The sequence below is a fragment of the Haemaphysalis longicornis genome, unplaced genomic scaffold, assembly GCF_048455015.1.
Source record: "Haemaphysalis longicornis isolate Haplotype H1 unplaced genomic scaffold, Haemaphysalis longicornis Haplotype H1 scaffold_62, whole genome shotgun sequence".
NCBI lineage: Eukaryota > Metazoa > Arthropoda > Arachnida > Ixodida > Ixodidae > Haemaphysalis > Haemaphysalis longicornis.
In genome coordinates this window covers 132,158-204,246 of record NW_027526410.1, presented here as the reverse complement: position 1 = coordinate 204,246, position 72,089 = coordinate 132,158, and the positions used below count along the sequence as shown (strand labels likewise).

The window sequence follows — 72,089 nt, the reverse complement described above, 5'->3', positions numbered from 1 at the left end:
TTTGTGCCCCGTCTTTGACAGCAAAAGAACGGCAGAAAAATGAGTACAAATGGTTTAACTTTTTTGGATAAAAAGAGCATGCACAAAAGAATAATTGTCACAAAGATGCATATGAATACAAATAAAAATGTACATAAGCAGTCATTAGTATACTGGGATATACATATATAATTAGAAAGTAGATACAAACACACATTACATATACATACACCCAATTAAAATATTACAAATATTTGTTTAATGTGCCTGATGCAGTGGTAGGTACTAATGAACATCCGTACCAAGTGGAGAAACAAACAACGTGTGTAGTAAAAACATACCGTAGTAAAAACAGCCCTGGGTCAGCTCGTTGCAGATGGAATATTTTGGAAGGGCTGACGACTTCAAGAAAATCATGTACCCCTCTGTTTAATGACGGTGATGGTTCAACACGAACCTTTTAAGTGCGAATGCACTTTATAAGCGACCCCAAACCATCCACCGCCGGCGGCGGCGGCGGCGGCGTCGGCGTCCGCAGTGCTCCTCTATATTTAAAAAAATTCCCCCGCATTTCCCCGAGGGGGAGAATGTGAAAGTGCGAATGCACGGTTGTCGGCCCGCTTGCGGCGCTTGCGCTCGGCCCCCGCAGCCCACCGCCTCGCCGCCTTCTCTTCCATCTCTTCCATCGGGTTTGTAGTATCACGTGTACACCACGCAGTTATCAAGCCGCTATAACGCCGCTGAGTCGCCAACGCACGCCGCTGACGACGTAGTTTGAATGCGTTAAAGATATAAGGCGCGTCACTTACACTGATATCAGCGTCGCGTCCGTGGCTTGGTCGGTAGAGCGTCGCGCTGCGGCCGCAAAGTCCTCGGATCGAAACCTGGCGCCGGATGCTGTTTCTTTGCAGCGCGACGCTCTACCGACCAAGCCACGGACGCGACGCTGATATCAGTGTAAGTGACGCGCCTTATATCTTTAACACATTCAAACTACGTCGTCAGCGGCGTGCGTTGGTGACTCATCGGCGTTATAGCGGCTTGATAACTGCGTGGTGTACACGTGATACTACAAACCCGATGGAAGAGACGGCGGCGAGGCGGTGGGCTGCGGGGGCCGAGCGCAACCGCCGCAAGCGGGCCGACAACCGTGCATTCGCACTTTCACATTCTCCCCCTCGGGGAAATTCGGGGGAATTTTTTTCGTGTGGAATTCTTCGGTTGTTACGAAAGCATATAGCAGGCTTCAACTGTGTATTTATATAGTTAGAGTGGAGTATGCTTTACCAGAGGAAGTTGGCGTTCCTGCAACTATATGTGAGTTCGACTACAGGCACCATCAGTGAAACAAAGCTCCCCTTAAATCTTCGGCAGTGTCGGAAAGGCGCATTCGATATATGTTGCATTCCTAAAGCGAGGGATCGTAGTTAGACTCCGACTAAAACGAATTGTTTTTTTCTTCCACTTAACCCACGATCATCATCATTGTCAGAGAAAGTTGGTTTTCCTGCAGTGGGTTTTCAGGTGGACTACAGACGCGTTAGTGAGACATAGAATGATGCGCTTTAAAATGTAGAGGTTCTTTTGTATCTTAGCATGACAGTTGATTCAGACTCGGGACAAGCAATCTGCCTCGTTGTGAAGGCGCCACAACTTAAAAACGGCCTTCATGACGTACTCCTGCTGCCTTAGGCTCCATATAGCATGGCGCCAAGATGGGTCTTTTGGGTTTGCCAGTTGGCACAACCAGTGGTCGTTGCTGATAAGAGTAAATGGCCTACCGTAAAAGTATGGCTACAATTTACTGATAACGCAGACTGCGGCGAGGTATTCTTTCTCTGTATTCGAGTAATTCGCCTCTGAATTTGAGAGTGTGCGGCTGGTGTATGATGAAACCCTTTCTGCCCCGTCCTGCCACTGCACAAAAGCAGCGCCAAGACCGCTATTGCTGGCGTCTGTGCGGACGTCGGCATTTGCTTGTTCGTCTAATTGAGCAAGTATCGGAGCTGTTTGTGGTGTGTTTCTGAGGTCTCTGAAAGAGACTTCATGCTCTTCTAGCCATAACCACAGTTGATCTTCTTTTGTCAGCCGCCTCAAGGGTTCTGCGATGCTAAAACAAATCTCCACAAAACGCTTGTAACAAGCAGAGTCCCAGAGTACTTGTAGTGGGTATTTTCTCGGCTGGGGTAGGGAAGCATGCGACAGCTGCTATCTTCTCATTGTCTGTGGATGCTCCTTTCTCCACTGATAGCGCGGCTAAGGAGGGGCAGCTGATTGTGATCAAAGTGTCACTTTTCGGTATTTATAATTATTGCAGCCACATGATGGCATCTAGGAGCAGCCAGATTCTACAAAGGCGTTCTTCCACAGATGCGCAGGAAACAACGACATCATCCAAGTAGGCTAAATATGACTGTCGTTTTAACTCGGCTAAGACAGTATCCATCATTCGCTGGAATGTTGCGTGTGCGGAGTTCAGGCCAAATGGGTGCACTGCACACTACGAGAGTGCGGGAGGTGTGAAAAACGGCGTCTTCTCCCATTTTCGCTCGTCTACATTAGTCAGCCAGCATCCGCCATTACGAGAAACAGCTTGCCTTGCACAGCCGGTACAGCGCGCGATCTATGCGCGGACGAATTTACACGTCTCAATTTGTTACCTTGTTTGGACATCCGGTATTCCGCACAGAAGCGCAAGCTGTTGTCCTTCTACTCTACCAGCACAACCGGGGATGACCACGGACTTTTCGAGGCTTGAGTCACCTCATCGTGAAGCGTTAACTTTACTGGGCTCCGAATGGCTTCCCGTTCCTTCTATTACGCACAATATGTGTGCTGGTGAAGGGCTCTGTGGTTTCGTCAACGATGATTTCATGTTTTGTGATGGGTGTTTTACGGGCGTTTGTTGACGTAGAAAAATCCCTGAGGTTCGTCAGGTCTCCTAGTTGCTGCTTCAGTTTCAGTGGCAGGTCTGGACACATGTAAGATAACTAGAAAACGTCCTTGGGATCCGATGCTTTGCGCCCTTGTGTCACCACGGCGCACAGATCCGCCGGTGAGAAATCTTATGCAGGGCGGCAAGAGACGTTGCGACGTGTTGAACTTAGCTACAAAACTTAGCCAGAAAGGGGTTTCGGCAACTATCATACATGTGGACAGGACCTCTTGCTACGCAGAATTCTTTTTCACACCAAAGTGATGTTCCCCTCGAGTAGTCTTCAGCAGTTTTCAGACACGTCTTCTCTCACGAAAACCCCGACGCGCCTTCGTCTCTGTGCAATAACGTCTACCACACGGAGCGCACGGACTTCCACGTCTACTGGACCGTCCTTGACGATTCCGCCTCTTGTGGACAACGTTACTGCGCACGACTGCAGGTCGATAACAGCTTCCTCGAAAAATGCCCGTACGTAGAATGATGTCTCTTTTAAGTTCTGCACATACGATGAATTCGCCGGCGTGGGTGTAGACCTGAATTCCACCCTGGTCGTGCACCGGCCTGTCAGGGCCATAAAATTACACCCGCCGTGCCAACACGAAGCCCACACTACTGCTTTACGAATTTCTTGAGCTCATGCGCCAGCCTGCTGCCAATTAGCGAAACGTCCGCTCCCGTGTCAATCAGCGCAGCAAAATCGAATTCGCCAATGTTCTGGATCAGGTCTGTGGTGGCTGCTTTTTCCTAACTGGCTGGCGGTGTCTGTTCAAAGTGCGTCGTTGCGAGCAGGATGCTGGATCGAAGCTGGAATCTCTTTCAGCGACCCCACTTCTTGAGATATCTCATCTCAGCTTTCCCGACGCGTGCTGGGTGAGTGGTGCCGTGGTGATCTGGAACGGCGACGGGCTCTTGGAGACCGTTCCGGAATGATGACTCTAGCCCAACTTCGTGGCGATTGAATGCAGGGGAGTAGTGCTCTCTGAAGAAGTAGTCTTTGCTGTCACCAGGACAATACCTATTCCTGGGGACTAGAAGCATGAAGGTGAAAACCGTGAAAGCCGACATGGTGGCACGGGCGCATCCTGTAGAGACGGCCAGCCTGCCGACAAAAGTAGCACAGAGACGTGTGGTCTGGTGCACGACATACATCCTTCTTGCAAGCTGTTCCCTGGGAAGGGAATAGAGTGCGTCACACTCTAGTCTGGTGTGGGCCAACGGCGCCATTTAAATGCGTAGAATGCGTGGTCCCCGCGGTAGAGGCGACAGTCGGAGCAGCACCCGTGGTGGCGGGGCTTGAGCGTAAATGACTGACTGAGTTGTGAGGAGGCGGCTGCAGACGCCGTTCCACTGGTTCTCGAGCAGCTTGGATTAATTTCATTCGAACAGTTTGGACTAGGAGAGATACGTCGGCGAAGCCGGAGGTGGTTATTCCCTATCAACTGAGCATTTTAGCTCCCGTACAGCATCTGGGTGGCCCAGACTGCCGAGAGCACATCCGGTGAGGCATAGTTTTGGTTGCGATCATGCTGTCGGACGCGCTTTTCTTGTGTCTTCTGAATCGACGCTGCTTCTGTAATAAATTAAGTGACGGTTTGGGTGGATTGCGGGCAAGCCCGACAAAGATCTCCTGTTTCACACGTCGCATGAGGTGACGCAACTTCTTCTCTTCAGCCATACTCGGGTCGGAGCGTTTGAAAAGGCAAGAGGTGTCCTCGGGGTACCTTTGCACGATATCAAATGCACGCCGGTTTGTGGCCTGTAGCGCGGCTTCAGCGTTTTCTATCCCATCTTCGCGCAGTCGTCGACCGAGTAGTACACGTTGTACATTTGCCTCACTCCGTCCCAATAATTCAAATTGTCCACGCAATGATAGAGGCCACGCTAATCTTCAGCGTCCTCAAAAACAACGCCAGGAAAGGTTCGCGGTGTTCCAGGCTAATGAATCAAGCACTCATTTTAGACGGATTTGTCGGTTTGTTTGGTTGGTGTTTGAGTTGGTGACGTGTGTTGTCGCTGCCCTAGTTTTCTTAGGGAGCCGTCTAAATTCGGGTGGAGCACCTTGGAAACAAAAGCTGGTGCCTTGATGAAGAGAAGCCAACTCCCTTCGAGGCGCTTGATCTCCTGCAACGCTGCGTCTTCCATGCATACGAGGTTCACAACTTTCCCAGAAATGTACAGTGTTGGGTAAGCTGGAGCGCAATTTAATGACTTAGTTCGAATGATAACACCGAAAGTCAAAATGTCCGTGCAGCTGAGGAAAAAGCAGCCGCAGAAGGGTTTTCGTCGTTCTCTTCTTTCAGTCCTCTCTCGTAATAAAGCGTAGAGACCTAGTGAGTGAAAAAAGTGAGCATCTGCGTCTTAAATAAAGTATGACTGCCAAGTAGCCTTGAAGCCTGTCTTAGACAGGCTTTTTGGCACCAAAAAAGCAGAAGTAAAAAATCGCGCAACTACCCAACGGAACGTGAAAAGCCGAGAGTGCAGTTTAAGATGTCAGCGGGGTGTTCGATGTCGTTTCAAAAATTCTACTCCTGGATCCTGCACAAAGTCGCAGCTACCAAAATTACTCGCAGCCAAAACTGGAAGGTGCAGGGAAAGGTAGTCCATCTGACACTATTGTTTTTGTATTCCCAGCTCATAATGACTACTTTAGTGTTTGTGGAGCTTTATACAATCCTGTGTGTGCATAGTGTTTTTCATAGTACTTCTCAGCCATTACCTGTCATAGAACTCCGTTTGTGTTTTTTGTTCAGGTGTTAAAGCCGGTTTTTTAGCTTCTGGAGATTTGCCAGAAAAAAAGGCGGACAATATTCGCAGCCAAGTTTGACGAAAGCAAAGTTCGCAGGAGAGTTTGACTTCCGAAGTTTGACGAGAGCTTATATGTAAGCACATTCTTTGAGCATGATATGTCTCGGGAAATCTTTTTTCAGCCTTTTTAATAGAAAGAATATTGTAGTAGAACATGGCAAGAAATTTGTGGTGAGCGTTTTTCAAACGATCCACATTGAACTAGACAGATTTCAGAACAAAGCGAGAGAACGTCACCGTACCTAAACGCAATGCTGTCAAAACGGTTATATAGTACGTGATACATGTCACGTACGATGAGTAAATGACATAAGCAAAACAACTAACTCAAATTACAATTTATTATTAAGTTTTTATTTCATTTTCGCAGATACCACGTTTATTTATTATTCTCCTCTTATAGTCTGAGCTGTCAGGCGTGAACGCAGAAGAGGGCTGCCTTCTAGGTTGTATGATGTGACGATAAAAGCAAACTGGCACTGGCAGGGGATTTGGCCCATTGGTATTGTGCCTCAAAGAGATGTTGCAAATTTTCAAACAAAAAACGCCCTCCCTATTAATTTGCGTGGGTATACCGGGCCTCTAATGTTAGAAGCTGCTTTGTAGTGCAAAACTAGTGAGCTTTTTGTTTAGAATTTTCATTGATTTAGTTCCGGTTGTTGCATTTGATTAATTTGAGAAAACTACCTGATACTCAAGGCAAAACACCAATTTTTGTGTTTGGTTGAATGTGTTTTAGAATTTACGAGACATGGAGTTTGTACCCCTTATTGCAAATCCAGAAACCAACATACTCACACGTCAGGTGTCCCCATTGCTGGATCAGATACAGTAAAGTTCCGGAAAGCATTCATATTAGTGTAGTAAAATTGACGCAGCACTTGCTTCAAAGCAGGCTTGTCTGAGAGAAACACTGACTTCTCACATCTTACTTTCTCAATTCCTTTACCAGTCTCGTGGCTTCTTATCATTAGTCTGATGGTTACATTTCGACGAAAAAACTGAAATGAATATAACGCCATAGGCACAGTTTTTTTTTATTTCTTTCGACTTTGCTGCCTGAGAAAGTTTTTGAGCTTTTCAACAACAGTTCAGCCCTGTTGTGCTGTTTATTTCTTTGACAAAAAATAAAAAGCCCATGCATATTACAATAAATTCAAAATAAATAACGTCCGGCAATAAAATTTAAATTCAAACTCAAATTCTTTTTTATTTTGTTCTCCAACATCCACATTATACAGACGAGGGTCCAAAAGTCTGATGACTGTAACAGGACCCTCGATGAGAAAGGCAACACGCGGATATACGTAACGCAAATAATAATAAGGCAAGATATATAAAGCGGAGATATAAAGGGTATATATATATATATATATATATATACATGTATATATATATATATATAGGAAATGCAGGGCTGGTTGAAACTAAGACAGAAATAAGTGTCGGCAGTCAAGGTTTCCGAGGTTTTGTTGACTGCCAACCCTATTCCTGTTTAATATATATATATATATATATATATATATATATATATATATATATATATACACGACAGAGAAGTCAAACTGAAAAACAAATTAACATTTATTCTAATATTTCGACCGGGGACCGGTCTTTTTCAAAGATACAAATAGTGCAGGTCAGTTGGGTTTAAATACATTTCAGTTGTGGGCGGGAAAAGCAGATGTATCAAGCAAAACGTAGGCTCTACGCGACACAGAAGTATGCGAGGCCATAGAACGCAAGAGGGGGGGGGAGGAAAGCGTTGAAGTAATGCCGATGAACAGAGGTGAAAGGGGGGCGTAATCAAAGGAGGCGAGGCTATGGGATAAGAGGAAGGCGCGGCATGGCACTGAAGTCACCACGGGAAAGCAACAAAGTGAGGGACTAAGGAGGGGCTCGTTTGCTGCTCGTTTCTTAACTGGAAATTGAACGGTTAGGAGAAAAGGGTGGGGGAGACCAGAGTTAATTACGGACGCCCAGTGCAAGCGTTCACACACCTACACACGCAAACACACACACAAAAAAGGAGGAGGAGCAAGGAAGGAAGAGGAGGATTGAGACAAGAGAGGGGGATTAGCGGGGGGGGGTGCCAGAATCGCAGCGGGAGAAGGCGGGGATGAAAGAGGTTCGAAGAAAGCCCCAAAATGGCACGTGGTTTAACATAGGAAAACGTGGTGGGGGAATGCGGGGATGAAAGAGGTTCGAAGAAAGCCCCAAAGCGGCACGTGGTTTCACATGGGGATAAAACGCGGAACCGATTTACTGCGCAAAACGTGACGGCCGTCCACGAGCCGTACGCAGAAAGGCAAGGTCATGCAATGCAAGGCCAATACAATGCAAACTAACGCTAATTTAAGCTAGATAACATAAATACCGAAATATAAGTCGACATAAGGCTATATACCACATACAAACAGGGAGATATACAGTGCCACATGAAGTTCTTGAAGAGCATTCATGCAAGATCATATTACCAATATCAATTCTTCAGTGCGAAAGGACACACAATTATATTAATAAAAAAATAAATAAATATAAAATAAAGCAAAGGGTACAATGGTGAAATCTATATACATTCATGCCTATACGGGCGGCAACAATACACAAGCAGTACGCTGACACAGTACAAAGTACATTGCGTACACAGTACACTATACAAAGATTTGAAAAAAAGACAGAAAAGAACAAGTAAAAAAGCTTCTCTTTAACAACAAAGTTTCTCAGTTGTTCGTTGCATCAGTCTTCTCCGGTGCATGATTGGGCAAGCAAGATAATCGGCATGTGTTTTCATTTATGCCGCTCAAGACAGTGTTAAACTTGTAAATAAGGTACGATTCACGGGCTTCACGGTCATAATGCGTTTTGAAATTGGACTGAAGCACCGTGGCTGTGAACGCGGGGAAGGGGTGGCCTAGATTATTTACATCTTTAGATAGGAGAAGGTGTGGTAGAGACTTTATGTGTGCTTGGTGGTTGTTGATTCTCATTCTAAACGGATTATCAGTTTGACCAACGTACTGGGCGTGGCATATGGTGCATTCAAGAAGGTAGATAATTTTTTCGCTGTCACAGCCAAAGTTTCCTCTTATCTGGAAAGAGAGCGAAGACGTGGTGCTGGTGGCGACAGAGGCTTTGTCGATCTTTAAAAAAGACCGGTCCCCGGTCGAAACGTTAGAATAAGTGTTATGTTTTTCAGTTTGGCTTCTCTATAGTACAGCTAACCTCATAGCCAGGAACCCTTTCTCTTAACTAAGTATATATATATATATATATATATATATATATATATATATTATATATATATATATATATATATATATATATATATATATATATATATATATATATATATATATATATATATATATATATATATATATATATATATATATATATATATATATATATATATTGTCACGACGTGATCTGTAAAATGTAGACGATAACGACGATGAGCTATACGGGGTACGTTCCAAACGTCCCGACGGCACCATCATCATCGTCTTCCGGGGACAGCTATCCCGCGCTCACGGGCCAGCCAATCGGAGGCGGCCAACGACAACAGCTGGCGGCAGAAGCGGCCGAAGAGGAACACCGCGAGTGGAGCGTGACCGGGATGCGCGGCGGTCGGGCGACCGGACCCGTGCCGTGCCCCAGGAGGTCGTCCACCACTGCAGCCTGCAAGACCTCTCCTCCGCCAGAAAGGTGTCTCCCCGTGCGTCCGTGGGAGACAGCGACACCCCAAGACAGCTGCGTTCGCCACAACCGTGACGGGAGCTGGGAGCGCGCTTTACTACCGCCGCCACGACATCACCTGGACGTTTCAAAACCGCAACACCACTACTGGGACGTGAGGTAGGAGAACCCCGTCCCCGCAGCGAACCATTACTGTGTTCTCGCCCTGCATTCCCGGACCTTGACTGTCTCGCGCTTCTTGAACTCTTTCGCGTTTGCTATGCCGCATTCTCGCTAATTTCTACCTTGTTCTCCTAGCTTTTTTTTTGTTCCCTCTTATTCTTTAGTAGTCTCTGTTATGTGTGTCCTCATGTGAGTTCCGGGTATTATAAAACCTAGTCTCGTTTCCAAAGTTCTTCTCTTGTAATTATTATTGTCCCACCGAACATGACAATAATTGGCGTCCACGACAGGACGCGACTATTTCGTTGTGAATACCCCTAGTAACCCGAAATGAATACAGCAGAGCTTTTTGAATTGGGGATGCGCTTAGGCTTGGGCGGCGACGAGCTTAGAGAGTGGGTACTTGAGGAGCAAGCTCTCTGGCGCGAGGAAGCAGCTCTAGAGCTTGAGGCGGCCAAAGAACTAGTCGAGATCAAAAAGGAGATTAACTCAAAACAGAAAGAGCGTGACGAGCACGTGCGAGCGCACATAGAAATTGAAAAAGAAACTTTGCCGCTAAAGCTACGGCTTGCAGAACTGGAAGCGACGCGAAAGGCCTCGTCTAATTCGGAACGTGTTCGAGAAGCAACTCATCAAATCCAACAGGTCTTACCATCTAGGATTAGCGCAGAGGAACCTCTGCCGCTGTTTGAAGAGGCACGAGAAGCCAGCCAGGCATGTGAACCTGAAGTAACTACAAAACGCCAGACGGTGCCACATGCTAAGCGACACACCACAACCTCTGTGAAAGCGCAGGCAGCGACATCAAATTTTTCCGTTGGCGCGTCTGCTGGGCTCGAGGTTGATGGTGTAGTTATAGCTAGTATGGAAGACATCCGGCCGACGGAGCGCCGCTCTGTAGCGAAAAAGACTCCTGTCAAAGACGACAAGGTCCCACAGCCCCAGATTTCAGTCCCAAAAGACCAGGTAGTGTCAAAAAGAAAGCACCCTCCTCTCAAGCTAAGAAGGCACTACTCTTGTCGGGCAAAGAATCGAAGTTCAATACCCATGAAGAAGATCCGTAGTACCGAAAAAAGAGCTGTATTACGACTCACGAGTGGCTCACGAAATGTAAAAGTCACCAAAAGACATATTGTTCAGGGTATTCCATGGTCTGTCAGAAAGTTCGCATGTGCGCGGGAACCATATGATTTAAATAGAAAGCCCTGTAACTACGCGGTGAGACGTGTGTACGTCAGAGGCAGGGAGTGGCACCGTAGACACTGTCGGAAAAGAGATATATTATCTGTCTGATTGCCTTTTCCGTTGATGTCTTGTCCGAGATTTCACTTGAATGTCGTGTGTAAATATGGTTGGTGTTTTGACTCATGTACTATGATCAGTGTTTTGTGAACTCCTTTTTTCTCTTGTGGACATTTAGAGTGCATTTGTGAGGACTGGATGTTCCGTGACTGTTCACCGCAAGGACCGTGTGCTTGGTGGGGTGGACGAGGAAGAAACATTTTTCACGGAAAAATGCTTAAGCCAGCGGACATTGTCACGAAGTAAACTGTAAAATGAAGATGATAACGACAATGTGCTATACGAGGTACGTTCCAAACATCCGAACGGCACCATCATCATCGTCTTCCGGGGACAGCTATCCCGCGCTCACGGGCCAGCCAATCGGAGGCGGCCAACGACAGCAGCTGGCGGCAGAAGCGGCCGAAGAGGAACACCGCGAGTGGAGCGTGACCGGGATGCGCGGCGGTCGGGCGACCGGACCCGTGCCGTGCCCCAGGAGGTCGTCCACCACTGCAGCCTCCAAGACCTCTCCTCCGCCAGAAAGGTGTCTCCCCGTGCGTCCGTGAGAGACAGCGACACCCCAAGACAGCTGCGTTCGCCACAACCGTGACGGGAGCTGGGAGCGCGCTTTACTACCGCCGCCACGACATCACCTGGACGTTTCAAAACCGCAACACCACTACTGGGACGTGAGGTAGGAGAACCCCGTCCCCGCAGCGAACCATTACTGTGTTCTCGCCCTGCATTCCCGGACCTTGAATGTCTTGCGCTTCTTGAACTCTTTCGCGTTTGCTATGCCACATTCTCGCTAATTTCTACCTTGTTCTCTAGCTTTGTTTTGTTCCCTCTTATTCTTTAGTGGTCTCTGTTATGTGTGTCCTTATGTGAGTTCCGGGTATTATAAATCCTAGTCTCGTTTCCAAAGTTCTTCTCTTGTAATTATTATTGTCCCACCGAACCTGACAATATATCGCAAGGGTAAAAGCAGGGACTGTTGTTATTCTTAATATATGTGAACGATATTCCAACATACCTTCTTCACCAAAGATAGCCATGTATGCAGATGACACGAACGTATTTTTCTCCGATAGCAGTATAAGAGAACTCCAGTATGAAGTAAACAGATATTTAGAAATGTTGTCAAAGTGGTTGCACGAAAATAACTTACAGCTAAACGCATCGAAGACTACCTATATCATTTTTAGACACACTAATAAGAAGATAGATCAAGGCATTCATATTGAATATCGGGGCAATATGATCAACCAAGTCAAATAACAGAAGTTCTTAGGAGTATGGCTTCATGAAGAATTATCTTGGTATCCTCATGTAAACACTTAGGCAATGAAATTTCAAAGAATATTGGCGTTCTCTACAGATTGAGAAGCTCAATACCGCTTTGGTTGAAAACACAGCTTTATAACACTCTTGCCTATTCTAGGCTTTGCTACGGGATATCAGCGTGGGAAAGAACAAAAAAAAACAACGTACAGACGGCTGATCGTCTTACATAAAAGAGTTCTCCATCTATTTGCTAATTTTTATGGGCACTATGCCGACTTGAGAACGGGTCCACTATTTGTTCAGTATAGTATGCTTAAGGCAGACCAAATTTATTATACGATGCTTTTACAAGCTATACAAAAAGAAAATCTCTATATATATATATATATATATATATATATATACATACGTATAAATACATATATAAATATATATGTATTTATATACATGTATATATATATATATATATATATATATATATATATATATATATATAAGATCAAAACTTCGAACCAGGTAGAAACTCCGATTGTTGCAAACGTTTCAACAAAGAGACTTGCCTTCCTCAGGGCAACTACTCGCCTTGCTGGCACGTTTTATATAGGAGCAGGTCCCCAGGGGAGCGGAGAGAAGGAAGTGGAATTGAGAAAGCGGATTGGTTTGGGAGTTATTGAGATACTGAGGGGGGAAAAGGTTGTATAGTTTAAGCCGCGAAGTCGGTAAGAGGGAAGTAGGCGGGGGGTTGATATTCCGGGAAATTCTTGATGAGAAAGGATGAGAGGGTGTTTGTTGTAGCGCCGTGTGGCCTACCGAAAGGCTCTCAGAAACGCCGGAAACCGAACAGGTGGTGAGAGGAGTGCTTATCAGAAACTATCTGCTTTAAAGGTTGACTGAAGTATATACAACTGCAGGTCAACAAAATTGTGGCCTGGTTCGTTTAAATGCTGCGCTACAGCTATGGAGGATTTCCTAAGAGTATCTGCCCGCTGACCGTTAAGACGTAGGCTCATATTTTGACTCGTTTCGCCTATATACTGTTTGTGGCACATTGAGCATTCCAACATATACACAATGGTGAATGAATTGTACGCAAAACTTGAATTAATCTTGTGAACCTAATTACTGGCTGTGCTTTTTACAATGCAGTCTTTCTGCAGGTGCCTCCAATTCTTGCATCCGGGACGGGAGCAGCTGGCTATGAATGGTTGCTTTGAAAGCCCTGTTTTACTTTGCTTTAAAGCCTTACGTTGCTTTGAAGGCCCTACGCTACCTCAAAGGTGGTAGCGTAGTTGTTTTACCTATGGGCAAATACAAAGATGAAGCTAATACGCAGCTCACCAAACCTTGCCACTACAAGCCCTTAGATAACGATCCGAGCCAGGAGTACAGCCTAGCAATCCTGCAGAGCCTCACAGATCTGCGATCTAGAGAATAGTAACGACCACTGATTTAAAGTTTAGGAAACCGAAAAATTAGCTGGAAGAACGTTTTTGCCTCCTCCCAAAAATTCACAACGTCCCCGTAGAATAACTGTTTACTGCCGACCCGACATTCCTGGCAAAGGCATAGTTTCAAATAACAATATCCCAACCGAAGCATTATCTCTGTTTCTGAATCATTACCTATCTGACATTCCGGCTCTTCTTCTTTCATCCCTTCAGGACGAAGTAAATGCATTTACTCGAAGTATGACAGCGACACGAGAGTAACAAAAAAAATCACCATCTTCCCATAGGGGAACCCTGAGTAGTATGCGAAGCAGACATTAGGTCGACTCAAGTTCCCATTAGTTCAGCTGTTCGATCCCTCGTTGCAGGAGTAGCAGCTTCTTGGCGGCGGTGACGTTTCCTTTCGGCTTCTCGAGCCGGTAGTTCGGGATCAGCCTGTCGCCGCTGCCGTTTCGTGGCAGCGGCTCGTGCCCCCTTCTCCGCGGCGCTGACAGTGGCGTTGACGCTGACTCATAGCGGCGTTGCGGGAGAAGAAAAGAGGGGAGCGGAATGAGTCATTCATACCGCGTAGCTACATTGGCGCCCCCAACGAAGTATGCAGTGGCTACCGCATGTGTTGTCATTTGTTGCGCAATCTTGGAGAGGAGAGGAGGAATGTGTGGCAGACTGCTCAGGGTTTCCCTAAGGGAAGATGACGACGGTGGTTCAACGCGAAGCTGTCTCGCGATGGATTCTTTCGTTGGCCAATCCCTAGGGGCATCCTGCCCCAATCATCATCAGCGGTGCCTGGCCAGGCATGAGCAGTGGGGGTGTGGTACTCCATCTTCCCGTAGGGGAACCCTGAGTAGTATGCGAAGCCGCCATGGGGTCGACTGAAGTTCCCATTAGTTCTCAGTGCGTCGTTCCCGTTGACCTTCAGCTTCGCGTACCTTAGTTTTATCAGTAGCTCCATGACATAGTTTGAATGAGTATAGGACATACGGCGCGTTCGTAGCACATGCTCCCATCTACATTTGTAGCCCAGTGGGAAGAGCACCACGTACCTCCCGTTGCGGCCAGAGAGTCATGGGATTGAAACCGGGTTCCGCCTAACTATTTCTTTTTATAGTGGACAGCGCTGACGTCAGCGCAAACGCTGACGGGGCTGAAGAGTCGCCCACGCGTCTCTTCAGCGCCGACAACAACGACAACGAGAGAGTGAGCGGCACAGCCCCGAGCATGAGATGCTTGGCATCTAAAATAAAAGGTTACTGACGTTTTAGGAAGAGGACTTCCTTCCTTCAGAGTACAGAATACGTTGGTTTAAGGATTATATACAGTAAAAGCGCGTTAATTCTACACCCGTTAATTCGGATATTCGGATAATTCGGACAGCTCTATTGGTCCCGTCCAAAGTGCATGTTAGTCTATGGGACCAAACCATCGTTAATTCGTCAGAATTTCACCCCGAACCGCTTAATTCGGACAAATGCTGACGGCTGCCGCTGCACAAAAATGCGGTAAATTAGCAGCGCTGGCACCACTGGCGCCCAGGAAGACCACGATTCTGACGAAGAGTCATGCAAGGAGGTGCAGCCGCGACCTCATCGCACCTCACGAGAAGTCTCGGAGGCACTTTTGATATTGGAGGACGTTTGCCTGAGCAGTTCCGACAGTTTGCGTGCTGTTGGCCACTTGGAAGAGTTAAGAAAAATTGTAATGTCAGCCGGAATCTGCGCGAAAAAGCAGACGACTTTTACAAAATACTTCAGCAAATAAAGGTATGCTCCTCCAACGTGATTTTAATGTTGTTTTTCCTGTTCATTTATTAATTCGGCATTTGGATAATTTGGACATTTTTCCCGGTCCCGTGAGATCCGAATTAACGAGCTTTTACTGTATACATAAATTGTAGCAAGAGTGAAAGCAGGGCAAGGGAAGGGAGCGTTTCTACAGTGGGATCATGGTTGGGGGCAGCAGAAAATCCGAATGAAGTGGAAGAAGGAAAAAAGATAACAAGAACCATAGTCACAGGGTACGAACATGATAAAAAAACTATCTAACAAACAAAAGGGGAAAACATTTAGCAAGGTAATTCATCTACTAGAGGGGCCAAAACAATATATCACCGTGCACTCATTTGCACGGGCAAAAAAAAATTATAACAAAGATATCAGAGTAACCTGGCACGAACATCAGAAAGAAGCACGAAAAAAATTAACAAGGCAATTGGTATTTTCAGTGTCCCGCGGAAAGTGGAGGGTAGAGAGCGGTCAAAAGAAGATATGCCCATACACGCATATGACGCACATCTGGCCATACACATCCGCTCTAAGAATCAGATTCAGGGGATTGAACATGAAAGACTACTTTAAATGGCTTCTGGTGGTGGGAGAAAAGGGAAGTGCGCAGAAAAGCAGTCAGGCAGGGAGGGTCGACAGGAAATTAGTGTACATTCATAAATAAAGAGCAGGAAAAAAAGAAAAAAAAGAGGCAGGCTGGGTCAAACCAATTATAAGAACAAAGGAGAGATAACAGAAGGAAGTGCACGCACAGGACACGCACCTGGAAGTACAAATCTGGTCGGCACATAGCACCAGTTAAGAGAAGATCGAAGCGGTCAGCAATGAATATTAGGAAACAGGCATGCAAAAAACCCGCCCGCATCTTCCCACGGGGAGAACTCGAGTAAATGCGTCGCAGAGTGGTGGGGGTATCGCGTGAATGTTGCGTAATTGGGTATGGTTTGGGAATGCTTAATTGTTATTTCGTCTTTATTATTCTTATTTATTGAATGAAGGAGAAGCGAAAGCAAGGAGTGTAAAGTTAAAGTCTGTCTTTATTGCTTGGTGCCGTCGTTGTATTGGACGGAGAGGATGATTGCTTTGTGGTCGCTAAAGTGCACTGTCAAGGGGTCTTTGAGGAGCGGTCGTGTGATTGCGTAACTGGTGAAGACGTTGCTTCCATCGCATCTACTCGAGTCAAGCAAAGCGTCAAGTCAAGCGAAAGCCAAGCAAAGACGCCCTTGACTGAATTCCGAACGCGCGCTCCGCCGCTTATATACACACCGCCCGCGTTCGAGGGAGAGGAGTACGGGGGAGAGACGCGCATGCGCACACTTCCGTACACAAGCGCGCGAACTTTCCACGCACCCACCACGCCGTTATCACGTGTACACGCCCTGCCGCCGTTACTGTTGAGCGCGACGCAGCGCACGGGTATCTACGACGCATGCGCTCACAGACGCGCTCCACCGCACCGCCGCAGCTGTTGTTGAGAGCGACGGAGCGCACGGGGTACGCGCGCTCCTCCCGCACCGCCGCACCAGTTGTTGAGAGCGAGGAGGGTACGGGGGAGAGACGCGCACCTGCGCCCCGACGCGACACGCATGCGGAGTGAGCGTGTGGACGGCGCCGCCATCAACGACGGAGGACCAGGCGAGCCTAAGAAATGCTCCGCATTTAAAAAAGAAAGGGAGAGCAAAAGAAAACACACGCTCGTGTGTACAAATAGATTGCAAGGCGAGAGTATCAAAGCTAACAATGGTGCCGGAGCCTTCTACCCCGAACATAATTTCCAGGCATGCTGGTGAGATTTGGTTTAGTGAAGCCTGTGTGCTAAAGAACGCGGTGCTTCCACGAAACTATAACCGACTACCGGGGGGTCGTCAACTGATGGGGGTATGTTATCGAGGGAAAGAAATTAACAGGCATAACACTATCCTGAGAAATGAAAAATTCCAGCATATGAATATAAAGGAGAGGGGGAGACGGCGAAAGCCTAAATTTATTCGGAGGCAAGACAAGTCAGTTTCCTATAACTTTCATTGAGGCCAGATGATGCAGACGATGACAGATAATGTAGGATTCACGATCATCGCGACCGGGGTGCGTTTTGAAACTGTATTCAAGAATTGTGGCCTTGAGCTGTTCAAAAGATTGCCCAGGAGTGTTAGATGCCTTGGTAGAGGAAAATGAAGGGAAGGTTTTTGCATGAGAGCGGCGATTGTTAAACCGCAAACGCCAAGGTGTGTCAGTCTGGCACATGTACTGTTTGCCGCAGAGGGTGCATTCTAACACATATACAACGTTGGTGGAGTCACAGATAAAGTTCCCTTTTACATTAAGATGTGTAGTTTGAAACCATCCTGGCGGCGCGCTGTGTTGTGGTCATTTTTGGGCACACCTTACACGGTGATTTGTTACAGGGCATGCAACCAGTAGTCTGTCGTCGGCTGATGCTGGATTTGGTGAGCACGTCACCCAGATGCTTCCTCCGTCTGTAAACCCCAAGTGGCGGCTCGGGAAATATCCTTTTTTGGGCTGTGCACTTTGAAGAAGAAGATTGCGGTGCTTCCTTAGTCTAGACGCAAGTTTCGGGGAAGAGGCCTAATGGGTCAAAACGAGGTTTGTTTGTGGATTGGGTTTTGGAGCTTTGTTACGGAGAATTTCGGTGCGATTCAACTAGGTAGCTCGGATAATCGCGTCGTCGGTCACGTGTGGTTGGTTTTTCTGATTCAAGAGCTCTGTGTTAATTTCTCTGCAATTATTATCGAAATCGTCATGGCTTGCGCAGATTCGCCTTAAACGGTAAGATTGGCTAATAGGTATTCCGGTCTTGCAGTTCCTGACATGGCTGCTGTTGAAGCGCAAATACTAGCGTGTGTCCGTAGGTTTTATATAAATATTAGCCTGAATCCTGCCCTCAGAAACTGCGACTACAACATACAGGAAGGTTATGCTGTGCGTAGAGTAGGAAGGAGAGAAGACATACTAGGATACCCAAGGTGAAAAGCACCAATGAACGTAAAAACTTCCGTTTCACTATGTAGCCATATCATGAATGAATCGTCAATATACCTTCTGTAGTAGAGTGAGTGGCTTCAAATTTCGGGTTGCAAGAATTTTTTACTTTAGACACGCCATAAAGATATTCGCGTTGTTGGGCTTGGTTATGGTTCTCGGTAACGTTGCGCTGGCTTGCACGCAATTGACACTATTAGCACAAAATTGATAAGCCAAGGATGAGGTGGAGGAAAGGTTCAAGGGGATGATAATCGATAGGTTTGTCCCCCGCCGACTGCTCATACGCACATGATACAGTGGCGATTTTATCCGCATGCGGTATGTTAGTGCATAGCGACAAAAGAACCTAGGTAACAACTGCACAGTTGTTAGGAATTTCAATTTTCATGATACCCGAGGGAAAATCATTCGTATCTTTAATGAAGGATGCAAGCTTGGAGGAATATCGCGAATAACAGAGTCGACATACCACGAGAGGTTCTCAATGTAGTGTAGTGTATTTGCACCGGAAGAGGTTGTTACGTGAGTGTTGCGTTTTCTGCATGACAAGCACCAGGGATCGTTTGCTATAAAAGCGTTTGCACGTTTGCTGTTCTGGTGGCCCGGGCGTGATAGAGATATAGAGCAAATATTGTCTTCGAGTCAAAACTGCATCAAGAACCTACCGAGGCCAGTAGCCGCTCAGCTGGCTGTACAGACAGCTGGCCAGCGACGAATGAGAGATGGTCTCATGTTCACGTGGATTTTCCGGGTCCTATCGAGGAAAAATGGTTGCGGTGGTGGTCGACGCCCACACAAAATGGTCCGAAGCCATACCGCTGGAGCACGCTAAAAGCGAAACCCCTGTTATCTGCCTGCGTACTATTTTAGCAGGTTTGGTGTCCCACAAACCTTAGTTCTTTTTATTAATCAATACGGTAGGTCTTCTGGAGACCCATGCAGGAAGCGGGCATACAACATCCTAGGTATCTAATTAGATAGAAAGTCAAGAAAATACAATATTTTGAGGGACGGTAAGCGGAACAACTTCAATAGCGAGTACATCAATAGTACATTGGTGCTCTTCCCATACACGAGAAGAAGAAGAAAAAAATACTGCTGTCGAACCGCGTACTAGGCATGAATACCGCGTGCTAGGCATGAAAAACCATATATGTACAAAAAGTACAATACACCACTGCAAAACACGTTTTTGGCTATCACAACAACCAGAACAACAACAAAAAATAACTATACAGGCTCTGTTATCTGCTCCAGAAATGAACAAAATTGATTACCATTTGTAATATTAACAGGTTCACTTGGTAGCGCGTTCCAAGCGTTTACAGCGCGAGGGAAAAAGATATATTTCAACGCAATGCTATGCACTCTGAAGGAATGTATGCATTTATCGTGGTTCGTTACACTAGAACGGCGGCCGGGTGGATCAATATAGTGGTCTTTACGGATTTTAAAGTGACCGTGAAAAAGGAGATAACAAACTTCATGGAAGCAACATGACGCCTTCAAGGCAGAGTTGCTAGGTTTGCTTGATTGCGCATGTCCGTTGCACTGTCGCGTAAAGAGTATTTTGATTAGATAAACAGCAGGGCCCTATTCGGCCGTCTTTCAAGTTTGTCGCGAAGGTAGTTTTAATGAGGGTCCCACACTATACTTCCGTATTCTAGAATGGGCCAGAGCAGGGTTTTGTAGGCGGTTAGTTTAACTGCTGAAGGTGCTTTGCTCAATTTTATACGCAGAAATACTAGTTGTTTGAATGCCTTGGCGCATGTATTTGTAATGTGCTGTTCCCATTTTAAGTCTTGCGAGAATGTGACGCCCAGATAATGGGCGGCAGTTTCTGAGAATGGGCCGCAATGTACCAACCAGGAATTCGAAACATTTGCAAAGAACAACATAATGCATCTAAGGTGCGCCCCCTACCACCCGCATTCGAATGGAGACGCAGGAAGAGTAGTGCGAACTATAAAGGAGGGGCTTCAAAAATTAAAGGAGACAAGTTGGAGGACAGTCTCTAGTGCGACTCTTCTTCAACTACCGGAGAACTTCACAAAAAATGGGAAGGCACCAGCAGAGATGCTTCTCGGTTACCAAATGCGGTCCCGGCTGGACTCGTGTTTTTCTTCTAGTCTTGCAGGGCCGTCGCAGAGTCACGACGACTGGACCTTACTACCCAAAACCAGTGTTTGCGTGCAGAAATTTGGTAGCGGTGACAAGTGGATACCGGGACGGGTCAAGACGGCGCCCGAGTCCAGAATGGCTACCGTGGAAACTTCGGGAGGACTGGCCCAGCGACACGCCGATCAAGTGCGCTTGCGACCCGACGGTCCAGTGGAGCAGCAGCAGCAGCAGCAGCAGCCTGACGGCGTGATCAAGCAACGCCTGGCATCCATCCCGCCAACGGCAGCAGAGGAGGGTGATTCGGCAACCAACCCACCTCGGTGCGCAAACTCTCCAGAACGGGTCCACGGCATCGCCTCTCCAACTAAAACCACGACCAGATCAGCCCCCCCGGCCAACACTGCAAGAAGGCCCTAACAAGTCCTGAGGCGTTCTATGAGAACTTGCACACCCGTGCAGAGTTTCCAATTTTACGGAGACAAAGGGGTTCATATTCTGCGTCGACGTCGCCATTGCGTAGCGCACACGATTAAGGGCGCATCTTTTGTTACGTCACGGCGGCAGCAATCTTCGCCCCTGTCCCTTTTTCCCCTTCCTCTCTTACGTTAGAACTAGATATAAACAAGCCTAATGAATCGACGTTCAGCTCTCTTGCTGACCGGTGTGAGCTATGTTCTTCGGTGCGCCTTTGGATGGCCCGCGGGATGCTACAGATGCGACCAAGAAAAGCAACAGTCTAGCGCTTGGCCATTCTCCGAAACTGTATTTACGTTTGCTCTTCAGTGACAGACGTCTTAACAAGCCACTTGATGCACTGGCAATATACCTGCCGGCTGCGGCAATACCTCTCATCATCTACGGCTCTTGCATTGGATATAAACAAGACCGAAAATTGACCTATTTCTCTGAATATTTTTAGGTTTCTCAAACGAAATGGTGCAGGAGCTAGGTAAATAATTATATGAAAGTTATACAAGGAACACTTGTGCATCACCTTCCCCCTTTTCCCTTATGTGGTATTTGTGCTGCATTTTAAATAAACTCCCAACTAGCCACGCTTAACAACCCTTTCATATTTGTTTATTGTGCCTCGGAAACTGAAACTTTTTATTTCAAATATTCAATTAAATCATAAAATATTCGTTTATGTTCAACGTGAGGAAAAGTGAAATGCAACATTGCACGTCCACTATACACATAAGGACCCAGTAATTTATATATCCTAAGAGGTCCTTTCACACCTGTCTATAATTCCGAACTTGTAAGTTGACAGAAATGCTTGCTTGCAATACATAAGTTAGAAAATGCGTCATTGTTAATAAATGAACCCGATTACATAACCTGACGTTCAAGCATCTGCAATGATGGAACATTTTGTTGCGATAATCTCTGGGTGTGCATGTTGGAATGAACAGACCTGGACCTTTTTTCTGAAGGCGCAGTATCTTTCATTGCTGAGTTTTCTTCGTTCATAAGTAGCACATTGTATGTGTTGAATGTGTATTGGGGTTATACTGTATTCACGATTGCGTGCTCCAAGGCTGTCGCCAACATCGCAACCCTGCACAAAATTTTTCTTGACTTTTCTTATTGTTCTTGAATTAGGACTGAAGTGATTTTTTTTGCACTTGAGTAGGGCAAGCACACCCGCAGAGAGAATCTATTGTCAGAGAAAAAATTACGACGAAACACTTGAAGTCGGCTGGCTGACTGATGCTGGAGGAAGTATGGGCCACGTGAAGGAAAACAATAGTTTAGAACAAGCAGAGAATCATACCAGCTGTAGGGGCAAGCAGGCTCAATCGAAACACACATTGTCATGTAAGAACCGCATCAAAACTAAAATGGCACAGGAACACTCTCTTCAAAACGCATTTTCCACCGTCTGTAACAAGATGTTCTTGGCAACCGGGAAATCCCTTGGAAGGATCTCGCATGGCGTCAACAAGCCCGCTTGCTTCAGCAATCAACTCTCGAATTGTCCGCAATTTTTCTGTCACTGACTGCGTGACGTCACGTTTTACGAGCCAATACAAGCGCGAAATCATCCACCAATTAGCCCCACGACGACGCTGCCACTTGGGAGAAAACATGCCCCTCTTATCCGCTCTTTCCAGCCCCTACAGGTGGCGCTGGAGAAAACGGGGGAGCCACAACCTCAGGGATATATACGTGGCAGAGAGACGGCTGGATTGGTGGTGCATGAAAATCAGGCATGAGAGTGGGACGTAGGAAGAATATTATACAGAATTAGAATTTATCACAGAGGGGGCGCGTGGGGGGGGGGTGACGGGCGGTCGGGGGGGGGGGGGTAAACCGCAGTGAATGGGCAGGAAGGGCGAAAAGCCATGGGAGTTTAAATCCGAGGGAAGGGAGCTAACCCATTAGGTTAGTAAATGGTAGTGCAAATGAGTAGAATGCACAGACAAGTCGGTTAGTAATACCCGACGTCTCGATACAAAAGGAGGGCCCCTTATCATCATTTTAGATGCAGAGCATCTGATTCACTCGCGTTGTCCCTCCGGCGTCGTCGTCATTGTTGGCGTTGTCCACCCCTCTGCCATTCTCCTCGCCGCGCGAGCTGCGCTCTCCGCCGCTCACCCCCTCTCCTCTCCGATAACGAACACCCTCTCGCGAGGGGCATTGGATTGGATTTGATTTGATTGGACTGGATTGGATTGGCTTGGCTTGGCTTGGCTTGGCTTGGATTCGGTTGGATTGGATTTGGATTGGATTGGATTAAAGTGGATTGTGTTGGATTGTGTTGCGTCATAGCCGCGGCACGTTGCGTCATAGCCGCGGCAGGCGCGCTGGGGCCGGCGCATGTGCAGTACTCTCTCTTCCGCGGTTTCCTCTCCTTCGGGCGCGCTGCGCATATAACCGGTGTGCCGTTCTCCGGCGAAGCAACATCCACGCTTGGCTCAAACAGCTAGAGTCCACGCCGCTTTACAAGTACGCCAACGTCGTCATCGACTGGGACCGGCTTACGCAGTCCCCCCAACGGTATGCGCGCTATAAAACGCGTTCCCTTCGCCGCTCCGCCTATGCGTCGCATCTACACAGGGGTTCCCGCGAGGGGAGGTGGGAGTTTTTTATCATTGCGGACCAGACGGTGATCGGCCCCCCGTAGCAACATGCGTGCCACAATGAGTAGCGGCCTAATGAGTAGCGGCGGTGATATTGAAGCGTACAGTCGAAAGCTTCATGACCGTTAACACGGAAGCGCGTGCCGCTCAATGCACGCAGAGCGCTCTGGTGAGAGAGAGGCTGGCGTGCTCCCGCTGTTTGCGCGTTTAGCGGCTGCACTCCCTGAAACCGCTTTATCGCGCTGCTGCCTGCTGCATTAGTAACGCCACGGAAGATAACGCATTTTTTATAACCCAATCGGGCAGCGAAAACAAAACGTTTCAATGCATTCGTGGGTTTCGCGCTCGATAAAAAGTCCATCATCGGCCCAAGTATTCTCTGGAATGGTTTCCAGATATCTAACGTTGCTATTGCAGCAGACAACAGCGTAATGAACTGTTTTCGGGGAGTGGATCCGCCGAATGTCCGAACTACGAAACTTCTTCATCTCATCGCTAGACCGCTGTGCATGTACTGAGCGGTACGCGCTCCCGTGTTTACTGTCATAAAGCTTTCGACTGTACATGGAAATAAAAACTACTTTACTGGGGCGCTTTTGTCTTGTGATAATTAAGTTAAGAGGAGCGTTTTGGTGGAAATTAAGCCTTGTTGATTTGACTGCCATTAAGATTTTGAAATGCGTCAATGCTTATCACCAAAACAAAAAAAACGGGTTTACCAAATACATACAAGAGCTCGGATTTGAACTACCAGACCCAAAGTTATTGCTAAACCCTCTTGCTTCCACGTAATTATATTCTCTGCATCCAGTATTCAATAAACGCATAACCACATTTGCTTCTCGCCGTCGCGTGCGAAAAGGTTTTATTTGCTTGTTTATTTAACATAAAAGGAAGCGGATTGGACAGCCTCTGTTAGTAAGCAGTGAACCTGAGCCATTTTTAGAACACATAAGCCGAGATCGGTTGACACAATATGGGCAATATTTGTAAATACTGTCCGAAAAAGACGGCCACAAGGTTGCACAAAAATCCTACCAAAGCGGCGCCCTCACAGTAAAGCACTACCAATAAATATGGCAGCCGTAATTCAGTGGAGAAGAATTGAAGCACAGCGTAAGCATGTGTTAAATTCCATTCATCGGCAGCAGCTAAGGCGATGAAGGGTCTTTTAGTATTTGTGGGTACAACCGACTTACATTTTGTTTTCCGCAGCTGACACTGACGGGGTCCACAAGTTTTTCATTTACCCGCAGCTTCTATACCTTCAAGAAAATTAAGAGAATATGAACGCTCGTTTAGCCTGTATTTTACGATTATTTATACGACATCGTCGATTACTGAACTTCCGATTAATTTTTTCGTTTCCCTTCTCCGTAGCCGTGTGGATGCCGCCGGCCGTCTGCGCCACAGCGATTGAGCGTACCGCCGATCACTCTCTCCCGGCCTCGAACTAATTCCGCGCGCCATCACCAGTGTCTCTGTAAAGAGCGAATTGTGCGAGAGGGCTCCCACCACATGATGCGGTCTTTTTATGGGAAAAGCCATGTTGGCCTAGTGCAGCTAGATTCGTGTGCCTGACAGGGTACCTTGAAGTTATATAACGTGACTCTGTGCTGCAGCGAGTGCCGCAGACCATGAAGGAAAGAATCCATGCCCCTACCCTTGACTTCCGCTCCTCCACCCTCCTTCACGCAGCAGCGGAGTGAAAGAGGGAGATTTATGGAGGGGCAGAGAGTGTGTAGCCCGGTGCAATGAAGAGAGCAAAATGTTGCTGGGACATCCACGTCTGTATCCTAAGATTTAAGTGCGGCAGCGACACTTCGACTCCAACATAGCGGGTTTATATGTAGTTTGGCATTTCCGATCTATTCCTGACGAGCACCAATGTTATCGAAAAAAGAAAGACTACAAACGAGGGTTTTCAATCGCCGTGTCCAAAAAGAGCCACAGGCTCCCTGCGCTTCTGTGGTTTAAATATGTGCGTGAAAGGTGGCGGATGCGAGTTCCCTGTCAGTTTAAGAAGCAGGGTATGTGAGTTCGTGTGCCTCTTGCACAGTGTGTCGTTCTGTTCCAGACCTGTGGATTCGGTGCGTCAAGGTGACGTTATTTTCTGTATCATAGATGGAAATATCTTACCCAAGCGCTTAGGTATTTCGCCTCCCAAAAACTGTGCTTTATGTCTTTATTGATGTTACGCTTCTTTTTGATACTTCCGATATTCGGATTGCCAAGCTCATGGCTCAAACTTCCAATTCTTCGTTCCTGTAGGTTGGATGGTCATGCAGTCACAAAGACAGCCAGAGTAGTCAACAACAAAAATTGGTGCCTTGTGCTATCGTACCTGCCGGAGTCAGTGTATACTGTTTCCTGTCAAAGGGGTATAATGGCCCCTCTTGATTTTGTTTTTACATCCGCTTTCTTGGTGCTAGGAGGGGATTTCCATGATTTCTTGAAATGCCTTAGGAATACCAAGTTGAGGACATCTTCATAGTCGTCATCCCTAACATACTATTTAGGACGACTACAACGTGAAGGCCTCTCCTATAGCCCTTTACCCGGTGTCAACCTTTGCTGCCCGAGTTCATTGTTTGCTCCGAATATCGTTATTTCATCCCTCTATCGAGTAATGGCCATCGCATTCTCCTACACCCTTCTATGCATGTGCATTCTGTTACCTGGTGGTGCACCCTTGTTAGGTCGTCTCACGGCGAAAATTGCGAGGTTGTGAAGTGTCTTATATACTGTCCTAACGATGACGTTTCTTGCAGTGTCCTTGGTACGGGTCAATTTGTGGCATGGAAGGTTCTGCAATATTCTGGTCATGATCAGTGGTTGCATGCGTCTTATCGTTTCTTTACTCTTTTTAGATGCGACGAATCTCATTCACTCGCCTTGTCCCTGCATCCATCCGGCGTTGTTGTCGGCGTTGTCGGCGTCCACCCCTCCCCCATTCTCCTCGCCGCGCCAGCTGCGCTGTCCGCCGCTCACCCCCTCTCCTCTCCGATAGCGAACACTCTCTCGCGAGGGGCATTAGATAGGATTGGATTGGATTGGCTTGGCTTGGCTTGGCTTGGCTTGGATTGGATTGGATTGGACTGGAACTCTACGATGCTTCGCATCACCTCAGGGTTCCCCTCGGGAAGATGGTGTAACTTTTTTTAAAGGAAAGCTTTTGACCTCTACCCCCCAAGGGTTCTTTCGCGACCGTTGGTGTCACCAGAAAACTCCAGTGAACAAATAAAATAATCTACTGGCACTTCCGGGAATCGAACCTGAAACCAATAGACTAGCAAAGCGAGAGCCCGTTGTTTTACCGCATTAGCTACGAGCCCACGCGAAGAAGGGGAAGACAGGTGGTGTACTCACTAAGCACATCTACGGGTTTTCCCCCTGCGTTCTCGCTGAATCCCACGTGAAAGCACCACGAGACCACTCACGCCCGTCTAGCGGCCCTGTGCGCACCTAGCTCATGTGCTAAGAGTTACAAAAATTAAAGGAAGCTTACACCAATGCATGACATCTCACCTCTAGTACGCCAATGTGCTAAAGCCTGTGGCCTCCAGTGTTCACGTAAAAAATCACAGCTCCTTGTCGTTCGGCCTCCCGCCATATCAAGGAATGCATTCAAATACTCCTTGACAGCCAGGCCATCACTCTAAGCCCCAGCATCAAGATCCTGGGCCTACATCTCCAGGCTAACACCAAGAGTGACGTCGCCTTGTAGCGCCTCAAAAACAGCATTAATCAAATCATACCCATGATCAGGCGAGTTGGCACCAAAAAGCGAGGCCTAAAGGATTCCGGTAACTTTCGATCAATTAAGCTTTTGTCCTCTCGAGAGTCACTTACGCTAAGCCCCTGTCTTCTCCTCGACAAGGCAGACATAGAGATGCTTTATATAATGATTAGAAAGTCGGTCGAGCAGGCCATTGGTCTTCTTATGCGTGCGTGCACACAGAGGCTGGTTAGCACGGGGCTCTACAACACTGTGGAAGATCTGATAGAAGGCCATCTTTCTAACCAGAAGGTCCGACTCAGAACTCCGGTGGGTAACCGCATGCTTCACCAGATTGGCTGGGCAGCCCGGATTGTCACTCCGCTTGACGTACTCCCAGACTCTGGGCGACTAAAATTAAAGATTCTCCTTTGGCTTAGAAATATGAACCCCTCACATGAAGAGGGTCACCGAAAAGCACGGGCTCAAGCGGTAAATACCACCCTCGGTGGGGATCAAGCAGTTATCTACACAGACGCCTCCAAACATCGAGAACAGCAATACGCCATCATTGTGGCTACCTCCAGAACCAACCTCCTTGCGTGTACCTCGCTTAGGACCCAAGAAATGACGGCAGCAGAAGAGGCAGCCACACCTTGGCTCTCACTGAACCAGGGGTTCGAAGGGTAGTCACCGATTCCAAGCAAGCCTACTGGAATTACCAGTCGGGTTGGGTGCCCTGACCTGCACTGCGCATGCTAAAAAACCCCTCCCCAAATGGTTTCATTCAACTCATCTGAACACCCCCTCACGCTTCCAGTGAGGGCAACAAATACGCCCACCCAACAAGCCTGCGCTATTACCTCATGTGCTAAGGAGCTGCACGAGGACAGTCACCCGCTTGTCACGTTCAGAGAGATAACCCAGCATTATCGCCTCCTGAGACAGACCGCACCTTCGTCTTACCTTGACCTTTCCAGAGAACAACTACCCTACTGCTCATACAATCCGGGCTCCTTCCCACAGCCTAAGCGTCTTCACTTAATGCATCCGAATCGCTACGACGCTGAAAGTAAATTTTGCTCAGAAGTAGGAACACTCCGCCCCGTAATCGGGGTGTGCGACTTTAGCCCTAAGCACCCTCCTCTCTTTCCGTCAACTACCCAACAAGAGCAATGGGAGATGCTGCTGTTCTCTGCCTACTCACCTTAAGCGGGTGGACAGAACAGAGGCCGGCCGGACTGCATATGGGCCAAATAGAAGAAGGAATCACTCCCCAGGGCTGCACTCTGGGCCGCTCAGAAATCTGAGCAGAAGTATTTCTTCCTCCTCGTGCTCCTCCTCCGTCTGTGCCGTAAATCTCGTTGCCTCCGTCCGCGGCTCAGAGACGGAAAAGTCAGATCGTCTAACATCGTGTTGGAGCTTACTTTAATTTTATAAAAAAAGTTTCCACTCTTGTGCTTCACCAATACAACTCAACCAACCACCGTTCATGCATAATGCATTGACTTAACCTTACCAAGAATATCTCTTTGAAGTAATAAATGGTGCGGTTAAGTGCATTTCACTTCTCTCTGGTTTTACTATTTGTAGAGCTATGTGAGTGAATTTAAGTGACGTCGCATGGGTAATCGTTGTGGGTGCCGTTTACAGCTTTGCTTTCCCACCACATTCACGGGGTGGGTTGGCGCGATTTTTTATTTTGCTCTTCTCTTGGTTGGGTGTTTTTTATGGGTTATTGTGCAAAGATTTCCTTGTTTTGGTGGTTATGAGTTTGGAATTCCCGATTGTCCCTAGAGTCCCGCCGAGCATTCTTACGGGGCTGTTATGTAAGTAGATATGGGTACCTATTTTAGATGCGACGCTGAGAGCATCTCTTGTCGGCGGACCATTCCTTACTGCGTGTGTCCGTCGTCGTCGTCGGCGGCGTCCGCGCTCTCCTTCGGTCACCCCCTCTCCTCTCCAATAGTGAAGACTTTCTCGCGAGGGGCACTGGATTGGATTCGATTGGATTGCCTTGGCTTGGATTGGATTTGGATTGGATTGGATTAAAGTGGATTGTGTTGCGTCATAGCCGCGGAAGACGCACTAACGCCGGCGCGTGCCCAGGTGAGAGCGAACAATCTCTCTCAACATCTGCGGGTTTGCCGCCCAGCGCGCTCTGACTCCGCCGGTGGGCGGCGCTGCGCGCGGTGCTGCGCAAGTGCAGTACTCTCTCTCTCCGTGGTCTCCTCTCCTTCGGGCGCGCTGCGCATATAACCCGTGTGCCGCTCTCCGGCGGCCTTTCGGTCGACGGTTGCTCTCCGCTTGCGTTGAACCCCCCTCAGCGTCGCATCACACCAGGGTTCCCGCGAGGGGAGGTGGGCGTAATTTTTTAAAGGTGATTTTCGACTTGGCTGCGAGACACCATCTCTCGTTCAGCGGAAGGGAAAGGGAACAATGGAAATATTGAAAACTACTTTGAAAACCCATGTGATTAGACGTTATACAGTTGGCTTGATTTTAGTAATTTTCTCCTTATAATCTATGCCTTCCTTGATTTCTGAGAGGACGGCGTTCACCATTTGTCCCCTGTTTTAGTTATGTCACCCACTGTTGGCGCCGGCATCAGTCCCGCTGGAAAACACTCGGCAGGGGCTCAGTGGGTAACGCGTTACGCTGCAGAACTCAAAGACGCTGGTTCAGTTCCCTGCCGCGTGCTTCGGTCGTTTTCCTGATGGAAGCAGCAAACAAAAAACGGCAGTGTGTCGATATTTGTGCGCATGTTAAATATTCTAAATTGGTTTGAATTCTTCCGGACATTTGCACTTCGACGTGCCTCGTAGCCCGCGTCTAGCTCGGCGGCATGAATCACCGGAAATTTATACTTTTATCTTCTGATGGAATCATTCTTTGGTGTGATGCACGCTCCGGGAACCGTGTTTCCAAAAGCCTCGCTGCACAGAGCACCCAGGTGACATGTGTGATGTCACTGCGCGCGCTATTCTTTTGAGTGCCTGCTGAAAGTAGCCCACCGTTCGGACTCTGTAGCCTCGTTGTAAACTACTGATTATTGGCGCTGGCGGCTTGGGTTCGAGCCCCAGCAGATCTATGTCTGAGTTTCTTTTATTGCTTACCCGTTTTAAGTGCGAATGCACTTTATAAGCGACCCCAAACCTTCCACCGCCGGCGGTGGCGGCGGCGGCGGCGGCGTCCACAGTCCTCCTCTCCCTAGCAACGGCGTGGAGCGGAGAGGAGCGTGGGTAGCAACGGCGCAGTGACCTCACTCACCACGTGACGACACGCCCCTCACCACTCCTCGCGGCGCGACGGCGTGGCGTATTCCGGTTTCGGCGATGCATCACCCACGAAAGGGAGAAAAGGAGGAGTGAGAGAGGGAAAGGCGAAGGGTTGCGGGGCTGTTCTGCCGGCGCACACACTCCCCGTTCTTGGCCCGGCGGCCGGCCGGCAGTGAATACCGAAGCGTGCACCGTTTTCGCTTGCGCCAACCGGCAAGTGTTTCAATTGCGCGTTGGATTTCGCCTTCTGGGACGGCTGCGCTGTGATTCAACCACACTCCTAGATCTGGATATTTTAACGAAGTTACAAGTGCTTCAACTGTGCCTGTGTTGGATTTCGCGTCCCCTTGTGATGACCGCCGCTGTGCATCAACCGGGTCGTTTGATTAAGTTTTACGCTGCAACAGTGTTCTAGGTAATATTACCTAAATACTTTGTCATCCGTGCTGTTTTGCAATCGCAGTGTAGCATTCGCAAATCGTCGCGTGAACGGTTGCTACGCAAGCGTGCATCCACAGTTCACCCTGTGATCGGCCGCGGCTGTGAAAGTCAACCTTTATTATGAATGAATTCCTGGAGTGTGACAAATAGAAATTTAGCCAAATGCCCTATAAAGTTGGGCCTAAGTCACGCTGGGAATACGCGATAAGTATAATCACTTGTAGCCCACCTTGAACATGTTGGTACTCAGATTTTCTGACGATTGCTTTCAACCTTGTCACGATGGTTGCACTTTGTGCCCTGCTGCTTTTTATGCGATCGCACAAACAACCGGGTTGCTTGTTTTGTTTTTTTCTTTATCGTATCTAGCGCTCCGCCCAGACGAAACGGCAGTTGGAACTGTCAAATACTCCTGCTCTGATCTTCGTCTCTTAGATTTAGACACGCAGGACTACCTTTGCACCGGCTCCTCTTCGCGATCGTGTGTTCACGGGTCTTTTTCTTTTTTGCTTGCAAGCCCCAATGGTGCTAGCACCCACATTTATTTGCGAGTTGGACTATGAAGCCTCCACTGATGACTTACGTTTGTCCACACACACTGACCAAAACAAGCTACAAGGGGCTTTGGTATCCAGTATTCTTACGCTGGAGCATGCTTCAAGGCATGTGATCACAAAAGCACTTAAGTTTACAGCAAATACAGGTTCTCAAATTGACTGAAAAACTGAAACATAACATTAAGCCTTATAAATCTTTACCTAGTATGTGTGCTAGTTCTGCATCAATTGCTAAAAAAAAAAAAAAACCCGCAACACATGCTAATGAACTGATCATGAAAAAGTGACGTAGTGAATAGTAAATCTGTCTGCTGAAAACAAATTTTTAATAAAACTACAGATTTGAATATAGATTACATGTTGCAATGTATGGGCATATGAAACAGCAGAAACCAAGTCCCAAAACTCGAAAATTCTTTATTAAATGCTTTATAACCTCAAATATACATACAACATTTTACGTGCCCATCACGGTTTAGGCCAGGAACATCTTGGCTCAAAACTTTCCACAATTTCTCAGTCAGCACCTGCAACAACAAAAGAAACAAATAAACGCTTCCTTTTACAACCACACCGCAAACGTCAAGTGAATCTAAATTCACAATTGATGGTGTATTTTGTCCCATATATGGCTACATTAATATGTACACAAAAGTTAGTTTAGCCTGCTTTTGAACTATTCTAACTGCTTATTCTGAATTTTTTTTCTACGCGACACCAGAGATCCTTTGCTGATGCAGTCTTGTGTCTCAAACCTGCTTTAGTCCCTTCACACCAAACGGTATTTTTGACTTTTTTGAGAATTTGTACAAGGCCAAATAATGGCTTACACTAGTAGGATTAAAGTTCTGAGCTAGACTGCTTTGATCTCTGATCTCGTTAACAAACTGCACTGCCTTTCCCAATAGCTAAGCAGGTGCTTACAGTGTATCTGACAGAACAGCTGTCACGCAATGGCCATACAGGACAACTGGGTCGGTTTATCAGTCAGGAATTATATGAGGGGGCACTAGGCTGAGCCCAACTCATCGCACCACTGCTGCAAAAACAAATTGTAAAAAGATTCTATTTCGGGAGTTGTAGTTGCCGAGGCCACACTTCGGCTATGAAGAGTGACACAGTGCTAGGTTCGATTCACGTTAATCCTGACATTTGGGTATCTTAACTCGCACTGAAATCTCCACACACGGGCGTTTTCGTTTTTTTTCTTTTTGCCTTCACCAAAAGGAAAAGAAAAAAGTCCTTGGGCTCAGCTGCACAATGCTTTAGGAACTGCGGCTGCTGCTCAGGCACAAGTTGGAGCCATTACTTGACTAGGCACAAATCCTCAAGAGTTCAAAACCGATTTCAGCACAAAGCGGCAAAACAGCACTTTATTAAAAACAAGAGAAGTGGGAAAGACCTTATAACAACACTCGCTAAAGAACGACCTCTTTGAATAAACACAGTGTCACTTTGTAAATCGTCAATGCCTGGATAGCATATCCTTCATGCACAAGTATACTTAGTTGCTCCTTTAGACCAACAACGATAGCTAGAAGAAGTCAGGCTGCTGCCTTGCACGCCTTGTACTTGCTGCTTCGCCTTAATATTACCATAAGTTAGGAGCCAAGTATCTGAAATACCCATCTGTTTGATGCTTTGAACGTGCAGTAATCCTCATTGGACGACAAGAACGAATGCAAATTAAATGACTCGCGAGCGAAAAATGACGTTACCAAAGTTGATCAGTTCACGACTCTTGCACCGCGTTACCATTGAGCCAATGCTGTGGACTTGTTTGTAAACAACCTGTAATTTCTCCGCGCCACGTAACATCATTGATAGTGGTTGCGGACTGAAGTAGCGTAGAAAACCGGGCTAGTTGGTGCAGATTCATCTTCGCAGCGCACAAATAACGGGACAAAAAGGAGGATAACACTGGACAACCACTGAACCAAAACCGAATATTTATTGAAGAGACAAATATAAAGCCATCGAAGGTATAAAACAAAGATAAAAACATGACACATGAACCCACTATAAGCAACTGTACAGCCAAACGCTCTCAAGTACTGCTCTCTTCAAGATACGCCAATTCTGCATCTAAAAGTGCTAAAGACGAGCGCTAACACACGAGTCAGACATTTTTCGAATTTTATGTGCTTCCACTATACTTCCCTCACCTTTTGTTCATCGTGCGAGAACAGTACCGTTGTATCATGAAGGAAAAGCGTACAACCACAATCTTTGCAATGTGTGGGAAGAGGGCCAGAAGGCACTCAGTGAACTGGCCAACATCAAAGCGACCGCAATTGAAAGGAATGCAATAAACCACATTTAATCTACAAGGAACAAACTGTTTCTCATGTTTCACACCACAGCTGCTTGCTCGGCCCTTATTACTAATATTCTTTTCGATGGCGGGACAGATGCACTTTTAACTTAATTTTGGTTGAAAACACCACATTGATGTTATATCTGCTCCCCACTTCTTTCAAGCGGTGAGATACCTCGTGCAGGTACGAGGTTACAACTATCTTTTCCTTCACAACATCACAAGCAGGAGACAAGTTTTCTTCACCAAATCCAACAACTGAAGATGGGCCGACCCAAAGACTTCGTCACCGTAGCCAGCATTTTTGGGTCCAACTAACTGTTCACCAAAGCTAGACTCAATTAGGTGAAAACAACACTGAAAACAAAACAAGATGGCTAACCTGAGGCAGTTGACAACAATCCCATATTTTACAATCCTAGAACGTGCTGATGAAGAGTTCAGTAAAGGCTTCTTCGATCGTGGACTATAGAGCCAACATACATGATTCTGCTCGAATTTTAACAACAGGTCCAAAAACTGGATTGTTCTTTGGTTTAGCGCCTTGGACATAAAGGTCAGCCTAAATGCGTGACGTTTGAATGCTTTTAAAATGTCTACCATTTTTCTTGTAGGGTCATAGTTTCCACAAAGTACTACGTAATCGTCAACATACATGAAAATTTTAATTGCCAAACCCTCCAAGTCACGTTCCAATACACGGTCAACATGAGCCAAGAAAATGTCACTAACAAGGTGAGGAACTTTAGAACGTCTACAGATTCCAGATCTCTGCACATAGACACTGTCACACCATCCTACAATAGTTGATGCTAAGTAGAAACGCAGAAGCTCCAAAAAGGATTCCACGGAAATCCCGCAACTTTGCATAAACTTAACCCCGCCGTTGTAGACGGTGATACACTCTTTCACAGAGACCAAAACTTGTTCATGCGGAAGGGAGTAGAAAAGGTTTCCAGCGTCAATGCTGAAAGCAGAGCACCAGCCTGGATTACTGCGCGCACAGTAACCTCATTTGCGCGCTGTGAAGATGAAGAGGCTTGCGCAGCGTGCCCTATCCTGGTCCTCTTGCATTGCAACATCTGCTACCTCAAACACGGAGCTGCACAGTGGACACCAGGTCGGCACAGAAATTTTGGCACTCGATGGAGCCCTCTGGCCGACCATGCCACTTATGTTCGTCTCCCATCCCTGCGACCACAGCACCTTCTGTGGCACTGACGTTGATGACTGGATAAGCACCTACGAGAGTGCGAGCGCTCATAACAGATGGGATGCAACCTTGGGGCTGGCCAACGTAATATTTTACCTCAAGGGCCCAGCCAGACTATTGTTGGTTTGAGACACACGAAGCAGACCTGACAAGCTGGGAAACCTGCAAATTGACATTACGTGAGCTGTTCGGAAAGCTTGTTGGCCACCAACTAGCCGCGAAGGAACTTTCTTCCCATGCCAAAACCTCGATGGAGTCATCCGTCGCCTATATTCAGGATGGTGTTGCTCTGTGTCACAAGATAGATGCCGACACGTCAGAAACTGGCAAAGTAGGCCATGTGCAGAAAGGAATTGCTGATGGCGCTTTCAACCTGCTTGTTTATAAGGACTGCACCACCACAGACGGCATCATTACAGAGTGCAGACCGTTTAAACATCTTGAAAAGGGCCTCGCAGCCTCTGGAAAATGTTTCTTTGGTTATCAACGTAACTAGTCGATGCATTTCTTTTTGTTATTCCCCCCACTGTAACGCCAACAGGCGCTGTGGGTACCAAATAAAGTAAGAAAGAAACAAGCGAAAGCTCACTGTATTGCCCCACAGTTCACTCGACTGCCTAACACGGGTCCCACATCCTATTACGAGTATACCACTCCACTGGAATGTGCCCTTCTTTGTTCGACGACTTAATGAAAATAGTACGCCGTGAGCTGGAGGCTACGGCTACGGCTACCCTACTAGCCCCGACCTGTGAATGAACGTCACCTTCCATCTCCCTAATCCATGCGATATACAGCAAGAGCTCGCAAGCCACACCATTCCACGCATTTGCTCTGTAGCTCACCCGAAAAACGCTTTCACTGTTCCTCGTGTCTTAACTGGTCCCCACCAATATGCCCCACGCCATTTTCAGACACAAAATTCCGAAGAGTGGAGTACTCCTGAAAACAAGCCAATATGCTTCCACTGCTGTCATGGTGGGCAAGTGGCCCGCTACAGCTTTCGACATTGCCACGCTAAGCCTTCGCCTCACCACAAGACTAATCAATGAGCTCAAGGAGGTAATACTGCATCTGTGACCTGGACGACAGATCTTCTATTAACCAAGGAGTCTAAGCCCTATTTACTAGACGTTACTGTTGATGGTGTTGCAGCCCAGGCTCTCACTGACACAAATGCTCACATCTCTGTAATCAGCTTAACCCTCCGCAGGCATCTACGCAAAGTTCTGACGTCACCCATGCAAACATTTGTTCGAGTTGCCAATGAGAGCACACCTTCAATTGCCGGAATGCGTACCGCCTGAATATGGATTGCCGACCACGATAGTGTTGCTCTCTTCACCGTCCTTGAAAAATGCCCCCATGACATTATCCTCGGCGTCGATTTTTTCTCGAACCGCTCTCATTGACTGTTCTGCGGGACTTCTCTCTTTTGAATTTCCTTCTGCCAAAAATGCTCAAAAGCACCGTTCTCGTTCCACAGATTATGTCCATTTGCTGTCAAATGCTGTAACATACATGCCCCTGTGATCAAGCCCACCCGTTTCTCACAGTTATTTCTCACCAGATTGTTCGACAAGCCGAGCGGAAGCTACTACAAGCACGTATCCTTGAGTGCCGCCAGAAGCTACGAGCTTTGGAGAAGCAAACCCTCTTTGCACGCCGGCAACTTGAGTATCTTATTCCTGAGGACTTCCCAGATGTGCAGCTGCACGCAAACTTCACCGCTAGCATGGGAGAAGGCCGTCATAGAACGTCGCAAGAGAGGAAACTGCAAGCACTCCGGCCGGACGTGCCACAATGCACCCAGGAGGTCATCAACCTATCTCCGTACACACCGGACGAAGAGGAGGCTAAGGTTTTGTCCCGTGGTGTGAATTTTAACACGGAAGCACCCCCGGAGCCAGGAAAGGTGATTTGTGCGGTCGAACGCGCGGTCGGCCAGCTTCCCTCTGAAGTACGGCAAGAAGCGCGCACCCGTGCTATTGGTGTGCTCTCTGGTTTGCGAAGACATTGTGCAAGACTGCATTTATCGGTAGCGGAGAGGCAAGCCATCAGGAGCCTGCGGAATAACAGCAGTATCGCAATCCTTCCTGCTGACAAAGGCAATGCCACGGTCTTGCTAGATAGCAGTGACTATCACACGAAGATGTTGGCCCTTCTCGAAGACCAGCAGACATATGCTCCTCTAGCCCGTGACTTAACTAGCAGGTTACAGTCCAAGCTTCAAGAACTGCTAACCAGGCTTTTCAAGCTAGTCCCTCCGCACCACAAGGGCCTCTACTACAGGTTACTGTGCACGAACGGTTCAGCCCCGGCAATCTACGGTCTGCCTAAAATCCACAAGCCTGGCGTTCCTCTTCGGCCTGTCGTCGACTTCTCGAGGTCACCGCTCTACCGACTATCAGGCTACCTTCACCAAGTGTTGAGCCCTCTAGCCGGTAAGACGCCCACGCACGTCGGAAACTCGTCCTCTTTTGTTTCGAAGCTGAAGGACGTAACTCCAACTGAAGACGACGTCATGGATTCGTTCAACGTCAAGTCTCTTTTCACTAGTGTCCCAGTGGATCTGGCAGTAGCCATGTGCGAAGAAGCACTAAACGCGGACATTAGTCTTCCCGATCGCACTCCCTTTGACGTCCCCGAGCTCTGTGAGTTGCTTATGTTTTGTCTGAGCAACACCTATTTTTCTTACGGGGGAAGCCCCTATCAGCAGACCCATGGCACGGCGATGGGTGCGTCCATATCAGTTACTACGGCCAATCTAGTTATGGAGGCTTTAGAGGGGAAGGTATTGGCAACCTTCACACCGGCATTGAGGTTTTTCTGCCGCTATGTCGACGACTGTTTTTGTATTTTAAAAAAGCAAGATGTCCCATGTCTTCTGGACAGCCTCAACGCCCAGAATGTGCATATACAGTTCACCGTGGAGTTCGAGCAAGGCAACATGCTTCCCTTTTTTTTGGATGTTCTTGTTCGCCGCGATGCGGGCGCTTTCTCCTTCTCAGTGTACAGGAAGCCCACACACACGGGTCGTTACCCCAGTTTTGAATCTTGCCACCCTCTCGGCCACAAGACATCCGTTGTGTCGTCCTTGATAAAGCGCGCCGTACGCATCTGCTCAGATGACAGTGCACTGAAACGTGAATTAGGAACGATTCGCCGCGAACTAATCGCCAATGGCTATCCTAAGCGACTTATTTGCCGAACCAAGAATAAGGTACTACAGCCAAGAATGGCCAACAACAGGACATTACGAGCACGCGCAGCCATCCCCTACGTCCCAGGAATAAGCGAAGCATGGTCGCACGTCTTTTCAAAATACGACATGCGCATTGCCCATGTACCGACCAGCGAGCTCCGCGACGACTGAAAGAGCAACAACGTGATGTAAGAAATCATAATCACATGACGAATGCCATTGCCATTGCGGAGCACGCGCACAAACATTCCCACAAGATTGACTGGGAGAACACCGCAATTTTAGCTAAGGAAAAGAACACATCATCTCGGCGTCTGCTAGAGTCACTTTTTATCCAATCAACGCCAGCCGCAATGAACCGGACGGATGGGACTTTGCCTCCCGTCTACGCATGCTCTCTACGTCATGTGCTGCCTATTTAATTGACGACGTCGGCTTGTCTTACGTAGTGAACAAGGAACCCGTATGTAGTTCCGAAACGTCAATATATTTTTATTCTTGGTCAGTGTTCGCTTTTCTTTTGCAAGTTATTATATGGTCTTCCCTATTACAGACGCGCTGCTTCTGTGAAACGTCACTCTGCCACACATCATCATTACTGTGGTAGAGAACCAAACCTGCCTTCCCTTTCAGTTTTTCAAATTCAGTTTCACACCTGAAGTCCTTCCCAAGGGGATTTCGCTGGCAATGCTGTGCCCTTTCTGCCATGAATGCTAGCACTCCTGCAGATTTACCTCCTGGAGTGCAGGCGTCCCATCAAGCACCATCAATCAAGGCAGTGGCTCCTTCAGACCTCCCACCGGATCATACCGCCGATCTCCCTCGTCTTCTGGATTCCTGCAAGGACATCTTCGACTTAGACAACCATCCACCAACCCAAACTTCTGCAGTCACCCATCACATCAACACCAACGATGCTTCACTAGTGTACAGGTGGCCCTATTGCGTATCACTTGCTGAACGACTCGTCATCCAAAAGGTAAAAAAAAATGCTTAGTAAGGATACAGTCAAACCATCTTCCAGTCTGTGGGTGTCTCCAGTCGTGTTGGTCAGAGAAAAAGATGGGACGCAGTGCTTCTAGATGGATTATGCAAACTTAACTATTATGAAGGAAGGCCTCATACAGTGGGATCTCATTGATACAATTCTGCATAATACGTTTTTCTTTTCATTCCAAGCCAAAATCCCTTAGAAATAATGCATTTTCGTGCATTTGTTACGATCACATTTTTGCTAAAAATTGGATGGCACGACCACGAAAGTGAACCTTGACCATTTTTAGAAACCTTACATTTATTCTTCGGTATACTAGCTCAAACCCCATGTCAACAACCCATGACCTGCATGGCAGCGCCGGTTCTGCGACAAAAACACTGCTGCCTGGCGTGGGCGCTCTGTTCAATGAGGATGATATGTGAGGCAAGGCACTGTGCCATCTAGTGAAACATATCATAATCACAGAGTTTCTCAGTTTGATCATAATCGAGGAAGAAGGTTCCAATGCTCTTGGCAGGCGGCGACTTCCCTCCCCAACTTCTCGCCATGCTCTGTGCTTCCCGCTCCGTTCTTTGTTCTCTTTCTGCGCTGTTCCTGCGTTCGCTGGTGTTGCTTATGAGGCTATTTTTGTTCTTGTTCTATTTGACTAGTCTTGTTCTCCTTAGGCTGCCTTGTTGCTGTGCGGGGTGTGCTGCCAGGCTTGTGGCAATGTCGAGGAAACGGAAGGCACTCAGTATAAAAAGAAAAAGTGGCAATTGTACAGAAATTGGAAGAAAACCCGAAGAGGAAATGCGTGGATTTGGCACACAAGCTCGGTTTGCCAGTGTCAACGCTCAACACTATTGCCGGTCAGCAAGAGGAACTTCAAAAGAATGTGCAAGTTTCCTGCCCTGATGCGAAACAAGCACAAGGTGCGAAGCATGACCAAATGGAAGACTTCCTGCTCACATGGTGGGAAGAAGTTAGAGCGGCAGGATGAACGCCGATAGGTCAGTACTACGCGAAAAAGTTGACAACACTGCGCCCTCCTTGGGCATTGAGGACTCCAAAGCGTCTGGTGGCTGGCTTCACCAATTCAAGGCACAACGTGAAGTGTCATACAGAACAGCATCCGCCCAAGTGAAAAATACCAGCAGCTTTTTTTTTATTATTACATTTCCGGAGAATTTTCTCCCAGACTTCGAAAAGAAAGTGCAGCACAAATTTACCAGCTACTCCACTGTTGCTCAATAAAATTGAGTTGCTGACGGAGAATGCAGATTTTTCTCCTTTTTTTAACAAACTCTTTGGATAATACGATTTTCACATAATGCTTTTTATTTCCCGGTTCCCCTGAAAAACGTATCAACGAGATTTCACTGTACATGATACATAGACAAGAAGTGGCTGGCAACTTGTGAAGGGAGGTAACTTCGTGCAACCAAAGCCTGATTAGTCATGCTAATTCCTCCTATATTTCAATATGGTCTAACACCAGCTACACCACTTCGGCAGAGCCAGTGGGGAACGTTTCAACTGTACTGTCACTGTGTACTGCAGAACGAACATCCATCCCGCATTTAAAAACCCTGCATACGAAGCTGCATCGCGCAAAGTTGTTCTATGGCCACTGAATATCCTCGCTGAATGTCAAGCAAGCGTCCTCACCGACGCGCTTTGGCGTTGTCTATCAGCGGATTCGTATGTATACAAGCGTTTACAGCAAGAACGGTAAATATATTACTACGCCCTTCAAGCACATATCGGCAAAATGCGATTACTTCGCGCCTTCGCAGGATTGAGCCGCACAGTAGAGAACACAGTCGTAGCATACTAGCAGGAATGAACGCATCGTACGGCTTCTTCCACGTTTCGTCACCCCGTGACTACAGTTTACCTCAACACCAATTTATAACGCACGCCCTTAAAGAGCTTACACTCTAAAAAGCGCTACAACCTTTCTGGTAACCTTGAGTGAATGTAAAAGCGTAGCCACCGCGCACATCACGTCGTAGCTAGCGCCGACTTCAATGCGAACGCGGTCGTCGACGCGGCTACGTGAACGTACCGCTGACAGCCTCAAGGAAAGTGTATTTGGGGGCTCTAGAACAACGTATTTAAATTTAGCCCATGTTTGCGAATAACAAATGATTCCTTGAGTGCTTTAGTTACATTGTCATTCAGAATGTGCCTAGCCAGTTATGTCCAACATACGGAGAGCGCACGGCGTTTGCAGTACACGGACAGGTATATAATTACCCGTCCCTCTTGACACCAGCCCTTAAAAAATATCTTACCTTTCGTTTATGACGCAAAAAGATGCAGAGGAGAAAGCTGCAGGTTTCGTTATCTACAAGAAATCGATGCTGGCTTGCGCTTTGAAACTCGTACACAACAGGCAAGTGGCTTCGGCTTGACGTGGCTTGACCAGTGTTGCTTTTGCCTTGCGCAAAATTAAATCAACTAAAATCCTCTGTTACACAACTTTTATACCCTGTTACCTCCGCAATTAACAAATCACGAGCGGCTGTATTTAGCCGGTTGTGTGACAGAGCTTTGTAGTTGAATTAAGTTTGCACAAGGCAAAAGCAACACTGGTCAAGCCACGTCAAGCCGAAGCCACTTGCCTGTTGTGGCCGTACGAGTTTCAAAGCGCAAGCCAGCATCGATTTCTTGTAGATAACGAAACCTGCTGCTTTCTCCTCGGCATCTTTTTGCGTCATAAACGTAAGGTAAGATATTTTCTAAGGCCTGGTATCAAGAGGGACGGGTAATTATATACCTGTCCGTGTACTGCAAGCGCCGTGCGCTCTCCGTATGTTGGACATAACTGGCTAGGCACATTCTGAATGACAATGTAACTAAAGCACTCAAGGAATCATTTGTTATTCGCAAACATGGGCTAAATTTAAATAAGTTGTTCTAGAGCCTCCAAATACACTTTCCTTGAGGCTGTCAGCGGTACGTTCACGTAGCCGCGTCGACGACCGCGTTCGCATTGAAGTCGGCGCTAGCTACGACGTGATGTGCGCGGTGGCTACGCTTTTACATTCACTCAAGGTTACCAGAAAGGTTGTAGCGCTTTTTAGAGTGTGAGCTCTCTAAGGGCGTGCGTTATAAATTGGTGTTGAGGTAAACTGTAGTCACGGGGTGACGAAACGTGGAAGAAGCCGTACGATGCGTTCATTCCTGCTAGTATGCTACGACTGTGTTCTCTACTGTGCGGCTCAATCCTGCGAACGCGGCGAAGTAATCGCATTTTGCCGACATGTGCTTGAAGGGCGTAGTAATATATTTACCGTTCTTGCTGTAAACGCTTGTATACATACGAATCCGCTGATAGACGACGCCAAAGCGCGTCGGTGAGGACGCTTGCTTGACATTCAGCGAGGACATTCAGTGGCCATAGAACAACTTTGCGCGATGCAGCTTCGTATGCAGGGTTTTTAAATGCGGGATGGATATTCGTTCTGCAGTACACAGTGACAGTACAGTTGAAACGTTCCCCACTGGCTCTGCCGAAGTGGTGTAGCTGGTGTTAGACCATATTGAAATATAGGAGGAATTAGCATGACTAATCAGGCTTTGGTTGCACGAAGTTACCTCCCTTCACAAGTTGCCAGCCACTTCTTGTCTATGTATCATGTACAGTGAAATCTCGTTGATACGTTTTTCAGGGGAACCGGGAAATAAAAAGCATTCTGTGAAAATCGTATTATCCAAAGAGTTTGTTAAAAAAAGGAGAAAAATCTGCATTCTCCAGCAAATCAATTTTATTGAGCAACAGTGGAGTAGCTGGTAAATTTGTGCTGCACTTTCTTTTCTAAGTCTGGGAGAAAATTCTCCGGAAATAAAACAAAATCTGCTGGTATTTTTCACTTGGGCAGATGCTGTTCTGTATGACACTTCACGTTGTGCCTTGAATTGGTGAAGCCAGCCACCAGACGCTTTGGAGTCCTCAATGCCCAAGGAGGGCGCAGTGTTGTCAACTTTTTCGCGTAGTACTGACCTATCGGCGTTCATCCTGCCGCTCTAACTTCTTCCCACCATGTGAGCAGGAAGTCTTCCATTTGGTCATGCTTCGCACCTTGTGCTTGTTTCGCATCAGGGCAGGAAACTTGCAGATTCTTTTGAAGTTCCTCTTGCTGACCGGCAATAGTGTTGAGCGTTGACACTGGCAAACCGAGCTTGTGTGCCAAATCCACGCATTTCCTCTTCGGGTTTTCTTCCAATTTCTGCACAATTGCCACTTTTTCTTTTTATACTGAGTGCCTTCCGTTTCCTCGACATTGCCACAAGCCTGGCAGCACACCCCGCACAGCAACAAGTCAGCCTAAGGAGAACAAGACTAGTCAAATAGAACAAGAACAAAAATAGCCTCATAAGCAACACCAGCGAACGCAGGAACAGCGCAGAAAGAGAACAAAGAACGGAGCGGGAAGCACAGAGCATGGCGAGAAGTTGGGGAGGGAAGTCGCCGCCTGCCAAGAGCATTGGAACCTTCTTCCTCGATTATGATCAAACTGAGAAACTCTGTGATTATGATATGTTTCACTAGATGGCACAATGCCTCGCCTTGCATATCATCCTCATTGAACAGAGCGCCCACGCCTGGCAGCAGTGTTTTTGTCGCAGAACCGGCGCTGCCATGCAGGTCATGGGTTGTTGACATGGGGTTTGAGCTAGTATACCGAAGAATAAATGTAAGGTTTCTAAAAATGGTCAAGGTTCACTTTCGTGGTCGTGCCATCCAATTTTTAGCAAGAATGTGATCGTATCAAATGCACGAAAATGCATTATTTCTAAGGGATTTTGGCTTGGAACGAAAAGAAAAACGTATTATGCAGAATTGTATCAATGAAATCCCACTGTATAAGGCCTTCCTTCATAATAGTTAAGTTTGCATAATCCATCTAGAAGCGCTAAGTCCCATCTTTTTCTCTGACCAACACGACTGGAGACACCCACAGACTGGAAGATGGTTTGACTGTATCCTTACTAAGCATTTTTTTTTACCTTTTGGATGACGAGTCGTTCAGCAAGTGATACGCAATAGGGCCACCTGTACACTAGTGAAGCATCGTTGGTGTTGATGTGATGGGTGACTGCAGAAGTTTGGGTTGGTGGATGGTTGTCTAAGTCGAAGATGTCCTTGCAGGAATCCAGAAGACGAGGGAGATCGGCGGTATGATCCGGTGGGAGGTCTGAAGGAGCCACTGCCTTGATTGATGGTGCTTGATGGGACGCCTGCACTCCAGGAGGTAAATCTGCAGGAGTGCTAGCATTCATGGCAGAAAGGGCACAGCATTGCCAGCGAAATCCCCTTGGGAAGGACTTCAGGTGTGAAACTGAATTTGAAAAACTGAAAGGGAAGGCAGGTTTGGTTCTCTACCACAGTAATGATGATGTGTGGCAGAGTGACGTTTCACAGAAGCAGCGCGTCTGTAATAGGGAAGACCATATAATAACTTGCAAAAGAAAAGCGAACACTGACCAAGAATAAAAATATATTGACGTTTCGGAACTACATACGGGTTCCTTGTTCACTACGTAAGACAAGCCGACGTCGTCAATTAAATAGGCAGCACATGACGTAGAGAGCATGCGTAGACGGGAGGCAAAGTCCCATCCGTCCGGTTCATTGCGGCTGGCGTTGATTGGATAAAAAGTGACTCTAGCAGACGCCGAGATGATGTGTTCTTTTCCTTAGCTAAAATTGCGGTGTTCTCCCAGTCAATCTTGTGGGAATGTTTGTGCGCGTGCTCCGCAATGGCAATGGCATTCGTCATGTGATTATGATTTCTTACATCACGTTGTTGCTCTTTCAGTCGTCGCGGAGCTCGCTGGTCGGTACATGGGCAATGCGCATGTCGTATTTTGAAAAGACGTGCGACCATGCTTCGCTTATTCCTGGGACGTAGGGGATGGCTGCGCGTGCTCGTAATGTCCTGTTGTTGGCCATTCTTGGCTGTAGTACCTTATTCTTGGTTCGGCAAATAAGTCGCTTAGGATAGCCATTGGCGATTAGTTCGCGGCGAATCGTTCCTAATTCACGTTTCAGTGCACTGTCATCTGAGCAGATGCGTACGGCGCGCTTTATCAAGGACGACACAACGGATGTCTTGTGGCCGAGAGGGTGGCAAGATTCAAAAACTGGGGTAACGACCCGTGTGTGTGGGCTTCCTGTACACTGAGAAGGAGAAAGCGCCAGCATCGCGGCGAACAAGAACATCCAAAAAAAAGGGAAGCATGTTGCCTTGCTCGAACTCCACGGTGAACTGTATATGCACATTCTGGGCGTTGAGGCTGTCCAGAAGACATGGGACATCTTGCTTTTTTAAAATACAAAAACAGTCGTCTACATAGCGGCAGAAAAACCTCAATGCCGGTGTGAAGGTTGCCAATACCTTCCCCTCTAAAGCCTCCATAACTAGATTGGCCGTAGTAACTGATATGGACGCACCCATCGCCGTGCCATGGGTCTGCTGATAGGGGCTTCCCCCGTAAGAAAAATAGGTGTTGCTCAGACAAAACATAAGCAACTCACAGAGCTCGGGGACGTCAAAGGGAGTGCGATCGGGAAGACTAATGTCCGCGTTTAGTGCTTCTTCGCACATGGCTACTGCCAGATCCACTGGGACACTAGTGAAAAGAGACTTGACGTTGAACGAATCCATGACGTCGTCTTCAGTTGGAGTTACGTCCTTCAGCTTCGAAACAAAAGAGGACGAGTTTCCGACGTGCGTGGGCGTCTTACCGGCTAGAGGGCTCAACACTTGGTGAAGGTAGCCTGATAGTCGGTAGAGCGGTGACCTCGAGAAGTCGACGACAGGCCGAAGAGGAACGCCAGGCTTGTGGATTTTAGGCAGACCGTAGATTGCCGGGGCTGAACCGTTCGTGCACAGTAACCTGTAGTAGAGGCCCTTGTGGTGCGGAGGGACTAGCTTGAAAAGCCTGGTTAGCAGTTCTTGAAGCTTGGACTGTAACCTGCTAGTTAAGTCACGGGCTAGAGGAGCATATGTCTGCTGGTCTTCGAGAAGGGCCAACATCTTCGTGTGATAGTCACTGCTATCTAGCAAGACCGTGGCATTGCCTTTGTCAGCAGGAAGGATTGCGATACTGCTGTTATTCCGCAGGCTCCTGATGGCTTGCCTCTCCGCTACCGATAAATGCAGTCTTGCACAATGTCTTCGCAAACCAGAGAGCACACCAATAGCACGGGTGCGCGCTTCTTGCCGTACTTCAGAGGGAAGCTGGCCGACCGCGCGTTCGACCGCACAAATCACCTTTCCTGGCTCCGGGGGTGCTTCCGTGTTAAAATTCACACCACGGGACAAAACCTTAGCCTCCTCTTCGTCCGGTGTGTACGGAGATAGGTTGATGACCTCCTGGGTGCATTGTGGCACGTCCGGCCGGAGTGCTTGCAGTTTCCTCTCTTGCGACGTTCTATGACGGCCTTCTCCCATGCTAGCGGTGAAGTTTGCGTGCAGCTGCACATCTGGGAAGTCCTCAGGAATAAGATACTCAAGTTGCCGGCGTGCAAAGAGGGTTTGCTTCTCCAAAGCTCGTAGCTTCTGGCGGCACTCAAGGATACGTGCTTGTAGTAGCTTCCGCTCGGCTTGTCGAACAATCTGGTGAGAAATAACTGTGAGAAACGGGTGGGCTTGATCACAGGGGCATGTATGTTACAGCATTTGACAGCAAATGGACATAATCTGTGGAACGAGAACGGTGCTTTTGAGCATTTTTGGCAGAAGGAAATTCAAAAGAGAGAAGTCCCGCAGAACAGTCAATGAGAGCGGTTCGAGAAAAAATCGACGCCGAGGATAATGTCATGGGGGCATTTTTCAAGGACGGTGAAGAGAGCAACACTATCGTGGTCGGCAATCCATATTCAGGCGGTACGCATTCCGGCAATTGAAGGTGTGCTCTCATTGGCAACTCGAACAAATGTTTGCATGGGTGACGTCAGAACTTTGCGTAGATGCCTGCGGAGGGTTAAGCTGATTACAGAGATGTGAGCATTTGTGTCAGTGAGAGCCTGGGCTGCAACACCATCAACAGTAACGTCTAGTAAATAGGGCTTAGACTCCTTGGTTAATAGAAGATCTGTCGTCCAGGTCACAGATGCAGTATTACCTCCTTGAGCTCATTGATTAGTCTTGTGGTGAGGCGAAGGCTTAGCGTGGCAATGTCGAAAGCTGTAGCGGGCCACTTGCCCACCATGACAGCAGTGGAAGCATATTGGCTTGTTTTCAGGAGTACTCCACTCTTCGGAATTTTGTGTCTGAAAATGGCGTGGGGCATATTGGTGGGGACCAGTTAAGACACGAGGAACAGTGAAAGCGTTTTTCGGGTGAGCTACAGAGCAAATGCGTGGAATGGTGTGGCTTGCGAGCTCTTGCTGTATATCGCATGGATTAGGGAGATGGAAGGTGACGTTCATTCACGGGTCGGGGCTAGTAGGGTAGCCGTAGCCGTAGCCTCCAGCTCACGGCGTACTATTTTCATTAAGTCGTCGAACAAAGAAGGGCACATTCCAGTGGAGTGGTATACTCGTAATAGGATGTGGGACCCGTGTTAGGCAGTCGAGTGAACTGTGGGGCAATACAGTGAGCTTTCGCTTGTTTCTTTCTTACTTTATTTGGTACCCACAGCGCCTGTTGGCGTTACAGTGGGGGGAATAACAAAAAGAAATGCATCGACTAGTTACGTTGATAACCAAAGAAACATTTTCCAGAGGCTGCGAGGCCCTTTTCAAGATGTTTAAACGGTCTGCACTCTGTAATGATGCCGTCTGTGGTGGTGCAGTCCTTATAAACAAGCAGGTTGAAAGCGCCATCAGCAATTCCTTTCTGCACATGGCCTACTTTGCCAGTTTCTGACGTGTCGGCATCTATCTTGTGACACAGAGCAACACCATCCTGAATATAGGCGACGGATGACTCCATCGAGGTTTTGGCATGGGAAGAAAGTTCCTTCGCGGCTAGTTGGTGGCCAACAAGCTTTCCGAACAGCTCACGTAATGTCAATTTGCAGGTTTCCCAGCTTGTCAGGTCTGCTTCGTGTGTCTCAAACCAACAATAGTCTGGCTGGGCCCTTGAGGTAAAATATTACGTTGGCCAGCCCCAAGGTTGCATCCCATCTGTTATGAGCGCTCGCACTCTCGTAGGTGCTTATCCAGTCATCAACGTCAGTGCCACAGAAGGTGCTGTGGTCGCAGGGATGGGAGACGACCATAAGTGGCATGGTCGGCCAGAGGGCTCCATCGAGTGCCAAAATTTCTGTGCCGACCTGGTGTCCACTGTGCAGCTCCGTGTTTGAGGTAGCAGATGTTGCAATGCAAGAGGACCAGGATAGGGCACGCTGCGCAAGCCTCTTCATCTTCACAGCGCGCAAATGAGGTTACTGTGCGCGCTGTAATCCAGGCTGGTGCTCTGCTTTCAGCATTGACGCTGGAAACCTTTTCTACTCCCTTCCGCATGAACAAGTTTTGGTCTCTGTGAAAGAGTGTATCACCGTCTACAACGGCGGGGTTAAGTTTATGCAAAGTTGCGGGATTTCCGTGGAATCCTTTTTGGAGCTTCTGCGTTTCTACTTAGCATCAACTATTGTAGGATAGTGTGACAGTGTCTATGTGCAGAGATCTGGAATCTGTAGACGTTCTAAAGTTCCTCACCTTGTTAGTGACATTTTCTTGGCTCATGTTGACCGTGTATTGGAACGTGACTTGGAGGGTTTGGCAATTAAAATTTTCATGTATGTTGATGATTACGTAGTACTTTGTGGAAACTATGACCCTACAAGAAAAATGGTAGACATTTTAAAAGCATTCAAACGTCACGCATTTAGGCTGACCTTTATGTCCAAGGCGCTAAACCAAAGAACAATCCAGTTTTTGGACCTGTTGTTAAAATTCGAGCAGAATCATGTATGTTGGCTCTATAGTCCACGATCGAAGAAGCCTTTACTGAACTCTTCATCAGCACGTTCTAGGATTGTAAAATATGGGATTGTTGTCAACTGCCTCAGGTTAGCCATCTTGTTTTGTTTTCAGTGTTGTTTTCACCTAATTGAGTCTAGCTTTGGTGAACAGTTAGTTGGACCCAAAAATGCTGGCTACGGTGACGAAGTCTTTGGGTCGGCCCATCTTCAGTTGTTGGATTTGGTGAAGAAAACTTGTCTCCTGCTTGTGATGTTGTGAAGGAAAAGATAGTTGTAACCTCGTACCTGCACGAGGTATCTCACCGCTTGAAAGAAGTGGGGAGCAGATATAACATCAATGTGGTGTTTTCAGCCAAAATTAAGTTAAAAGTGCATCTGTCCCGCCATCGAAAAGAATATTAGTAATAAGGGCCGAGCAAGCAGCTGTGGTGTGAAACATGAGAAACAGTTTGTTCCTTGTAGATTAAATGTGGTTTATTGCATTCCTTTCAATTGCGGTCGCTTTGATGTTGGCCAGTTCACTGAGTGCCTTCTGGCCCTCTTCCCACACATTGCAAAGATTGTGGTTGTACGCTTTTCCTTCATGATACAACGGTACTGTTCTCGCACGATGAACAAAAGGTGAGGGAAGTATAGTGGAAGCACATAAAATTCGAAAAATGTCTGACTCGTGTGTTAGCGCTCGTCTTTAGCACTTTTAGATGCAGAATTGGCGTATCTTGAAGAGAGCAGTACTTGAGAGCGTTTGGCTGTACAGTTGCTTATAGTGGGTTCATGTGTCATGTTTTTATCTTTGTTTTATACCTTCGATGGCTTTATATTTGTCTCTTCAATAAATATTCGGTTTTGGTTCAGTGGTTGTCCAGTGTTATCCTCCTTTTTGTCCCGTTATTTGTGCGCTGCGAAGATGAATCTGCACCAACTAGCCCGGTTTTCTACGCTACTTCAGTCCGCAACCACTATCAATGATGTTACGTGGCGCGGAGAAATTACAGGTTGTTTACAAACAAGTCCACAGCATTGGCTCAATGGTAACGCGGTGCAAGAGTCGTGAACTGATCAACTTTGGTAACGTCATTTTTCGCTCGCGAGTCATTTAATTTGCATTCGTTCTCGTCGTCCAATGAGGATTACTGCACGTTCAAAGCATCAAACAGATGGGTATTTCAGATACTTGGCTCCTAACTTATGGTAATATTAAGGCGAAGCAGCAAGTACAAGGCGTGCAAGGCAGCAGCCTGACTTCTTCTAGCTATCGTTGTTGGTCTAAAGGAGCAACTAAGTATACTTGTGCATGAAGGATATGCTATCCAGGCATTGACGATTTACAAAGTGACACTGTGTTTATTCAAAGAGGTCGTTCTTTAGCGAGTGTTGTTATAAGGTCTTTCCCACTTCTCTTGTTTTTAATAAAGTGCTGTTTTGCCGCTTTGTGCTGAAATCGGTTTTGAACTCTTGAGGATTTGTGCCTAGTCAAGTAATGGCTCCAACTTGTGCCTGAGCAGCAGCCGCAGTTCCTAAAGCATTGTGCAGCTGAGCCCAAGGACTTTTTTCTTTTCCTTTTGGTGAAGGCAAAAAGAAAAAAAACGAAAACGCCCGTGTGTGGAGATTTCAGTGCGAGTTAAGATACCCAAATGTCAGGATTAACGTGAATCGAACCTAGCACTGTGTCACTCTTCATAGCCGAAGTGTGGCCTCGGCAACTACAACTCCCGAAATAGAATCTTTTTACAATTTGTTTTTGCAGCAGTGGTGCGATGAGTTGGGCTCAGCCTAGTGCCCCCTCATATAATTCCTGACTGATAAACCGACCCAGTTGTCCTGTATGGCCATTGCGTGACAGCTGTTCTGTCAGATACACTGTAAGCACCTGCTTAGCTATTGGGAAAGGCAGTGCAGTTTGTTAACGAGATCAGATATCAAAGCAGTCTAGCTCAGAACTTTAATCCTACTAGTGTAAGCCATTATTTGGCCTTGTACAAATTCTCAAAAAAGTCAAAAATACCGTTTGGTGTGAAGGGACTAAAGCAGGTTTGAGACACAAGACTGCATCAGCAAAGGATCTCTGGTGTCACGTAGAAAAAAAATTCAGAATAAGGAGTTAGAATAGTTCAAAAGCAGGCTAAACTAACTTTTGTGTACATATTAATGTAGCCATATATGGGACAAAATACACCATCAATTGTGAATTTAGATTCACTTGACATTTGCGGTGTGGTTGTAAAAGGAAGCGTTTATTTGTTTCTTTTGGTGTTGCAGGTGCTGACTGAGAAATTGTGGAAAGTTTTGAGCCAAGATGTTCCTGGCCTAAACCGTGATGGGCACGTAAAATGTTGTATGTATATTTGAGGTTATAAAGCATTTAATAAAGAATTTTCGAGTTTTGGGACTTGGTTTCTGCTGTTTCATATGCCCATACATTGCAACATGTAATCTATATTCAAATCTGTAGTTTTATTAAAAATTTGTTTTCAGCAGACAGATTTACTATTCACTACGTCACTTTTACATGATCAGTTCATTAGCATGTGTTGCGGGTTTTTTTTTTTTTAGCAATTGATGCAGAACTAGCACACATACTAGGTAAAGATTTATAAGGCTTAATGTTATGTTTCAGTTTTTCAGTCAATTTGAGAACCTGTATTTGCTGTAAACTTAAGTGCTTTTGTGATCACATGCCTTGAAGCATGCTCCAGCGTAAGAATACTGGATACCAAAGCCCCTTGTAGCTTGTTTTGGTCAGTGTGTGTGGACAAACGTAAGTCATCAGTGGAGGCTTCATAGTCCAACTCGCAAATAAATGTGGGTGCTAGCACCATTGGGGCTTGCAAGCAAAAAAGAAAAAGACCCGTGAACACACGATCGCGAAGAGGAGCCGGTGCAAAGGTAGTCCTGCGTGTCTAAATCTAAGAGGCGAAGATCAGAGCAGGAGTATTTGACAGTTCTAATTCTGCCTGGGCAAAACTTTAGTGCCAACTGCCGTTTCGTCTGGGCGGAGCGCTAGATACGATAAAGAAAAAAACAAAACAAGCAACCCGGTTGTTTGTGCGATCGCATAAAAAGCAGCAGGGCACAAAGTGCAACCATCGTGACAAGGTTGAAAGCAATCGTCAGAAAATCTGAGTACCAACATGTTCAAGGTGGGCTACAAGTGATTATACTTATCGCGTATTCCCAGCGTGACTTAGGCCCAACTTTATAGGGCATTTGGCTAAATTTCTATTTGTCACACTCCAGGAATTCATTCATAATAAAGGTTGACTTTCACAGCGGCGGCCGATCACAGGGTGAACTGTGGATGCACGCTTGCGTAGCAACCGTTCACGCGACGATTTGCGAATGCTACACTGCGATTGCAAAACAGCACGGATGACAAAGTATTTAGGTAATATTACCTAGAACACTGTTGCAGCGTAAAACTTAATCAAACGACCCGGTTGATGCACAGCGGCGGTCATCACAAGGGGACGCGAAATCCAACACAGGCACAGTTGAAGCACTTGTAACTTAGTTAAAATATCCAGATCTAGGAGTGTGGTTGAATCACAGCGCAGCCGTCCCAGAAGGCGAAATCCAAGGCGCGAATGAAACACTTGCCGCTTCACATGGAGGAAAGAAATGGGTATTCACTGCCGGCCGGCCGCCGGGCCAAGAACGGGGAGTGTGTGCGCCGGCAGAACAGCCCCGCAACCCTTCGCCTTTCCCTCTCGCACTCCTCCTTTTCTCCCTTTCGTGGGTGATGCATCGCCGAAACCGGAATACGCGACGGCGTGCGCGCGCGCGTGCTTCTCCCTTCCCCGCGCCGTGACGTCACACACTCCACCCCTCTCCCTGGCAGCTGCCGTGCGCCGCTGCGTGTCACTTTCCGTCCCCGCGCCGTGACGTCACGCAACCGCACCTCCTCTCCCCTTGCGCTCGCCTCCTCTCTCAGCCACCTGGCTCGGTGCGCTCGGCGCGGCGTGCCCCCCTATATATGCAGCGATAAACTGCCAGACCTCCGTGGGTCGGCTCGCGCGCGCTCTCTCGCTAGTCTCCTGGCTCGCTCTGCTCCAGTTTAGACCGTTCGCTGGCTGGGCGCCTCTCAAGGCGATGTCAGAATTACTACGCCGTGTACTCTCGGCGCAAGAAATGCATTCGCACTTCCTCACGATTCCCTTCGGGGAGGTGGGGGCAATTTTTTCCAAATTAATTTTTTTGAAACAGAAATCTACGTGTTGTTTTAGTCAATAATAGTGATTTGGTATGTTTTAGGTCGCTTTAGGTTGCAGGCGCAGCCAATGACGACATTTAATTTCTGCTCCGCATCGCGCTAACCGACATGTCACGTGGGTTTTCTGTGCAGCGAAGCGTTTGAAAATACGCCTCCGGGAAACGCTGAAGACCGTGTCCGTCGGTCATGCTACTGCCATACTGTTTCTTAGCAAGTATACTAGAGAGGAAACTGCACCTGGGAATCTATGTCGTCGTGGGGGGTTTTGGGAAGACCCCCACTTCTGGATTGGGCTTGGCATGACAGCTGGATTCCTCAGCGGTGTTTTGGATTTCCTTCCTTTACTATGCATTGCACGTCTACGAGCGTCTTGCTGAAAGAGAAGGCAGTGCGTGATCGCAACTAACGTTGGTAATGCCGGAATCGAAAGAAAGTCTGACTAAGCGGGTAATATGCTCTGCCAAATTTCTAGCTAGCGAAAAAAAGAAACCAAATGTACTTCGAAGATGACCAGATACGACAGATATGGGCGCCTGCGGTCGTTCATATCTTGTCTTCGCTCACGACGGTTTAACTCAACGTTTCCCTTTTTCATCAAGTATGAACCAACTCGCTCAGCTACAAGACTTGTTAAACTGTAGCTGACCGTCGGTGCTCCAGTTCACCACGAGGGAGACGTTTTCGTAGCCACGCTCATGAAGATTTTGACGCTTTCCAAATAACGTATTATTTGAAATCATGGTAAAATGATAAAAGTGGAGTCTCTCTTAAGTTTCCCTCAAAGTATTAACATCGTGGGTTACTATCATCCTTGACCGGCAGAATAGTAGGCACAACCTTAACAGCAAACGTACGCCTAATTTCATTTTCTTATAGCTTAAAACATCCTGTTTTATTTTTCGCATATATTGTAAGACACCATTATTGGCGTTTATGTGGCATCGTGTTCCATTGTACGGCTAATAAACGTTTCAATCAAAGTCAACGATGTAATTAGGGCGAGCGCAAGATATAATGTCGGCTTAAGACGAAAGATGGCCTTGATGTGAGCCGCATAGACGCTTGTGCCAAATTCCTGTCTAGTGTGTACAGTAAGAAACTCTAGTTATCACCAACTGGGAATAAAACAAACGTCATCGCGTGGGTGCCGCAGCTCGTGACACCGCGTATTCTTTCTTTAGTATCACACGTTGTAAGAATGTCCTCCTTTCCAAACTGCTGTTGCCGTAACCCACATTACAGTATCAGCGGAGCCGTTGAATCTTGCTGCCTCAGTCGTAGCTTCCAGGTGGCAGCGGTGACGTATTTCTGTGGACGGCAGATGAGCTCGGCAGATAGCGGACGCCTAGGAGCCACAAAGGAATCGAAAAATGAGCGTAATAACGCTATCGCGTTAATAGAACTGGCCCATCTGTACTGAATTTGCCTGCACGGCATTAGTGGCGAGAGGGACTAGGCGTAACGCCCTATCCTTCGGATGCCGCTCGGCTAGCTAATCAGTTAAAGCAGAAAAGTTACACGCGCAGAAAGCCGCAGGCTGAAAAAAAGTGAACGGGATTTGGGGTGAGCTAGGCATCGGGAGAAGTATGCAGAAAGACGGCATCGATGAGCCTCAAATACACCTGGCGTTCGAATTCGACGACGGCTTCACAAACTCACGAAACGACGATAGTGACCACTCCCAGTGCGGAACGGTCAACTAGCCATATTTTTCGGCTATAGGAAACCAAAGTCACAGCTCTCGGTTCCTGTGCGCGTGCTCCGATTCTTGCGATAATATAAGCGCCCTCTTTGTTTAGTGAAGGCATATTTTTGTAGTACATATACAGGCAGTTTTGTTTAAATTTACAACTAGGACTCACCCTTTTCGCCAGGGCTTTCCTGGTCTGCTATAGACGTGTCCTCTGTTTGACGGGTCGCTTTACCAAATGGGCCGTGGCGCTATGATGGGCGGAAGCGTGTTTGAGAACGGCAGATTTAAAACCTATGTTTACCCATGCGCTGTGATGTTTTTGGCCAGATCTTGCAATACAAAAAAACATACGGCCCTAGTTTTGCAGCGACCACTTGCTAGTGCATGCCACAGTTTATTCTTATGTTCGCTTGAAGAAACACACTAAAGTAAATGCTTCCAACTAGGGCACACAGCTTATGTGGTGTGACCAGTACACTCGACGGCATGCAGATATTACGCGTAACGCTAATGAAATACGAGGGTATTACAGGTCTTCTAGCAGCGCGTGCACAGTCTTAGACGTGAGGCGCTCGTGTCGCCGTCATATACAGACGCATGTCAGGGTGTGCCCACACGTGGTGCTGCACAAGAAAATACGATCATGAAGTTCAAGGGCCAGCGCAGCGATATCGTTGCACGAAAAATGCACTGCAGAATCGCATCCAGAGTGACTCATGGCAGCTGACTGCTGGTCCTGATGAAGGCACGGTGCGGAAAGTGCTGCAAGAGGATCTCTACTCTTTTATCTAACTGACCACTTCTGCAACAAATTTCAATTGGCTTTTATCTGCAATGCAAAGAAAGCCAGAGCAAAACTGTAGTTTTGTCGAAACGCAGCGGCAAACCCTGTGCACGCAAGTTTTGAAGATTTTGTGATCCAGCGCATGGTTACGGGTGCTGATCTCTGAGGCGAGTAATAGCACTTCCAGAAATCACTTACACGATATTTTGCTTGCTGTAGACAAGAACACAGCTTTTAATAATATGAACTGAAAAGGTATCCTAGAGGATATTTCCTTAGCATTCCAAGTCCAAAGCTCAAGCTTGGACTCGGAAGTTTGTACAACACAGACCCATATGACTCATTTATCCAGAGCGCGAGCCAACAAAATATTGCCTTGGTAGAGGGTGTTAGGAATCAGCGCACCGCTGTGCTGCAAGCTTCGTGCAATGCTCTTGTGCTATGTGGTGAACGCTCCACTGCGCGTGCCTATCTAGTAGTTGCCCCTGTCGGTGACCCACGTTTGCAGCGAAAGCCAACGGATCCCAACAAGCCGCAGCAAGCCTGGGAAAAGCGGGATCGCTCGCGCATTGTTGTCGGCGTGATTTAAACTTTGGCGGTGGAAGACAGGCGTTAAGAGACATGCCTTCAGTTCGCCGATTACGTTGCGGAAACCTCGTCTTTCACGTCTGCCGGTCTCAGAGTGAGCCGCTACTACCGACGGCTCACAAACTCTGGAAAGAGTGTTCTGCACTGTTTGCGCCGTGTGCAAACAGACCAGAGAGAACTCTTGTTTGACCGTTAGCGCTTCGGGTGTAAATAAGAACCCCTGAGCGCTGCTGCTCATTCCTCTTAGAGGAGTGTATCAATGCTGCAACTCTGCTACAATCCTGTACTGTAACGTCGGCCGTCGGGTCATTCTTCTTGTCTTGGTTCGGATCATCCCGCGCCATGTATTAATTAAAGGAGTTACGTTTGCCTTTGGTTTCTTGTCGTCATCTTCAAGGCAGCAACATCCGCTGACCGCTAGATTCACCATGCTACAACACGCATGTTGGAGGCGACGTTGCTCGGCTGGGTTACGCCTTCATGTATGCAACAAGGGGTACCTCAGGAGTCCATCCTGCGGCTTATTCTCTTCAAACTTGCCATGATCAGAATAGCCCGAGAAAGAGAATTTTACTCATCTGATGGGTTCGCGCGTACGCCGACGTCGTCTGAGCGGAAGTGACGGACTTCCACACCAATGAAGAGATTAAAAGTGAATTACAAGCCGCTATTCTTAGCTTGACACATTTGTAGTCTTCGTTTAACTTGTCATTCCTTCCTCGTAAAATAAAATTCTTCAGAATCAACGCCGTCAAGACACCGATAAGTCCCAGACCACCACCCTCTGCACCAGTGATACTTACATTACGTCTAAATATGGCACTGTGGCAGTGCTTCGTTTAAAATGTGGTAGCTGTAACAACACCCGAAGTCGTATGAGGCATCTCAGTGCAACTTGGCTTGAATGATGCATCTTGTCCCTCGAATCTCTAACAAATACGGTGGTGCCCAACAAACCTCATCCCAAGTGCTAGTAAGACCCGTGGACTATGGCTGCATTACATACGGTTTCCAAGCTTACGAATATTCTCCTAGACATCTCAAGGATTTCGAAATCTTGAGGCGCTCTCTGATCCGTGTATTACAGGCCTTCCCCATCACTCTTAAATTTACCTGATCAACCGGACCATCTCTTTTCTTCCGCTTCAGACATTATAGAGAGAGATCAAGTCACTCTATGAATCATCTAGAATGCTCACCACAAGTTAGAGCAGTCCCAATATTAGACGAGCTAGAAGTACCTTCAATCAGGAAGCCTTTTCCAGAGTCCTTCCTTCATGGGAACGTCCTCCCATAGGAGCAACGCGACTTACACTTTTTCTACGCGCCAACCGTAAACACACCGAACATTTGGTTAAAAAAATTGCCAAGACAAGAAAATCGATGAAATATACATCTACACTGACGCTGCTGCATAAGAAAACGCAGCGGCCATAGCATGGATCTGTACAAACGCGTCCCCGCTTAGCGGATCTCGTCACATTGCCAAGCGCATGATCTTTTTCAAGAAGCTAAGCATCCTAGGAATTATGCAACATATACAAACGAGTACCTGTAATTTAAAGGCTCGAAAATCCTCAACTATTACTGACTCATATGCTGCTTTTCGAGAACTAAGTAACCCCTTCTCGCCAAATTTGACAGACGCAACAATACTTCGAAATTATTGAACGGCTCTGCCAAAATGTTCACTTCCGTATCGTGTGAACCTTGGCTCACAAGCTGCGTACTACAGATAACTAGCTGGTGCACACTGCGGCCTGGAAGTGTATCTCCTACCTTCTCATGGCTACCTCCACGGTCCCTGCACGCGAAGAGCCTGTCCCTCCACCTAAAGAATCATATGTTCCTAATGGTCTCTAGCGATATCGGAAGTGCGAGATGATGAGCTCGAAGCGGCTCATTGATGCCTCACCACCAGCATTCATTTGGTGTCTCGATTGTCCTAATAGACAGGGAGAAATTTTTGCAAGTAGGGTCTACGCCAACTCAACATTTACTGCAGATGTCATGCATATATGTACTCATTCACATTCCGACACCCCCTCTAAATGTCATTTCCCTGAGTTGCACTTCGAACGTAATCTTTACCATCTAATATGGACGTTCCCTTACTTTGGCCGGGGTCCAGATGACCTGCTCCATTCCCACGCCCTCCGTATACTGCACATGGTCACCTACAAACATTCCAAACCTGCCGATCTGACAAGCCGGCCGGTCTGCCTAAAGGTTCTGCCTATAGATGTGTTAGGCTTGACACTACGGCGCATATTCTATTTCCGCTCTCGTATGCGGTGCAGATGAGTTTTGTAGCAAAAACTGCACTACGCTACCTCGAGCAGTGTTTGAGGGGTTACCATTTTAGAGCTTGAGAGCTAAAGGTCAAACCATACGTCCTCCCGCAAGCGCGCGGCACTGGGCCCCGGCCCGATGGAGGGGAGAAGCAGGCGGTGCGGAAGAGAGAGGCTTATTACTGGGTGAAACCAGTGCGAACTTAAGCAAAGACAGAGGAAGTTGAATACAAGCACGGCCGCTGGTCTAAAAATTAAAGTTTAATATACAAGGGTGAATACAAACATATACTACAAAACACTAAAAGTGTCACAAACGACCGGCAACGACCTCAATTTTATCATTCGGGTGGCTCACATAACGGCTTCCTCGGTAGGGGACGGCCATTTTCGGTCGCGCTTCGGCAGCCAAGTCCCCCGTCATCTTTTCCCCTGTAAGTTTTTTTTCTGACTTTCGTTGTCACTGCTTGGAAAAGGGCCGTAGCGGGGTCGCGGCTGTTCCCTTCCTCGCGGCTGTCCAGATTTCTCGGGAGCCAACGCCAGTGCGCCGGGGGGAACCGGTATGGTCCAGATCGGGCGCCTCCCCGATTCGGGAAGGCGACGTCACAATCGGGAGAGCAGCCCCGCACTCTCAGGTACGGGGTGTTCGCTGGGGGCCTAGGGAAACAAAGCACCAGTTGTTCCGGCGGAAGTGCAAATGTGTTGGACAGTCGGGCGATGGGGCGAAGTCTATTTCAGGGTGTGCGAGCGGGAGCTTGGGGAGGTCGACGGAAAATTTATCAACGTGCAAGAGGCTGGCGAGGGTTCGGGGGTAACGCGGCTTTAGCGGAAGTCTGTGTGTAAGCCCGCGGTGCTGCGACAAGCGCCTCGTCTACGAGGTCAAGTTCGACTCGTCGTCGTAGGTAACAAGGCCGACCAGACTCCGCACCCTTGGACCCGAAAAACGTAAGCGACTGCTCCGGGGATTCGCGGCTTTACGGGACGTCCGTCGGTAGGCCCGCAGCGGAACGATCAGCGCCTCGTCATCGCGATTGAGCTCGCCTCCTCATCGCGAGTCCCAATGCCGACAAGACTCCGAACCCGGACCCCCGAAAAGCGTAAGCGGCTGCCCTGCGAAGCCGGCTCGACTTCAACGTCACTTTTCGTCATTGAACTCACCGTTATCTATAGCCACACCTAGGGTTAAGATCAGTCATGGGCACATTACCGAAAAAACGTAACCGTGTTGCAGTTAGAGTTACCTAACCAAAAAAAGTAAGTCTGTTACCGTTGCAGTTACGAATTTTCCAAAAGTACCTAGTTACAGTTACTGCAAAAAAGGAACGTTGTTACTTTTCCGTTACTGTAAAAAACTAAGTAATAGGTAAAACGATTTGGCCTACACGAGGGGAACCTAAAATGGTGCACTCTCATGCCCAAACCAACAATCGTTGTTTAGGCCTGATTTTTTTTACGGAAGTTTTGCTATCCATCGTAGGGAACTTTATTTTTTGTTGCCGCACTGTCGCTGTAAAAAATTTATTTCCAAACATCATTGTAGCATTCAATTAGTTGTTTTTCAAAGTCGGAATGCGAGAGGCCGAACTTATACTATACCTAGCTGGAGGACAACACGGCAAAAACAATCCTTCAATGTCAGCTTAATTTATTTTCGCCTACAATGCCGTCGCTTGACCGCCCCGCGTAGTGAGAGAGAATGGGATAACGGAGGCGGAGGTGGCGGGTCGACGGAAGGCCCTTGAAGGAATGGGAAACGGACCTGGGAGTACGTCGGTGGTCAGGGTGTTTTTGAGAGATACTGAAAAAAAGATCTTCGTTAACTTTTTATTTCGTACTTGTGGTCGCAGACGTTGACCAATTTGAGCCATTCCCGATGCGATGTTTGTCCATGGGACCCCAGAGTCGTTCTCCCGCTCCACCCCCAGCAAACCCCCATCCCCGGAATGAGACAAGATATTTCCAAAGGGAATAGAAACTGAAATGAACGCTTTACTGTTTTTCCTCCTGCCCGTGTCCTCACAAAGGCGGATTTTGCCGTCTCGACCGGAAAAAACTGTTCTCACAATCCCAGCCTTCCACAGTAATCACGTCGCCGATCCCACGAACCCCTCCCTCCGTTTGCTTTGAGGCGTAGGCTGAACGAAGCTCGCCCAAGAATTCCTTGCACCCAACGTTCAAAAGAAGATGTAGCTACTGTTTTCGTTTCGGCCACAGCCCTCGAAACGAATTCGCGAGGCTTTCCAAGAACATTTCTTTGTGCAGTGGCAGTGTGGTCAGACGCCTGCCAGCCAAGATGCTGGCTGGTGTGAGGGCACTCAGGGGCCACCATCATTGGGGTCGTCGTATGTGTGGAGGCGCATGAAATTTATTACTTCCTCGACCTCGTTCAAGCACGTGGTACAGCTCGATGAAGCCTCTAGACCAGGGGTGCCAAACGCGTGGTCCCAAATACGGCCAGGGCTCTCTAAAGCGCACAATGGTCGCAAGCAATTGCGACTTGTGAATCGAACACTCCACAGTGCGCACAGGGCTGGACGAGCGCGAGGCCACCGAGAGACTCCCCGCGGCGTTTTATGACCCTGCGAACAGGGCTGGTTGTAGCTAATGAGAAAGCGACGCCCTGACTGGAGTTTTCCAGGCTTCCGCAAAAGTGCAAAGGTTTCAATGCGTTGTGCGGCATTTGTGGTTGTTTGTTTTCCTGTTCGCCTTTGCGTCAAACACTTTTACTGCACTCCAGGTGTAGCGAAATTGGTGCAGCCACGCGTCGGCATATACCTAGTTTGCGGCGCTGCAATATGCATCCACGTGCGCTTAGGCGCGTGTCGCAGCATCATTTATGGCCTCGGAGAGAGCGATGTCGCTCTGCTGAGAAAAAATACTGCAGCTTTAACTGAGAAACTTCGAGCCGTCAGTAGACCGCGTGGGACACCACGCACATATGCACGCCTATACATTTGTAGTCGAGATGTTTTTCACCCATGCGAAGGGAGTGAGTTGGCATCGATGACGTAAACGAAGGTTCTGCGGCAGAAAGGCTCAAAAAGTGAAGCAGGCAAACTGTACATCGGTCGTGAATGAGTGTTGCTGTTGGATATTTTTTTATAGAAATAAAGTAACTGTAACGATATTTTTCGTTACCGTTACTCCACAAAAAATAGCAGTGTTACACAGTTAGAAGTACCTCTAGTTTAAAGTAACTAGTTACAGTTACAAGTTGCTGAAAAAAGTAACTAGTCAGCGGTAACGCGTTACTAGGAAGTAGTTACTGCCCAAGAATGGTTAAGATGTATGCTCCTCTTAGAGTGTTTCTTGTGTCGCTTGCAGCTTTTCTTGTCGCTATGTCTTTTTGTTGTTGTTGCCTAGGGTTAAGATGTAAGCTTCTCCAGAGAGTGTGTCTCTGTATTCCCCCGTTATGCATTCTTTTTTTGTTGATGTTGCTTTTGTAGTTCGGCTTGTCTAGTTCGGCCCACTGTTCGGCATCTTTTTTTGCCTGCTTTTTTCTTGTGATTTATTTATGTATGGTTGTCTGTACCAATCCAATCTCGTCTTGTGCCTGCAGTAAAAGTATTTTGTTTACGTCGTACTCTTGAACCCTGTGAACTCTCAGTCACTCCAGCTACGTCGGCACACGTGCACACGCACGGGCCCTCCACCCTGCAAATATAAATAACCATTGTCGCGACTTCATTGTTTTTGCGAACAGGCGAAGAGGTTGTGAAAATAAGTGGCGTCCGCGACAGGACTAGTCGGCCACATGTCGTTGTTGCTGGGAGCCCGAGACGTTCTTTCGTGGCTGAGGTAGCCGCGGACTCCGTGCTCTGTTTTATTCGACATGGCGCACGCAAAGTTCGGCAGGTTTCTCTCCATGCGACCGTTCTTGGACTTAACGGGACTGTACTTGCTGGCATAATGGGATAGCGAAATACCACGTGAGTGCTGGTGGTGTGATGAAGAATACTAGTACGAGGGACGGCAGTCTTGCATCGAAGAGAAGTTATCCGATAGGGAACTAGATTTTTGGAAGTAGCAAAAATGGAGGAAAGAGCTCGGACTCGATATCCACGGTGACAGGCATGTGCTTTAACTGGAAAGGCCGAAATTCGTGGAAGAATGCGAAGAGGAGCAGGGAAAACGTTCTCGACAGATTGAGCAGAGACAACTCAGCGAACAGGGAGAGGCAGAACTATAGAGTCAAAGAAACGTTGTCGTCATGGCACATTCAAGTTTAGACAGATTGCTCTCCATTGAAGGGTGGTTGGTGCCGTGGTTGGATAGCGAAACAGCAGGTGAGCGCGAGTGGCGAGATAAGGATTACGAGTACGAGGGGCAACAGACTAGTGACGAAGAGAAATTATTGGACTTGGAGCTAGATCTGCGGATCAAACACGAGTGGAGAAAAGAGCTCGGCCTAGGTACCAAGGGTGGCACGGGTGTGCTCGAGCAGTATGCAAATATGTGTGGAGGAATACGTAGAGGAGAGGAAACGTTTTGCAGAAATCAAAGAAGGACTTCAAAGGAAGGAGGAAGAGGATGAACTAGCGAGTCGAAGGACAGAGATAGGGCTACAACAGTTAGCGGAAATATTGCCGCCACTATCATCAACAGCAAGTCAGGGAAGAAATGCCGCGACTATCACCATCAGCGAAGCAGAAAAGAAGACGAGAACGCTCGGGCAAGCGCTTGTCCTCTCGGGCTCTGGGCTGCAGCTTTGAGTTTAGACACATTAAGTCTTCTTTATAGCCTTGATCGTTAGAAGTACCGAGTGTCATTCGTGACATTTGTGGTGGAGGAGCCGGGGTAAACCCCCTTCATGCTGAGTACCCCCTCAAGGCCCCGTAAGCCAAGCCCGACACTGAGTCCGGGCCGGCGAGCCTTCCTCGAAGAGCCCGGTGTCCGCACCAGGCGACGTCTCCAAGGCCAAGCACCGGAATACGGGCAGTTGACGGGGAATCCCAAAAGGACAGAGGTGACACGTGCAGTTAGTATGACGTCGCAGTCGCAGCAGACTGACGCGTTCGGGCCTCCGATTATGTTCTGGCCGATCGCGCCCCGTAATCCTGCCCCGTTCGATGGCGAAGACTTCGAGGACGTAGAAGACTGGATTGAGCAGTACGAGCGTGTAGCTCGCCACAATGGTTGGATGGAAGACCAGCGCCGCAAGAGCGTCTACTTTTCTTTGGAGAAAACTGCTCGCATCTGGTTCAATAACCACGAGGAGGGCCTGAAGTCATGGGAGTCCTTAAAGGAGAGCCTTCGGCGAGCCTTCCCTAACCGCTTTCGACGTCAAAGGGCCGAGGAACTTTTAAGAACCCGGACCCAAGAGCCTACCGAAAGCGTGACGAGCTTCGTGGAAGAAGTTCTGCAATTGAGCACACGGGCGGATCCGCTGGCCACTGAGGAATTTAAGGTGCGGGCCCTTATGAGAGGCGTGAGGAGCGACATTTTTGGAGGGCTCGTGCGCCATCCACCGACGACTGTCGATGAGTTTGTGACGGAAGCCACCAACATTGAACAGGTGCTAGCGGCGAGGAGTAAGCATTACCACAGGTTAGTGGCTTCCCCCACAATTGCTGCTTGCACTACTACTTCTCGCCTCGACCTGAACAGCAATAATGGTAGTTGTCTCCGCGAGATCATCTGCGGTGTGCTCCAAGAGGAGCTACAAAAGCTGTTCCCAACGCGCGAGCGGCCTGCTTCAGTATCGGTTGCGGAGGCTGTAAGAGAAGAAGTGCAGCGGACCTTTGCACCCAAAATTCTGGTCAACGTTGTCCCACAACGTCCCCCTGTGACGTACGTCGCGCCGGCTTCCCAGCCACCCTCGTCAGTCGCAGCTCCTTACTCAAACCTGGTACCACAGCGGGTGGCCGGTGAGTCGTCGAGTATTCCCCCGCCGGGACCACAGCAGCTTCACCCGCGAAAAACGGATGTCTGGGGAACACGGGATAACCGACCACTCTGCTTCCACTGTGGGGAGCCAGACCACACCTTTCGCCGCTGCCCCTACCGTGAGCGTGGACTTCCAGGGTTCCGTCCAAGCGATCCGTGCCTACGTTACGGTCAGAAACCCCGCGAAATCGAAGAATACCTTCGACGCTCAAAGCCGCCGTTAGCAGCCGTTCATCGTGCACCCCGTTCGCCGTCACCCCGTCGCCCACCTTCGCCTCTCCGCTCGTCTCGCCGCGAAAGCCTTTCGCCCGTGCCTCGCCGAGAAAACTAAGTACGGCAACGCCTGGAGGTGGTGTTGCCGACGACGAAAGCCATCAAGAACCTCCGCAAACGCCGCGAAGCTCCCACTCCGACTCTCACAACCCTTTCATCCATACTGCTGTGCCATCGAACAACCTGTCGATCACTATAGACGGCTACGACGCGACGGCGCTCATTGACACTGGTGCTGATTACTCCGTTCTGAGCGGTAGACGTTCCCGTCACCTACGTAAAGTGATGACAGCGTGGGATGGCCCGGATATACGTACCGCCGGAGGACACCTAGTGACGCCTCTTGGACTGTGCACTGCCCGCGTCGAGATCCACGGAGAGCCATGCCCTGTGAAGTTTTTCGTTCTAGGGAAATGCTCCCGAGACATCATTCTAGGCACGGACTTCCTCTACGAGTATGGTGCCGTCATTGACCTGGGCTCGAACAGCCTCACGCTGCGGATGCGGGATGCACCACGGAGTAACTCCGCGCCAAGTTTTGCCTCAGCCAGGCTGTTAGACGAGCACGTGAAGCTGCCTCCGCTGGCCAGTGTTTTCTTGCTGGTGCAAGTTGACACGTTACCAGACGGCGAAGCACTCTTAAAAGGAAGTATCCAGCTTCTTCTGGAGAAGGGGATCGGAGTCGTCAGAGGGCTACTGCGGCTTCAAAATCGATGCGCAGAAGTTCTGGTGACAAATTTTCGAAACGAGTCGCAGCACCTGACCAAGGGCATGGCCGTAGCCCACGTGGAAGGCATCGCGAAAATCTCAGCTGTTGACGTGGGGTCCGACGCCGATACATCGTCTCTGCCGGAAACGGCAGCAAGTCTGGAACTTGACGTGAACTCAAAACTTTCGGGTCAACAAAGGAGTGAGTTGCTTTCACTGCTCGACGAATTTCGTCACTGCTTTACTACGCCGTCCGGAGTTGGCCGAACCACCGTTGCTAAGCACCGGGTTTTGAGTGATGACGCCGCGCATCCAACTCGCCAACCGCCGTACCGAGTTTCGCCCACAGAACGAGAGGCAATACAAACCCAGGTGAAAGACATGCTGAAGGACGATGTCATCCAATCGTCTAACAGTCCCTGGGCTGCAGCAGTGGTGCTTGTAAAGAAGAAGGATAGGACACTGCGGTTTTGCGTTTATTATCGGCGGTTAAACAAAATAACAAAGAAGGACCTGTACCCGCTTCCACGCATCGATGACACTCTCGATCGGCTCCGCCATGCCCGCTTCTTCTCGTCAATAGACCTCAAGAGTGGGTACTGGCAGATTGAGGTCGACGAGCGGGACCGAGAAAAGACGGCCTTTATTACCCCAGATGGGCTCTATGAGTTCAAAGTGATGCCTTTCGGGCTGTGTACAGCACCAGCGACCTTCCAGCGTGTAATGGACACCGTTCTCGCCGGCCTTAAATGCAGACTTGCCTCGTTTATCTCGATGACGTCGTCATCTTTGCAAGTACGTTCGACGAACACTTACGACGACCTAAAGAAGTACTGAAGGCTCTCGAAACTGCCGGCCTTACGCTCAATCCAAAAAATGCCGGTTCGCGTACGATGAGCTGAAGTTCCTAGGCCACATTGTTAGTAGCGCAGGTGTAAGTGCTGACCCAGCGAATACAGCCGCGGTTCGCACCTTCCCAACACCGTCTGACAAGTCGGCAGTGAGAAGGTTCCTGGGTCTGTGCGCTTACTATCGCCGCTTCGTTAAGAACTTCTCCCAGATAGCTGCCCCACTGACTTACCTTACAAAAGAACGGGTGCCGTTCGAGTGGAATGCAGAACAACATCGCGCATTCGAGGACTTAAAATCCGCTCTGCAAACGACGCCCGTCTTAGGCCATTTCGACCAGGAGAAAACTGAAGTCCATACCGATGCAAGAAGCGCGGGACTTGGTGCTGTGCTCATCCAAATGCAGGGTGGAGCTGAGCGAGTCATCGCTTACGCGAGCCGTACGCTAACCAAAGCGGAGCAAAACTATTTAACCACCGAAAAGGAGTGCCTTGCAGTCATTTGGGCAGTTACAAAGTTTCGTCCCTATCTGTATGGTCGTCCATTCCGTGTAGTCACAGATCATCATTCACTGTGCTGGCTTGCCAACCTGAGGGACCCATCCGGACGACTCGCTCGTTGGGGACTACGCCTTCAAGAATTTGATTTTTCCATCATTTACAAGTCGGGCCGCAAACACAGTGATGCGAGCTGCCTGTCTCGGGCCCCCGTCGGAAGCGCTCAGCCGGAAGTCGATGATGACGACGCCTTCATGGGAGTACTACATGGCTCTGATATGGCCGCACTGCAACGACAGGACCCTGAGCTTCAAACACTTACGGTATACCTTCAAGGCCAACAAGTTGACCTTCCCAAAGTTTCCTCCCGTAACGTGTCCTCGTTCAGTCTTCGACAGGGCGTCCTCTACAAAAAGAGCTTTGACTCAAACGGCAGGTCGTGGCTTCTCGTTGTGCCAGACAGCCTTCGCGACGAAATAATCGATCTTCTCATGACCACCCCACCGCCGGACATCTCGGATATAGCCGCACACTAGCCCGGATATGAGAAAAGTACTACTGGCCTCGTCTTCCGAAATCAGTCCGTCACTATACGCAAACATGCCGAGAATGCCAGAGGCGGAAGCAGCCGCCAACAAAGCCGGCCGGATTTCTACATCCTATCCAGCCCCCACTAACAGCTTTCGAACAAATTGGCATGGATCTTCTGGGCCCATTCCCTATGTCCAACTCAGGCAATCGGTGGATTGTGGTAGGGACGGATTACTTAACCCGCTTCGCAGAGTCTAAGGCGCTGCCACTCGGAACAAGCGCTGAAATAGCGAAATGTTTCATTGAGTCAATTGTTTTGCGGCATAGGGCTCCCAAAGTGTTAATAACTGACCGCGGCTCGGCGTTCACGTCGAAACTGACGCAGGACATACTCCGCTTGAGTAACACCAGCCAGCGTCGTCGAACAACGCCGTACCATCCCCAAACAAATGGACTTACACAGCGCCTCAATAAGACAATGACAGATATGATAGCCATGTACGCAGACGTCGAGCACCGAACTTGGGACGAAGTGCTCCCATTCGTGGCCTTTGCGTACAACACCGCGATTCAAGAAACGACGGGATTTTCTCCATTCTATTTGGCGCACGGCCGGCACGTAAATACCATGCTCGACGCAATGCTGCCCCACTTGCCCAGCGACCATACCCACGAAGATGCGGAAGTTGTCTCACAGCGCGCTGAGGAAGCACGACAACTCTCAAGGATCAGGATTCAAAATCAACAATCCGTCGACGCTAACCGCTACAACCTCAGTCGAGGAGAAATACATTTCACCCCTGGTGATCGAGTTGGGGTTTGGACCCCGGTACGGCGCCGTGGTCTGAGCGAGAAGCTTATGAAGCGGTACTTCGGCCCCTATGCAATACTCCGCCGCATTGGTGACCTCAATTATGAAGTGAAACCTGACACAGCGCGCACAGCCTCCTGTCGAAGGCCAAGATCCGAAGTGGTACACGTCGTGCGGCTCAAGCCTTACTACGAACGTTGAGGCACGGACTACGCACCCATGTATAGAACTGGAAGTGTTCCGTCTTGCAGATGTTGATCCGCGTTGGACAATGTCGTTTCGCTTTCCGTAGCATCGAGTCGATGCCCCCTCGGAAGGGGGGGATTAATGCCGCCACTATCATCAACAGCAAGTCAGGGACGAAATGCCGCGACTATCACCATCAGCGAAGCAGAAAAGAAGACGAGAACGCTCGGGCAAGCGCTTGTCCTCTCGGGCTCTGGGCTGCAGCTTTCAATTTAGACATATTAAATCTTCTTTATAGCCTTCATCGTTAGAAGTACCGAGTGTCATTCGTGACAATATGCAATCAAGGAGAGTTTCAGCCGGGGCTCGAGAGGAAAGACTGAGCCGGAGTAAAGGAGCCAAAGAGAGTTCGAGCCGGGATTCGAGACAAACAAGACTCTGAGAGGCCGTCAAGAAGCCAAGCCAAGTTTGAGCCGGGGCTTGAGAGAAAGGACTGAGGCGCAGTTAAGGAGCCGTAGAGAGACTGAGCCAGAGGGCAAAATAGAAAACATTAAGGATCAGAAACGTCGTCGATGAGAGTTGAGTGAGGCTCGAGCTTTCGTGGGAGTAGCCAGATGCTGATTATTTTCAGCTGTGTACCAACTGTACCAACAGGCACGTATCAACTGTTATTTGAAACCTTCCGTCAACCGAAGGTTTCAAATACCAGTAGGTACATGCGCGTGAGAGACTGATTCTCGCTATGCGCAAGGCACGTGGAGGCCAGCGCTCGCGGAGTTCAGACTCCCGCGGGAGAGAGATAGAAAAGGGCCTGGGGCTGTCTGTCATGCTGCACACCTGTAGCATATGTGGTTCAGGAACCATCTGGACGATTGTCGCTGTGTACCCCCTCTGGATACTGGTCACCCGAACCGTATGCTGAAAAGTGTACTCTGACTTGGCATGTAGAGACAGCTTGCTGTAGCATGGGCGTGTGCATAGTGGAACACATTTTGCGTGTTTCGGTACGCTGTAGTCTGTTTTTTGTGAGCGTCATGCTGCGTGTGTCCTCGAAGCACGTAAATAGAGTTTCGGTGTAACGTGAACTTTGTTTTGGTGTGTATGGGGGTGAACTTTAGGCTGTAGTGCGAGTTCTTTCTTGTTTCAGAGTAGTGTAGCGTACGTGTCTGCTAAGCACGCGAAATCTGGTTTAGCAAAGGATGCGTTTGTTTGCGGGGTTTTCCTGAGAACGAAGTATGTGGTGTTTCTCCTGTGGCGTGTTTTGGCGTAAGTGGACCTATGGTGTGTCGGTGGTGAGCACCAACGGTGCGCGAAAAGCTGGAACAGTTGCGTGCCCAAGGTGGTAGTGCGTGAATGTTCCTGTTACAGCCGATCGAAAGTGCTCTGGCGGGACACGCTCGGGTCAGTTACTGCAGATTTCGACGATGCATCGGAGCTTTGTGACCAAGGAAACACTGACTCTCGTCACAAATTTTTCTTTCTTTTTCTTTTTACATTTTTAGTGTATCGCCTGTTTCGAGTGGTGTGTAAGTCTGGTGGCCTTTCAGTCCGGCCAGACCCTGAATTTTATCATTCCGGACGCGACATGACGGCTCCCTCGGAAGGGGACGCACATTTTTCGCCGCGCTTCGGCACCTGAGTCACCCCGTCGGCTTTTCCGGTGTTCGGTTTTTTTTTTCTGGTTTTGGTTGTCACTGCTCCGAAGAGGGAACGAGGCGGGTTTACGGCAGTTCGGCTCACTCGTGGTGGTCCAACTTCTTGGGAGGAGACGTGCGCAAGCCGTGGGGAACCGCTATAGTCTAGCTAGGGCACCTCCCCGATTTCCGGAAGGCGACGTCACAATCGGGAGAGCAGCCCCGCAATCACAGGTGCGGCGTGTTGGGGGGCGGGGGGAGCAGGGGCGGGGGCCCAGGGAAAACAAAGGACCAATGGTGATAGCGCAGGTGCAAATGTTCTGGGCAGTCGGGCGATTGGGCGAAGTCTATTTCAGGGTGTGCAAGCGGAAGCTTGGGGAGGACGACGGAATATTTATCAATGTGCGAGAGGCTAGGAAGGGTCCCGGCGTAACGCAGCTTTAGCGGAAGTCCGTCGGTAGGCCCGGGGCGGTATGGCAAGCGCCTCATCTATGGGATCGAGCCGTTTCGTCGTCGTAGTTCACTAGGCCGACCAGACTCCGAGCCCTTGGACCCGAAAAACTTAAGCGACTGCTCGGGGGATTCGCGGCTTTAGCGGAAATCGGTCGGTAGGCCCGCGGCGGAATGATCAGCGCCTCGTCTTCTTGATCGATCTCTCCTCGTCGTCGCGAGTCAAAATGCCGACAAGACTCCACACCGGGACCCCCGAAAAGCGTAAGCGGCTACCTGGCGTAGCCGATTTGACTTCACGGTGACTTTTCATCATTCAACTCGCGGTTATCTATAGCCACGCCTAGGGTTAAGATGAATGCCTCCTCCTAGGCTGTTTCTTGTGTCGCTTACAGCATTGTTTGTTGCTATGTTTTTTGCTGTTGTTGCCTAGGGTTAAGATGTAAGCTTCCTAAGAGAGTGTGTCTTTGTATTCCCTCGTTGTGTATTCTTTTTTTTTTTGTTGATATTGCTTGTCTAATTAACGCGGTGCTTTAGCCGCCGAGTGCGCACGTGCGCTTATTGTTCGGCATCCCCCAGCTTAGTGCCTGCACTCACTACCCGGATATCCACGTAGTTTTTTAAAGTCCGGAGTGCCTTAGGACCGCACAATGTCCGTCCGCATTTGTGCACACAGCATTCACAATCGCAAAACATCAAACAGGCACCGGCAGAATTCGAGCCTGTGCCTGGTGGGTTATACAGAGTTAGTATCAGTCGCATTACCCATTGGGCCACGACCGTCAGTTAGTACATGACAGTGAAACGGATTACTCACTAGTCTTAAACGGTGCGGAGTGCCTTACAACCTCCTGATGTCCGTCCGCGTCCATCCGTACGCACACGAAAATCAAGCGAAATTTGATTTGAGCCGTGAGTTGCAGTTTCATGTAGGGAATAATCAAGGTGCAATTTACGGTTCAAATCGGATGACGCTCGCGGCGCAGGTTGGATGTCATTTCGAGTTTCGTGCTACGCACCCTCGCCATCATCTACGGAGTTAAGATGCTGCCATTTCTTGTCTTAAAATTCTGTGTTGCCTGTCAAAAAAAAATTAGCCTTGCGCGAGCCGTTAAAGTAGTTCGTTTACAACGTAGCCATGCACCCCTGTGAGCTCTCAGTCACTCCAGCAACATCGGCTCACGTGCACACACACGGGCCGGCCACCCTGAAAATATAAATAACTGTTGTCACGCCCTTATAGCTTCCGCGAGCGGGCAAAGGGGGTTGCGACAAAAAGACAATGCGCAGGAGTAAAACAAGTCTACAAAAGCCACCGTGATAAGGCAACTTGACAAATACCGGCTACAGTCAAGGCCCCCGTGGATATTCAATCTCTTTGGGGTGAAGACACACGCTTACTTGGCTGACACACTTGTCTCCTCTTTCAGCTATGTGAAATGCTTCCATAATTTCGCC

The 72,089-nt window shown here is 48.2% G+C and overlaps 2 long non-coding RNA genes across 3 annotated transcripts; one reads left to right on the top strand and one right to left on the bottom strand.

Moving 5' to 3' along the window:
* Nucleotides 1-31,981: 31,981 nt before the first annotated feature.
* On the bottom strand, nt 31,982-41,698 carry LOC144144116 (uncharacterized). 2 transcript variants are annotated; one of them, XR_013317162.1, is made up of 3 exons: nt 41,593-41,698; nt 39,054-39,156; nt 31,982-32,111 (listed from the first exon to the last, which is right to left on the bottom strand). It is a non-coding gene; the product is annotated as an uncharacterized LOC144144116 (long non-coding RNA). The 2 variants fall into 2 exon arrangements; XR_013317161.1 differs by lacking the exon at nt 41,593-41,698 and having other exon boundaries at nt 39,054-40,669.
* Nucleotides 41,699-41,915: 217 nt separating this feature from the next.
* LOC144144115 (uncharacterized) lies at nt 41,916-51,629 on the top strand. The gene is made up of 3 exons (XR_013317160.1): nt 41,916-42,027; nt 44,454-44,556; nt 51,500-51,629. It is a non-coding gene; the product is annotated as an uncharacterized LOC144144115 (long non-coding RNA).
* The last annotated feature ends 20,460 nt before the right edge of the window (nt 51,630-72,089 follow it).